This window comes from Oncorhynchus kisutch, linkage group LG25, assembly GCF_002021735.2.
Source record: "Oncorhynchus kisutch isolate 150728-3 linkage group LG25, Okis_V2, whole genome shotgun sequence".
Lineage (NCBI taxonomy): Eukaryota > Metazoa > Chordata > Actinopteri > Salmoniformes > Salmonidae > Oncorhynchus > Oncorhynchus kisutch.
The window spans coordinates 32,306,583-32,367,530 of record NC_034198.2 but is presented as its reverse complement, the minus strand read 5'-3'; the positions used below and the strand labels follow the sequence as shown (position 1 = coordinate 32,367,530).

General features: G+C 43.7%; 5 protein-coding genes and 2 pseudogenes across 8 annotated transcripts in view; all 7 read left to right on the top strand.

Moving 5' to 3' along the window:
- The first annotated feature begins 1,072 nt into the window (after positions 1-1,072).
- LOC109870133 (exportin-5) lies at positions 1,073-27,877 on the top strand. Its single transcript, XM_020460496.2, has 33 exons — positions 1,073-1,496; positions 2,134-2,255; positions 2,575-2,647; positions 2,890-3,027; positions 3,226-3,408; positions 3,514-3,540; positions 3,765-3,950; positions 6,103-6,179; positions 6,273-6,317; positions 6,437-6,521; positions 6,641-6,724; positions 7,039-7,164; positions 7,922-8,012; positions 8,166-8,294; positions 9,944-10,059; positions 10,327-10,482; positions 10,569-10,610; positions 14,249-14,338; positions 14,507-14,706; positions 16,483-16,579; positions 16,762-16,943; positions 20,347-20,447; positions 20,733-20,829; positions 21,294-21,430; positions 21,719-21,816; positions 22,077-22,123; positions 22,868-22,974; positions 24,433-24,492; positions 24,600-24,700; positions 24,936-25,043; positions 25,325-25,462; positions 25,548-25,715; positions 25,975-27,877. The coding sequence occupies exons 1-33, from the start codon at positions 1,395-1,397 to the stop codon at positions 26,125-26,127; spliced, it is 3,666 nt and encodes a 1,221-aa protein (XP_020316085.2). The 5' UTR covers positions 1,073-1,394; the 3' UTR covers positions 26,128-27,877.
- A 3,245-nt stretch (positions 27,878-31,122) lies between these two features.
- Positions 31,123-45,724, top strand: LOC116357443 (nuclear factor 7, brain-like). 2 transcript variants are annotated; one of them, XM_031804680.1, is made up of 7 exons: positions 31,123-31,383; positions 41,126-41,543; positions 43,106-43,201; positions 43,322-43,552; positions 43,634-43,656; positions 43,740-43,858; positions 43,999-45,724. In XM_031804680.1, exons 2-7 carry the CDS (start codon positions 41,139-41,141, stop codon positions 44,553-44,555), a joined length of 1,431 nt encoding a protein of 476 aa, XP_031660540.1. In that variant the 5' UTR covers positions 31,123-31,383; positions 41,126-41,138; the 3' UTR covers positions 44,556-45,724. The 2 variants fall into 2 exon arrangements, with proteins under 2 accessions (XP_031660540.1, XP_031660539.1); XM_031804679.1 differs by lacking the exon at positions 31,123-31,383 and adding an exon at positions 40,843-41,001 and having other exon boundaries at positions 41,113-41,543.
- LOC109870478 (tripartite motif-containing protein 35-like) lies at positions 31,368-35,360 on the top strand (annotated as a pseudogene).
- On the top strand, positions 38,091-40,150 carry LOC116357446 (exportin-5-like). Of its 2 annotated transcripts, none has more exons than XM_031804683.1 (4): positions 38,091-38,210; positions 39,159-39,216; positions 39,380-39,462; positions 39,733-40,150. In XM_031804683.1, exons 2-4 carry the CDS (start codon positions 39,201-39,203, stop codon positions 39,883-39,885), a joined length of 252 nt encoding a protein of 83 aa, XP_031660543.1. In that variant the 5' UTR covers positions 38,091-38,210; positions 39,159-39,200; the 3' UTR covers positions 39,886-40,150. The 2 variants fall into 2 exon arrangements, with proteins under 2 accessions (XP_031660543.1, XP_031660544.1); XM_031804684.1 differs by having other exon boundaries at positions 38,094-38,210; positions 39,153-39,216.
- A 3,560-nt stretch (positions 45,725-49,284) lies between the features above and the next one.
- The window catches only part of LOC116357442 (nuclear factor 7, brain-like), a 14,589-nt gene continuing 2,925 nt past the window's right edge, over positions 49,285-60,948 (top strand). The window contains exons 1-2 of one of the 2 annotated variants that reach the window (XM_031804678.1): positions 49,285-49,555; positions 59,865-60,282. In XM_031804678.1, the coding sequence (XP_031660538.1) occupies positions 59,878-60,282 (405 nt within the window). In that variant the 5' untranslated portion in view covers positions 49,285-49,555; positions 59,865-59,877. Of the gene's footprint in view, positions 49,556-59,618; positions 59,741-59,851; positions 60,283-60,948 lie in introns of those variants that run through there. The other variant, XM_031804677.1, reaches the window with a different exon arrangement.
- LOC116357444 (tripartite motif-containing protein 35-like) lies at positions 49,540-53,566 on the top strand (annotated as a pseudogene).
- LOC116357445 (exportin-5-like) lies at positions 56,878-58,889 on the top strand. Its single transcript, XM_031804682.1, has 4 exons — positions 56,878-56,981; positions 57,900-57,957; positions 58,121-58,203; positions 58,474-58,889. Exons 2-4 carry the CDS (start codon positions 57,942-57,944, stop codon positions 58,624-58,626), a joined length of 252 nt encoding a protein of 83 aa, XP_031660542.1. The 5' UTR covers positions 56,878-56,981; positions 57,900-57,941; the 3' UTR covers positions 58,627-58,889.

The window sequence follows — 60,948 nt, the reverse complement described above, 5'->3', positions numbered from 1 at the left end:
AAATTAACTTTTAACAATGCACACCTGCTAATTTACCTGCATTCCAGGTGACTACTTCACGAAGCTGGTTGAGAGAATACCAAGAGTGTGCAAAGCTGTCATAAAGTCAAAGGGTGGCTACTTTGAAGAATTGAAAATATAAAATATATTTTCATTTGTTTTACACTTTTCTGGTTACTACATGATTCCATATGTGTTATTTCTTTGTTTTAATATCTTCACTATTATTCTACAATGTAGAAAATAGTAAAAAATTAAGAAAAACCCTTGAATGAGTATGAGGTGTGTTGACCTTTGACTGGTACTGTATACGACGGGTATGATACAAAAATACTTGTTTACTATTCTATTTCAGTGTTTCCCAAACTAGGGGTCTAACTTGAAGAGAAACTCACAGGAGAAACTCTTGAGAGACAAAAAAAATCTGTTTTACCACGGTTACGATATGCGGTTGTGACATGTGACCCTAACTGTTGAATGCAATAACGTCATAATTGAAAGCAATGATGATATTTTCTACACAGATGAGTTTTTCTACACATACGCAATTATTGCCTGAGGACCTTTCGGATGCATTTTGGTCACTTCAAACTACACTTCCATCAGATTGAAATACTTTGAAAGTACTGTCAGACTGATTTGTAATAGAATTGTCAGGAACCCAAATAAAAACTAAACATTGGCTGTTTTTTTACATGGTGGGGTCATGAAACATTTTGGGGTCATGTATCAAAAAAGTTTGGGAACTCCTGGTTGAAATATAATACACATACTAAGAGCAGTTGTACATGGCAGTTTAAAACAACTGATTGGCTTAGGCCTATATAGCCTGACGTGGTGTGGAAGATCAAATGAAACAAACAGTCAATTACTTTTTTAAACTTTTTTTTTTAAACTGTAGTTTATTTAGTAAATATTTTCTTAGTTCTAGTTCTTGAACTGCATTGTTGGTTAAGAGCTTGTAAGTAAGCATTTCACCTGTTAAATTCAGCACGTGACAAACAAAATGTGATTTGATACCCGTGCCTCGGCCAGATTAAGGAAGGCTGGCAGGAATGGAGGCTGGCCTAAAAATCACAATTCAAAAGACGAAATTAAGGCATTGTCTTGGTGCTGACACAATTATTTCAATGAAATTAAGTATTTGCATGTGTATGTTTCATCACACGTAGTGACAATTATCACTCTGTGCTCTGGAATCCCACCTTGAGCCGAGAAAACTACAAGTCCCAAAATTCCACACCTATTTTGTGGAACGTTCATGCGCAGCACGTTGTGCATGTGGACATGCTGTGAATTATCGAAGCGCGTGCAGTTTACCCATTCTGCAGGTGTTTTGCAAAGTGAAGTACCGTTAGCATTTATCTCACTTTCTGAAGACGCTACTCAAAGTCATGGGTGAACCAGTGTCTGAAATGTGTGATCACCTCATCAAAGCTGTTAACGTGATGATGGACGCGGAATCTAGTCAAATATATCGTCTGGAGGCCCTAAAGGTATCTCGATGGCTAGATGCTAGTTAGCTAACGTTAGCCAGTAAGGCGCCAGCTAGCTAGCTAGCTAGCTTTCCCAGTTGTGATGTGGTTGCTTGAATGAAGATGGGCTGTGTTACATAAATACATAGCTAGCTAGTTATAACTTAGCATTATAGACGTCGATCGTGGCATTTTACCATGTTTATTGCATGGATTAATCAATGGGCGTAGCTTGCTAGTAATTTAGCTAACTAGCTAGCTAACGTCAGATGGCTACATGCCATTCCCATCACGTTGCAAGTTGCAGATTTCATTCATTGCACACCGGTAGCAACCTAGATATCTGTGCAGAACCATTACTGATGCCTAATGCACTCAAACTGAATGCAAGATCACTTATGCCCAGAATTTAGCCTAGATATATTGATTGCGTTGAATATACTTGAGTTATTCAGTGTTTTGATGCCAGCAGCTACTTTCTAGCTACAGTAGCAATCTTTGACTCCTCCTAAGGCACTTCTTTGTAAAGCTCCATACATTATACTGATAACTATGACTGATCTCATTAATGTGAATGAGTTTGTTCTAGCTGACTACCGCAAGGTAGCTAATTGAGTGAGTGCATTAACTTGTCCATCGTGTCTCTCTTTCTCTTCAGTTTTGTGAAGAATTCAAAGAGAAGTGTCCATTCTGTGTTCCATGTGGGCTACAGTTAGCAGATAAAGCCCAAACAGCAGTGGTGAGGCACTTTGGTCTACAGATACTGGAGCACGTCATCAAGTGAGTTCATGAGTATATTTGTCATTATGATTCGGTTCTGCACATTTACATTTTAGTCATTTAGCAGACACTCTTAACCCTCATTGCTCCTGTAAGTCGCTCTGGATAAGTGCCTTGCTCAAGAGCACATCAACATATTTTTTTCTAGTCCGCTCAGGGATTTGAACCAGCGTCCTTTCGGTTACTGGCCCAATGCCCTTAACCGCTAGACTACCAGCCACTCCATCATTGTCATCAAGATATTCCCCTACACATGTGGCCTGGACACGTGCTGCCAATGTGTTCCCCAAAACCTTGTTTTTCTTCATGTTGAGAACAGGTTCAGATGGAACAACATGCCACAGCAGGAGAAAGTCCAGCTGAAGAACTGTGCCATGGGGCTGTTGTCATCTGTAAGTCTGTCTGGGTGATAAACACCCTCTTTCTCTATTTTTCTAGAAAAGGTATGTGGCAGAGAAGATGATGAAGGGAATTAATGGTGGTCTGTCCACAGAACAGCAAATATAGTTTTAATTTTTTTTAAAGTAGAAATAAACCAACAAATTCCACATTGTTGCGTGATCTGTTAGGTGTACATGAATTAATATGCTGACACTACTCCGTTCCCTGACTGGCACACTGCCTCGCTCTGCAGGGCACATATCCTATCCTGGAGGAGGAGAGTCACATCAAGGACGTTCTCGCACGGATCATAGTGGAGATGATCAAGAGAGAATGGCCTCAGCACTGGCCTGACATGCTCAAGGAGATGGAGGCACTGACCAGCGTAGGGGTGTGTCAGCACTTTCCATTTCAGTGTTTCCCCTAGGTTGTTATGTTGGCGGGGTGCCAAGCCCCCCCCGAGCCAACTTTTAGGGCTCAAAACGTCAATGGATTCAATTGGAGAGTACATTCCAGTATACAAATTAAGTTGTTGTGATCAGATTAATATCAACTCTCCCTCCCTCCCTCATTCCTTCCCCGCCCCCAGGAGGCCCAGACAGAGCTGGTGATGATGATCCTGCTGCGGCTGGCGGAGGACGTGATCACCTTCCAGACGCTGCCCGCCCAGCGCCGCAGGGACATCCAGCAGACCCTCACCCAGAACATGGAGAGCATCTTTAGCTTCCTGCTCACCATTCTGCAGCTCCACGTCGACGAGTACCGCAAACTGGTAAACAGACAATGGTTACACCCGTCTGTCTCATGGTGTAGATTATTTTGCGGCAGTATTTTTCACCTTTTATTGATATGTTCTACCTTTTTGTATCTCTTCCAGAAAAAAATACCAGGCCAAGAATTGCAGGTAGGAAGGAGTGTTTTAGATGCACTACAATATATATTCTAATCTATTATATTTACAGTTAGACACCCAGCTAAAGAGACTTCTCTGTTCTACCCCCCCTACCCCCTCTCTCCCATCTCTCCCCTCCCTACTCCTTCCTCTTCCCTCTCTCTGTTCTGCCCCCTCTCTCCCATCTCTCCCCTCCCTACTCCTCTTCCCTCCCTCTGTTTCCTGCCCCCGGTCAGGCCAAGGCCCACTGTCGTGTAGGCGTGGCTGCTCTGAGCACCCTGGCAGGCTACATAGACTGGGTGGCCCTGGCCCACCTCACCAATGACAACTGTCGCCTGCTGGAGATGCTATGTCTGCTGCTCAGTGAGACAGAGCTGCAGCTGGAGGCTGCCGAGTGCCTGCTCATCGCCATCAGCCGCAAGGTTACTACACATTACTAGACACTCCCCTTACTGCAGACAGGGTTTGTAGGACCTGACAGGGCCCTTTATGTCCAGATACTCCCCTTACAGCAGACAGGGTTTGTAGGACCTGACAGGGCCCTTTGTGTCCAGACACTCCCCTTACTGCAGGCACACCCCTTTCTAGGACAGGACCAGATATTTGTTCACGGCTCCCGAGTGGCGCTGCGGTCTAAGACACTGCATCTCAGTGCTAGAGGCATCACTACAGTCCCTGGTTCGATTCCAGGCTGTATCACATCCGGCCGTGATTGGGAGTCCCATAGGGCGGGGCACAGTTGGCCCAGTGTCGTCTGGGTTTAACCGTGGTAGGCCGTCAAGGTAAATAAGAATTTGTTCTTAAATGACTTGCCTAGTTAAAAAACCCATATGTATATATATTTATATTTGTTGGGATTTGAAATGGAGGTCTACAGCTACTGAATGGCCAGTACTAGTCAGGTACGTCACAGGGCTGTGAAAACTGCTGTGTCATCTTAACGTCTTAAAGACAGTACTGTGCAGCAGTCTTCATCGACCTGGCCAAGGCTTCCGACTCTGTCAATCACCGCATTCTTATCGGCAGACTCAACAGCCTTGGTTTCTCAAATGACTGCCTCGCTTGTTTCACCAACTACTAATCTGATACAGTTCAGTGTGTCAAATCGGAGGGCCTATTGTCCGGACCTCTGGCAGTTTCTATGGGGTTACCACAGGGTTCAATTCTCGGGCTGACCCTTTTCTCTGTATATTTCAATGATGTCACTCTTGCTGCAGGTGATTCTTTGATCCACCTCTACACAGACGACACCATTCTGTATACATCTGGCTCTTCTTTGTACACTGTGTTAACAAACCTTCAAACTAGATTCAACGCTATACAACACTCCTTCCGTGATCTCCAACTGCTCTTAAACGCTAGTAAAACCAAATGCATGCTTTTCAACCGTTCGCTGCCTGCACCCGCCCGCCCAGCATCACTACTCTAGACGGTTCTGACTCAGAATATGTGGACAACTACAAATACCTAGGTGTCTGGCTAGACTGTAAACTCATATTAAACAATATTAAATCTAGAATCGGCTTCCTATTTCGCAACAAAGCCTCCTTCACTCACGCCGCCAAACATACCCTCGTAAAACTGACTATCCTACCGATCCTCGACTTCGGCGATGTCATTTACAAAATAGCCTCCAACCCTCTACTCAGCAAATTGGATGCAGTCTAGTCTATCACAGTGCCATCCGTTTTGTCACCAAAGCCCCATACACTACCCACCACTGCGACCTGTATGCTCTCGTTGGCTGGCCCTCGCTTCATATTCATCACTGGCTCCATTTCATCTACAAGTCCATGCTAGGTAAAGCTCTGCCTTATCTCAGCTCACTGGTCATGATAACAACACCCACCCGTAGCACGCGCTCCAGCAGGTGTATCTCACTGGTCATGATAACAACACCCACCCGTAGCACGCGCTCCAGCAGGTGTATCTCACTGATCATCCCCAAAGCCAACACCTCCTTTGGCCGCCGTTTCTTCAGGTTTTCTGCTGCCAATGACTGGAACGAATTGCAAAAATCACTTAAGCTGGAGACTTATATTTCCCTCACTAACTTTAAACATAAGCTATCAGAGCAGCTAACCAATCGCTGCAGCTGTACATAGTCCATCTGTAAATAGCCCATCCAATCTACCTACCTCATCCCCATATTGTTTTTATCTATTTACTTCTCTTTTGCACACCAGTATTTATACTTGCACATCATCATCTGCACATTTATCACTCCAGTGTTAATCTGCTAAATTGATATTACTTCTCTACTATGGCCTATTTATTGCCTTACCTCCTCACACCATTTGCACACACTTTATATAGACTCTTTTTTTCTATTGTGTTATTGACTGTACGCTTGTTTATTCCATGTAACTCTGTTGTTGTTTTTGTTGCACTGCTTTGCTTTATCTTGGCCAGGTCGCATTTGTAAATGAGAACTTGTTCTCAACTGGCCTACCTGGTTAAATAAAGGTGTTCTCAACTGGCCGACCTGGTTAAATAAAGGTGTTCTCAACTGGCCGACCTGGTTAAATAAAGGTGAAATAAGAATCCAAATAGATGTGCCTGGTGTGTCCACAGGGGAAGCTGGATGACAGGAAACCTCTCATGGTGCTGTTTGATGATGTCGCCATGCACTACATCCTGTCTGCAGCACAGTGAGTACCATTCCTCTCATCAGCCTTAAGGCTTTACACAGAAACATTTCTAACTCGTTCCGGCTTCTCATTCTCATTGGTTTGTGGCTACAGGTCTGCAGATGGAGCAGCAACATACAACACATCCTCTCCGACACAGTGAGTAGCCTACACATGTTCCACGTCAGCTCCTGCCCAGCAGTCGTATGTTTTTTTGCTCTAGAACATGGTTGATATTAAGCATTAGCATTGGAGCTCATACGCCCCCCCCCCCCCAGGCCAGTGGTGGAGAGACACTACATCTTCCTGAAGAGGCTTTGTCAGGTCCTGTGTTCCCTTGGCAGCCAACTCTGCTTCTTAGTGGTGAGTCTGTCTGCACTGTCTTTGATTACGATCATCTATCTACTATATTGTTTTATGTATGCATTTTCTTTCTAGTACTTGATGGTTCTGTCCTTTTGTCTTATGTGTTTCTAATGCAGGGTTCAGGTGTGGAGGTAGATGTACCTGCAAACCTCAGCAAGTACACAGAAGCATTCCTGGCCTTCACCACTCACCCAAGCCAGGTGAGTTACCTGCTGTCACAGTAAAGTACGAGCCAGGTGACTTACCTGCTGTCACAGTAAAGTACCAGCCAGGTGACTTACCTGCTGTCACAGTAAAGTACCAGCCAGGTGACTTACCTGCTGTCACAGTAAAGTACCAGCCACAGGCTCTTGATTCAAATCCATACAGCTAGTTAATACTACTGGTTTCTCCATATCTCCCTTTGTCGTTTCTGGGCCTGGAGCACTGAACGGTGACAGGGTTCTTCTTTAATTTCCTCATCTGTTCTGATAATCTATTCTACTCTGAACTGAAGTATGCATTTCCCCACCAGTTCCTAAGATCTTCCACCCAGATCACATGGGGAACCCTGTTCAGACATGAGATTCTCTCCAAGGATCCTGTCATCATCCAGATGATGATCAAGTACTTCAGAGCCACCATGACCAACCTAGTCAAGGTGAGACGGGCTACAACGTACGTGCATCCAAGATTTTGTGCAGGTGAACATTAAAGTATCAAAATGTTCATTAGAAAAATGAGCAAGTAACGGACTCATTGAGTTACACACAAACTATGATAAATAATGACTGCAACAAAAGGTTGAGCTTCTCCACTATTTCTATTGTTTCTTTACATGCTTTGGGAAGGTTCTTTAATTGTCTGACTTTGTGTTCTCGTGCTCCTCCTGCTAGACTGGTTTCCCTTCCAGGAACGACAGTCCCAGCTTTGGGAAGGTTCTTTAATTGTCTGACTTTGTGTTCTCGTGCTCCTCCTGCTAGACTGGTTTCCCTTCCAGGAACGACAGTCCCAGCTTTGGGAAGGTTCTTTAATTGTCTGACTTTGTGTTCTCGTGCTCCTCCTGCTAGACTGGTTTCCCTTCCAGGAACGACAGTCCCAGCTTTGGGAAGGTTCTTTAATTGTCTGACTTTGTGTTCTCGTGCTCCTCCTGCTAGACTGGTTTCCCTTCCAGGAACGACAGTCCCAGCTTTGGGAAGGTTCTTTAATTGTCTGACTTTGTGTTCTCGTGCTCCTCCTGCTAGACTGGTTTCCCTTCCAGGAACGACAGTCCCAGCTTTGGGAAGGTTCTTTAATTGTCTGACTTTGTGTTCTCGTGCTCCTCCTGCTAGACTGGTTTCCCTTCCAGGAACGACAGTCCCAGCTTTGGGAAGGTTCTTTAATTGTCTGACTTTGTGTTCTCGTGCTCCTCCTGCTAGACTGGTTTCCCTTCCAGGAACGACAGTCCCAGCTGTGAGTACTCCCGTCATGACTTCGACAGTGATGAAGACTTCAACTCCTTCTTCAACTGTAAGCAATGTGACTCCTATTTTAATTGAATAACTTTGATTTATGCAATCTTAGCAAATAAATAATATGATATATTCTCAAAGAATGTTCTGTCCAGTTTGTTCGTACTGATCACGACCCTGGTGCTTGTGTCCGTGTTCCGATGTGTTCCAGCGTTCCGAGCGCAGCAGGGGGAGGCGGTCCGGAACGCGTGCCGTGTCGTTCCCTTGGAGGGCTTCCAGATTGCAGCAGAGTGGCTGCAGTATCAGATCAGTACACCCATTGACATCGGGACCACTGGGTGTAGGTCCTGCTTCTTGACTGTGGCTCACTGAAGATCTGGGAAGGGGGGGTCGTGTGTGTGATGATAAATGTGTCAGTATGAAACAGTGTCTTGGGGGAATGTGGGATTAACATGCTGCCAGCCACAGCAGTCAGACTACCACAAGAGTAGGTCTAGGGTTCATAACTGGAGAGGTTGTGGACTCGGGCCATTAGTACGTATCTAGGTCATCTGAGCTGACTGCTCAAATCAAGAGTTCACCTGTATCAAGAGGAAGTAGAGAGTTGAGGTTCTTATAAAGGAAATGCTTCTTTATGAATTCTCACTCTAGGTCACCTGTAACCTGTAACGCATATAGATGAATTCTCTTAACAACTCTATGAAAGGGATTGATACTGGTGGTGCCTGTTAACTAATTAGATAATTAGCATTATTAACTAACTATAGACTTTCTCTTGTCTTCTCACCTTTTTCCCTCCCTCTGTCTTCTCTCTCTCCTCCTCCCTCCTGTCTTCTCTCCATTCCTCCTCCCTCCCTCTGTCTTCTCTCCCTTCCTCCTTCCTCATCCCTCCTCTGTCTTCTCTCTTCCTCCTCCGTCCCCTCCTCCTCCCTCTGTCTTTCTCTCCCTTCCTCCTCCCTCCCTCCCTCTGTCTTCTCTCCCTTCCTCCTCCTTCCCTCCCTCTGTCTTCTCTCCCTTCCTCCTCCTTCCCTCCCTCTGTCTTCTCTCCCTTCCTCCTCCTTCCCTCCCTCTGTCTTCTCTCCCTTCCTCCTCCTTCCCTCCCTCTGTCTTCTCTCTCCCTTCCTCCTCCTTCCCTCCCTCTGTCTTCTCTCCCTTCCTCCTCCTTCCCTCCCTCTGTCTTCTCTCCCTTCCTCCTCCTTCCCTCCCCTCTGTCTTCTCTCCCTTCCTCCTCCTTCCCTCCCTCTGTCTTCTCTCCCTTCCTCCTCCTTCCCTCCCTCTGTCTTCTCTCCCTTCCTCCTCCTTCCCTCCCTCTGTCTTCTCTCCCTTCCTCCTCCTTCCCTCCCTCTGTCTTCTCTCCCTTCCTCCTCCTTCCCTCCCTCTGTCTTCTCTCCCTTCCTCCTCCTTCCCTCCCTCTGTCTTCTCTCCCTTCCTCCTCCTTCCCTCCCTCTGTCTTCTCTCCCTTCCTCCTCCTTCCCTCCCTCTGTCTTCTCTCCCTTCCTCCTCCTTCCCTCCCTCTGTCTTCTCTCCCTTCCTCCTCCTTCCCTCCCTCTGTCTTCTCTCCCTTCCTCCTCCTTCCCTCCCTCTGTCTTCTCTCCCTTCCTCCTCCTTCCCTCCCTCTGTCTTCTCTCCCTTCCTCCTCCTTCCCTCCCTCTGTCTTCTCTCCCTTCCTCCTCCTTCCCTCCCTCTGTCTTCTCTCCCTTCCTCCTCCTTCCCTCCCTCTGTCTTCTCTCCCTTCCTCCTCCTTCCCTCCCTCTGTCTTCTCTCCCTTCCTCCTCCTTCCCTCCCTCTGTCTTCTTTCCCTTCCTCCTCCTTCCCTCCCTCTGTCTTCTCTCCCTTCCTCTGTCTTCTCTCTGTCTTCTCTCCCTTCCTCCTCCCTCCCTCTGTCTTCTCTCCCTTCCTCCTCCCTCCCTCCCTCCCTCTGTCTTCTCTCCCTTCCTCCTCCCTCCCTCCCTCCCTCCCTCTGTCTTCTCTCTTCTTCCTCCTTTCCAGCTAAGATGGCAGAGGGGCTGTGCTCTATCCTGTCTCCGTCAGCGGTCCAGTGGGATGCTATGACCTTCTTCACAGAGAGTGTTGTGGGACAGCTCTTCAAGAACGTGGAGGTTGAGGTATGAGGAAGCTAAACACAGCCGAGAGTTAGGGGTAGAGAGGGTGATACATTATCCAGAGATGGTCAAAGTGTGAACTCCACCAGTCCGGTTCCCTAGATGGCAACAATGCAACAGCTACTACTTGTAGGTATTGTTGAAAGACAAAACCATTGATTTATGCTTTGTTCCCCATGGCTCAATAACATAAACAAGTGTTATGAATGTAATGAAAGGAAATGATGATGATGAACCCCTAACTCTGGTGTTTGTCTGCCCTTTCTGTAGAAGTTGCCAGTAGATCAGGGCATTGAGCTGCTACAGGCAGTGTTGAACTACAACACCCAAGACCCTCTCATCCTGTCCTGTGTCCTCACCAACCTCTCCTCCCTCTTCCCCTTCGTCACACACCGACCTCACTTCCTGCCTCAGGTCCTCTACAAGGTGAACACCCAAACGTGTACACACCAATCTATAATCTCTCCGTCCTCATGTGGGTGGTGTTGAACTGTTGTTTTTTTCTTTCCCAGCTGTTTGCCTCCATCACATTTGAGGTGGTAGAGGAGAGCAAGGTGAGCCGTCTTAAATATTCTCAGGAGGGATGTCAGATGTGTGTTCTTTGGGATTGTATAAAAATAATAGGTATCTGGGGCCAAGTTTTCGGTCCAATCTGTTAAGTTCATGTTTTAAGTCTCCCTATATCTCTGTTATTACGGGGCTATCACTCAGTCAAGAGTGCGCCTGCGCGGGAAGTCTTGTTGTTGATGGACCTGGAGTGGAATGGCTACCTTGTAGTGTGTTCATACAGTATAGTAAACTTAGTTAAACTGGAACCTTGTCATTTCGAGTTAACATTGGTAGCAGAGGATGGCTAATAACTACAATGTGCCACCTCACTTCGACGAGAAGAGGTTGTACGAAAGTTGGAAAAATTAATCTGGCCACGGTTTACTAATCTGTTTGAACAAGGATGACTGTATGGGAACTTTGATCAGAGCACTGGATTCTGTATTTCTTAAAGAAGAGAAAGACTGTGCCTACGAGGCGTATTCAAACGTTGACAGTGTTACGAGAGATATTTCGGCTGCAATGACGGACTACATCATTGATTTCGAATAGAGGTACAATAGGATGTGCATGGACGACATGGTTCTCCCAGATGCAGTGTTATCTTTCAAGTTGCTAGATACTACTGCCTGTCTGGATGGTAGAGACATGGTTCTCCTGGATGCAGTGTTATCTTTGAAGTTGCTAGATACTGTCTGTCTGGATGGTAGAGACATGGTTCTCCTGGATGCAGTGTTATCTTTCAAGTTGCTAGATACTGTCTGTCTGGATGGTAGAGACATGGTTCTCCTGGATGCAGTGTTATCTTTCAAGTTGCTAGATACTGTCTGTCTGGATGGTAGAGACATGGTTCTCCTGGATGCAGTGTTATCTTTCAAGTTGCTAGATACTGTCTGTCTAGATGGTAGGGAGAAACAGTTGGCTTTGACTGCTTGTACTGTGCTGACTTTTGCATCAATGAATTCGGCACAAAAAATTATTTTGGGTGAAAAGACGTCTGTCGCGCCAATAGCAGAAGGAATGCAAGTGAGTGACACAGCATATCACACTGAGCAGCAGAGAAAATGGCGCCAGCAAGTCACGTTCTCAAGACAACCAGAAGAGGGCGCCATTTCCCGGCACAAATCCACTGGACAAATATGGAAGGAGATCAAAAATGTGCTATTGGTCAGAGCACTTACCATTGGGTTAAAGACTGTCCTCGTAAAAATGAACAAGTTAAACTAACAGAGGAAAATGTAAACACAGAGCAGTGTAACATTACACTGTTTTCAAACTAATCTGCTTCTGATACTGAGATTTTTATAGTTGAATCCTTAGGATCTGCTGTGATTGATACTGCATGTAAACGGACAGTGTGTGGTGTTAAATGGCGTGTTAGCTGTGTCAGTGAACTAAATATGGAAGTATGGTCCCTGCAGATATCCCCTTACTATTGAGCAAAGCTTCCCTCAAGAAGACAGGGGCAGTGACGTTTAAACAACCAGTGACTCTTGAACTTACTACCTCAGGCCACCATTGTGTAAACATTTTAGACAAAGGCATCACACAGAGTCCATGTAAAAATGAGATTCTGATGAACACAAAGCACCTTTCAGCACCACATGCAGCGAGAAAAGCCTTAACTGAAGCAGAGTTCAGAGAGAAGTCGCAGGGCTCTGCGTAAACAGCTACGACCCACCGATGAGAAGTACGAGACTGGAAACAGAGTGTTCAGAGAGAAGTCGCAGGGCTCTGCGTAAACAGCTACGACCCACCGATGAGAAGTACGAGACTGGAAACAGTGTTCAGAGAGATGTCGTAGATCATCTCAGAATTGAACCAGTGGAAAATCGAGAAAAACAGAACAACATTCAAATTGATGATGTACTTGAAACAAAGGATGTGTCATTTGGAGCGGCAGCGTAGCCTAGTGGTTAGAGCGTTGGACTAGTAACCGGAAGGTTGCGAGTTCAAACCCCCGAGCTGACAAGGTACAAATCTGTCGTTCTGCCCCTGAACAGGCAGTTAACCCACTGTTCCCAGGCCGTCATTGAAAATAAGAAGTTGTTCTTAACTGACTTGCCTAGTTATATAAAGGTAAAATAAAAAAATAAAAATAAAAATAAATAAGCCAGATGAGCTCAGTAATTGGAGGAAAAATTGAGTGTTTGAGGAAGTCAAAGACATTGGCCAAAAATGTGTCTCAACAAGGTGGGTGTGTACCCTTAAAGAATCCTTAACTAGAATAGTGCCTAAAGCACGTCTAGTGGCTAGAGGTTTAGAGGAGTTGGCTGCTAAACGACTCCTCTAGTGGCTAGAGGTTTAGAGGAGCTGGCTGCTAAACAACTCCCAAAAGACTCACCGACATGGGCCTCAGAGTCACTCAGATTGCTGATGACAGTGATCTGCCAGAAAAAAATGGAAACTTCATTCCATAGACATCAAAACTGCATTTTTGCAAGGAACAGAGCTGTCAAGGGACATTCACATCCGACCTCCGCCCGAAGCTAAAAGGGAAGGAACACTGGAAACTAAAACAGTGTGTCTGGACTGGCAGATGCATCACTCTACTGGTACAACAAAGTCAAGGCAACAATGCTGAATACAGGTGGTAAAATGTCACATGTGGATCCTGCAGTCTTCTATTGGCTTGATCAAGACTGCAATGTGACTGGAGTACTTGCCTGTCATGTTGATGACTTCATCTGGGGTGGCTCACAGACATTTGCTACAACTGTGATTCCATACCTCAAAGTTGTTTTCCAGGTTGGCCGTGAGGAGCATGATCATTGTTATGTTGGCATAGAGTTTATTACAGTTGATGGAACAATACTGATGCAACAGGAGAGCTGAATCAAGACTCTTCAAGCCATCCACATGGATTCTTCAAGAGCCGTACAAAGGAATTCCCCTCAGTGGAATTGAAGCTGATCAATTGAGGTCAAAGATAGGACAAATGTTATGGGTTGATAGACAGAGTAGACCTGATGTAATGTTTGATGGTTGCAACTTGGCATCTAACACAAAACACGCCTCTGTACAAACCATTCATGAGGCGAACAAAGTTGTTCGGAAACTGATATCACAACAAGTGACTTTTTAAAGTTTCAGCATGTTGGAAAAGATGACTCTTTGAAACTAGTTGTGTTCAGTGATGCTTCGCTAGGGAACCTTACAGATGGAGCCACACAAGGTGGACGTCTAATCGTGTTAATGGGTGAAGGAGGAAGATTCTCACCTATCTGTCGGCAGTCAAAAAGGATCAGAAGGGTTGTCTGAAACACACTTGCTGGAGAAACACTAGCTCTTGCGGATGGAATTGACAATGCCATCTTTCCTGCAACTCTGTTCTCAGAGCTTTCCACTGGTGAGACAAAACGGCACATTCTACCTGTAGTTTGTGTCACTGACAACTACTCCTTAGTTGATGCTGTGAAGTCAACCAAGTCTGTCACAGAGAAGAGACTTGGTCTTGAGATTAGCAGCATCAAGGAACTTATTCAAGCCTGCGCGGGAAGTCTTGTTGTTGATGGACCTGGAGTGGAATGGCTACCTTGTAGTGTGTTCATACAGTATAGTAAACTTAGTTAAACTGGAACCTTGTCGTTGTGTCATTTCAAGTTAACCCAATCATCAATCTGATCTGTGACGTCATTTTCAGGCACCACGGACGCGTGCGGTGAAGAACGTCAGAAGACACGCCTGCTCCTCCATCATCAAGATGTCTCGAGATTACCCATGGTTCATTCTGGTATGTTTCCGCAGTCACGTTTCTCCCAGTTCTAGACTGCTCATCCAGCACTGTGCAGCAGAAAGGAACCAATGCTTTAAATAGTCAACTGTTTTTCATCACTATCTACTTAAATCTATGCCATCTTACAAGTGTGTTTTCATCATGTACATCTCTCTCTCTCTGCAGCCATGTTTTGACATACTGTATAATCAGGTGAAGAAGCTGTTCTCCAACGAGGCCCTGTTGACCCAGATGGAGAAGTGTGCTCTGATAGAGGCTCTGGTCCTCATCAGTAACCAGTTCAAAGACTACACCAAGCAGAAGGCCTTCCTGGAGGAGCTCATGGCCACCGTGGCTGCTCGCTGGACCTCCGACGAGATGAGGCAGTATGTACCCACACTATACACACTGAACTGTGTATACACACACTCACTGCAGACACACTTTTATTTATTTTTATTTAACCGTTGTATAACTAGGGAAGTCAGTTAACCAAATTCAAAACAACAGAGAAAAATTCCTCAACCATACAAGTATTTTACACCATTTTAAAGATACACTTCTTGTTAATCCAACCACCGTGTCCGATTTCAAAAAGGCTTTTCGGCGAAAGCAGAACATATCATTATGTTAGGTCAGCAACTAGTCACAGAAAGCATTCAGCCATTTTCCAACCAAAGAGAGGTGTCACAAAAAGCAGAAATATAGATAAAATTAATCACTAACCTTTGATGATCTTCATCAGATGACACTCCCAGGACTCAATGTTACACAATACATGTATGTTTTGTTCGATCAAGTTCATATTTATATCCAAAAACCTCAGTTTACATTGGCGCCATGTTCAGAAATGCCTCCAAATCATCCAGAGAAATTGCAGAGACACATCAAATAACATAAATACTCATCATAAACTTTGATGAAAGATACATGTTTTACATAGAATTAAAGATAAACTTGTTCTTAATGCAAACTGCTGTGTCAGATTTCAAAAAAGCTTTACGCAAAAGCACAATATTACGGCAAAAGCACAATAATCTGAGAACAGCATTCAGCCACAAAAGCAAGCCATACAGTTACCTGCCAAATTGTGGAGTCAACAAAAGTCATAAATAGCATTATAAATCTTCACTTACCTTTGCTGTCCTCCGTTTTGTTCGCGCGTTTACTTCACTATTCTAAAGGCACAATGCCGAGCGCAAAATCCAGACGAAAAGTCAAGAGTTCCATTACAGTTTGTAGAAACATGTCAAACTATGTTTACATTCAATTCTTAGGGTCTTTTTATAAATAAATCTTCAATAATATTCCCACCTGACAATAGCATATTCATTACAGAGGAAAAAAGAAGGAATGGAGCGTCTGCATGACCGTGCAGTAAACAACTGATTGGCCTCAGTCTAGTCCACTTGTTGAAACAGCTCTTATTCCACACCCTTCCACAATAGACTCAAACAACTTTCTAAAGACTGTTGACATCTGCTGGAAGCCTTGAGAAGTGCAATCTGGCCCCATAGACACAGCGTATTGGATAGGCAATCACTTAAATGAAACTACAAACCTCAGACTTCCCACTTCCTGGTTGGATTTGTCTCAGGTTTTCGCCTGCCATATGAGTTCTGTTGTACTCACAGAGATCATTCATACAGTTTTAGAAACGTCAGTGTTTTCTATCCAATACTACTATTAATTTGCATATATTAGCATCTGGGACAGAGTAGTAGGCTGTTTACTCTGGGCACCTTATTCATCCAAGCTACTCAATACTGCCCCCCAGTCACCAAGAAGTTAAGAAGAAATTCTTATCTACAATGGCCTAAGAACAGGGGCAGAACGACAGATGTTTACCTTGTCAGCTCGGGGATTCCATCTAACAACCTTTCGGTTACTGGCCCGACTCTCTAACCACTAGGCTACCTACCTCCCACGTGTGTGTACTAGAGTTAAGAATGTAAGCTCACTCCATAGCTGGCATGAAACGTCAAGGATGGAGCCATCCAATTGGTAACCTTAGGAACGTTGTCATGGAGTGTGGAAGTGGTTTTCACTAAGCAAGCAACTTGATTTTCGTAACACGCGTAAACAACATGCGTACATACACACACACACGCTACACACACACACAATGTATAATATAAATGGTTGTCCTCTGTGTGTATCAGGGTACTGTTGGAACCTGCTCTGTTCCTGGCTTTCCTTGGTGCTGATCAGCTGATGGCTGAAGGCACAGACCACACAACAGGCATCAACAGGTCACGGGTAGGTAGGTGTGTGTGTGTGTGTGTGTGTGTGTGTGTGTTCGCGTGCATGTGTTCATGGCTAAGTGCCAAAACTTTCTATGTGATGTCAGGCATGCCAGTCCTGCCAAAACATCAACTACTGTATATTGAAAGTGTCCTATTCCCTGTTTCTCTCCCCCACCCTGCCCTCCTTCCCTCCAGTTGAGTTTCTGTGTATACACCATCCTGGGGGTGGTGAAGAGAGCGCGCTGGCCAGCTGACCTGGAGGAGGCTAAGGCGGGGGGCTTCGTGGCGGGCTACACCCCTTCTGGAGCCCCAATCTACAGAAACCCCTGCACCCCCCAGGTCCTGGCCCTGCTGCCCAACCTGCTCGCCCTCATCAGGTAAGGGGATGTGTAGAGGGGGGTGGGGGTGTTGGAGAGAAAGACAGCGTGTGCATGTGTTTGGAATGGTGATAGTGTTTGTGATGGTAATCAATCAACTGTATTTATAAAGCCCTTTTTACATCAGCAGATGTCACAATGTGCTTATACAGAAACCCAGCCTAAAACCCCAAACAGCAAGCAATGTAGGTGTAGAAGCACGGTGGCTAGGAAAAACTCCCTAGAAATGCAGGAACTTAAGAAGAAACCTATAGAGGAATCAGGCTCTGAGGGGTGGCCAGTCCTTTTCTGGCTGTGTCGGGTGGAGAGGAACCAGGCTATGAGGGGTGGCCAGTCCTTTTCTGGCTGTGTCGGGTGGAGAGGAACCAGGCTATGAGGGGTGGCCAGTCCTTTTCTGGCTGTGTCGGGTGGAGAGGAACCAGGCTATGAGGGGTGGCCAGTCCTTTTCTGGTTGTGTAGGGTGGAGAGGAACCAGGCTATGAGGGGTGGCCAGTCCTTTTCTGGTTGTGTAGGGTGGAGAGGAACCAGGCTATGAGGGGTGGCCAGTCCTTTTCTGGCTGTGCCGGGTGAAGAGGAACCAGGCTCTGAGGGGTGGCCGGTCCTCTACTGGCTGTGTCGGGTGGCGATTTAAGGCCAGATTGTTCTTCAAGATGTTCAAACGTTCATAGATGACTAGCAGGGTCAAACAATAATCAGTGGTTGTAGAGGGTGCAGCAGGTCAGCACCTCAAGAGTACATGTCAGTTAGCTTTTTATAGCAGAGCATTGAGGTTGAGACAGCAAGTGGGAGGGAGGGAGAGCGAGAGGGTGGAAAACAGTAAGTCTGGGACAAGGTAGCATGTCCGGTGAACAGGTCAGGGTTCCATAGCCGTAGGAAACTGGAGCCTCAGCACTACCGGGTGGGATGGGGACAGCCAGGAGTCATCAGACCAGGTAGTCCTGAGGCATGGTCCTTAGGCTCACGGACTCCGGGAGGGAAGAGTGAGAGAGAGAGATGGGAGAATTAGAGGGTGGATACTTAAGTCACACAGGACACCAGATAAGACAGGAGAATTTCACCAGATAAGACAGACTGATCCTAGCCCGCCGGTGTTGCAGCATACAGTTGACGTCGGAAGTTTACATACACCTTCGCCAAATACATTTAAGAGTTTAAAAGTAAAACATTTGATTCCATCCACTTCCTTATTTCTGAAACACAGACTTCCAGTGTAGTACATTTTAGGACTTCACCATGTTAAATCGAAATGTATGTGTCTCATCCATATAGCAGTGAAAGTTTAGTGTTTCTGAATGACATCACCAAGCGGAAGAGTATATACACTACTGGTCAAAAGTTTTAGACAACCTTCTCAATCAAGGGTTTTTCTTTATTTTGACTATTTCCTACATTGTAGAAGAATAATTTAAATATCAAGACTATGAAATAAACCATGGAATCATGTAGTAACCAAAAAAGTGTTAAACAAATCAAAATACATTTTATATTTGAGATTCTTCAAATAGCCACCCTTTGCCTTGACAGCTTTGCACACTCTTGGCATTCTCTCAACCAGTTTCACCTGGAATGCTTTTCCAACAGTCTTGAAGCAGTTCCCAAATATGCTGAGCACTTGTTGGCTGCTTTTCCTTCACAATGCAGTCCAACTCATCCGAAACCACCACAATTTGGTTGAAGTCGGGGGATTGTGGAGGCCAGGTCATCTGATGCAGCACTCCACACTGTCCCTCTTGGTCAAATAGCCTTTATACTGCCTTGAGGTGTGTTGGGTCATTGTCCTGTGAAAAAACACACTAAGTCCCACTAAGCCCAAACCAGATGCGATGGCGTATCACTGCAGAATGCTGTGGTAGCCATGCTGGTTAAGTGTGCCTTGACTTCTAAATAAATCACAGACCGTGTCACCGGCAAGCACCCCCACAACATAACACCAACACCTCCATGCTTTACAGTGGGAACCACACATACGCAGAGATCACCTGTAAACTCGCACGCGTCTCACAAAGACACGGTGGTTGGAACCAAAAATATCCCATTTGGACTACAGACCAAAAGACTGATTTTCACCTGTCTAATGTCCATTGCTCGTGTTTCTTGTCCCAAGCAAGTCTCTTCTTATTGGTGTCCTTTAGTAGTGGTTACTTTGCAGCAATTCAACCATGAAGGCCTGATTCACGCAGCCTCTTCTGAACAGTTGATGTTGAGATGTCTGTTACTTGAACTCGTTTTGTTTCGAAATGATAGTTTCCGGATTTGACCATATTAATGACCAAAGGCTCGTATTTCTGTGTTTATTATATTATAATTAAGTCTATGATTTGATAGCGCAGTCTGACTGAGCGGTGGTAGGCAGCAGCAGGCTCGTAAGCATTCATTCAAACTTTACTGCGTTTGCCAGCAGCTCTTAGCAATGCTTGAAGCACAGCACAGTTTATGACTTCAAGCCTATCAACTCCCGAGATTAGGATGGCAATACTGAAGTGCCTATAAGAACATCCAATAGTCAAAGGTATATGAAATACAAATGGTATAGAGAGAAATAGTCGACACGTCATAATTCCTATAATAACTTCAACTTATAACTTCTTTACTGGGAATATTGAAGAACTGGGAATATTGAACCATCAGCTTTCTTATGTTCTCAGGTTCTGAGCAAGGAACTTAAACGTTACCTTTTTTACATGGCACATATTGCACTTTTACTTTCTTCAACACTCTGTTTTTGCATTATTTAAACTAAATTGAACATGTTTCATTATTTATTTGAGACTAAATAGATGTATTTATTATTTATATTAAGTTAAAATAAGTGTTCATTCAGTTTTGTTATAAAAATCATCTGATTTAATTGGTGTCTGCTTTTTTTGGTCCTCCAGTAATCGGTTTCGGTGTAGGAAAATCATAAACGGTTTTTAGAGGTGCAACTGCAGCTAGCGTTTTACGCAAGGTTAAATTTAGGTCCTCGTCGGGTGGTTAACTGATTTTTGTACTGCGACGTCCTTGGGTAGGTGGAGGGAGTCTGGAAGGGCATCTAGGAATCTTTGTGTGTGTGTGTGTGTGTGTGTGTGTGTGTGTGTGTGTGTGTACACGTGTACGTACCGTACGTGCATGGTCTTCGTATTTTCAAAAGATCTGTAGTACCTATCTGTGTGTTCCATATTCCTACAGTCTTAAATAATGAGCCATGTGAACTATTGTCTGAGAATTTATAGCACAGCTTTTGATCGTCCTTGGTTGGGGTCTAAACAGATTGTTTGTTGCGATTTCAAACCTAATAACATTTAGATCCACAATATTTATTCCACGTGACAACTAGATCCAGGACTGTGGCAATAGGTAGGTCCAGAGACATGATGATAGTGTGTGTGTGATGATGATTAAGGATGATCATGTCTCTCTGTAGAACCCACAACAATCTGTTCCTGCCGGAGAACATGTGTCGTCTGAGTGAGACGTTCTCCAGAGCCTACGAGGTGATTGAGGTGGAGAGGAAGGTGGTTCTAGGTAAGAGGAACCACACTGATTCACTGGTTCTGTACAGTACTGGTTTAGAAACTCTATACCACAAGTTGGTAACCTGTGGTGTTAACTTATATACTTATAATTTCACCCCTGAGGAATATACTACATAGCAGGATCAATGAGTTGCCAGCTAACTTGCCTGAATGTTCGAATAAAAAAAAAAAATATTAGCTTGAGATGGGCATTGCTAACTCATTGATTCTGTTTTTAGTATACACCTATGAAGGCTGATAAACCTCCATGATTATTGTGTGTCTTGACCTGTAGGCCTTACACAGCCAGTCCTGGACATCTATGACTCTCCAGTGTACAAGACTCATCTGGAGCGCATGCAGGGTTTCTTCTGTACCCTCTATGACAACTGGTGAGTTCCTCACTGTGGATAGTCTTCTGCTTCCTCTCCTTCTCCACACATGCACACTACTCCTACACAACCAACCCTCTCTCTCTTTCTCAGTTTTGACTAGATGCTGTACAGCTTATGTCGAAATTGACTTTTCGTATCATGTTAGGAGAATTAACTTATCAGGTTAGGAAAAGGGTTAGGATTAGCTAAAATGTCCCCCCAAAAAATCTACTTTTAATGTCAATTTCACTTAAGCTATATGCTCTCTAGACATGACCCCAGAGACGGAAGAGGAAGTGATGCATCCCACATTTTTTCTGGTTCAATGGAAGTCAATGAACTAATACGCTGCAATCGTATTGGTGTCTATGGAAGAGCCACCCCGTTAAGCAGACCGGAACTGATTATTTTTTCAATGGTAAACCAACCTAAGTGAACCATCTTCATTTATCCACCATCTTCGATAACCCTCCTCTCTCTAGTTACCATATCCTGGGGAATGCAGGCCTATCATTGCATCAGGACTTCTACACCATCGAGGGATTGGCTGAACAGATTGTTGGTTCCGCCTTAATCTCCCTCGACAACGTGCCTGACCACAGACTCCGCCCCATGCTCCATATCCTTCTGTCCTATTGACCCATCAGGGCTACCAATCACATAGAAGCTCTTGACTAATTCAATCAATCTCATTTTTCTTCAGCCAAAAAAAATGATCTGTCATTGCTCATGAAGTATCCCTCTTGTAGGTTTTTGGGTGATCAAATTAAACCACATTTTCCCCCTATTGAACATAGAATGGAGTAAAACAAATGAAATCAAGCACACACTGCGGCGTAGTCATGGCCACTGATATTACATGTCCACTATCTAGTCAATCAATCTGCTCCTTAATGTGTGTGTGTACGGGTGTTCCTGAAGCAGCTGGTGCTGTCGTGTCCACAGGAGTACTACGACAGTCTGCTCTGCCCCCTACTGGGCCCTCTGTTCGCCTACATGCTTCAGGTCAGAGCTCACACTTCTCTCCTTGCTCCTGTGAAGCAATACACCTAAACACTCGCGTAACATAAAAGGTTAGCTGTGGTACAACTTCCAAATAAATAAACCGATCTCTGAGGTCGATCAAGAACTCAGAGCATGCTTATTTTGCATTATCAGGCTTTTTGATCGCTGCTGTCATAGTCACTAGAAATCAGTTACCATGGAGATGGTAATAATAAGTAATAACAGGATGTATCACATTGTCTCTCTGTTTATTTGTCCAGAGACTCAACCTCAGGTGGCAGATCATCAACCAGCGGAGTACTGTCAGGTAAGATGAGTTAGACTCTTAATCCAGAACTTTATTGTTTTATGTGAAATAATCTCCCGTCGACTCGGACAATGTTCTGGTCTTCTATTTGACGAGGTTGAAGCACTTCTAACCCCATGTTGTGATCTCAGTAAGATATGACCGGAGTCCTAGGACTATACCTCTGGGCTACCTGGTCTGATGACTCCTGGCTGTCACAGTCCCCAGTCCACATGATCGTGCTGCTGCTCCTGCGGCTATAGAAGCCTGACCTGTTCACCAGACATGCTACCTTGTCCCAGACCTGCTGTTTCGATTCTCTCTGCCGCTCTCTCTATCGCACCTGCTGTCTAGACCTCAGCTATGAAAAGCCAACTGACATTAACTCCTGAGGTGCTGACTTGTTGCACCCTCTATAACCATTGTGTGATTGTTTAACCCTTCTGGTCATCTATCAGGTTAGGAGGAGTTGGGCCTGTTTTCTCATCAGTAACTAGGGTATGGGTAGGGCTGGGTATCACTAAATTGATCACTAACATTTTGAAGCTGAGCCATTTGCAATATGGAAATATTACTTGTGTCATGCACAATGTAGATGTCCTAACCAACTTGCCAAAACTATAGTTTTAATGACTACAACACCTGTTGTTTACAAAGCATGTGACTAATAAAGTTAAATATGATGTGGTCACTTTGAATGCATGGGTTTCTTTCTATTTCTGTCAACACGCCACCAGCAAAATCTCCCTCCCTCTGTCTGTGTAGTATGGAGGATGACGAGGACGAGGCGTGTGAGGAGAACCAAGTCACCCAGGAGATGCTGGAGGAACAGCTGGTTCGTCTGGTCACCAGAGAGGTTCTGGACCTGCTCAGTAAGTCCAGACTCTGGGACAAAGGACGGGAATGGGATGTAGGGAGCGATTAAGTAGCACTTTATATGGAGTTGAGCATGTTTTTTTTGTCCAGAAGAAACCATCTTGTCCCTTGAAACTGTTCATAGGAATTTAGTTCTGCTGCACATCCAGATTTAATAGATTTGGGGTATGTGGGGAGGATTAGGTTTGGGTTATGTGGGGAGGATTAGGTTTGGGGTATGTGGGGTGGATTAGGTTTGGGGTATGTGGGGTGGATTAGGTTTGGGGTATGTGGGGAGGATTAGGTTTGGGGTATGTGGGGTGGATCAGGTTTGGGGTATGTGGAATAGGTTTGGGGTATGTGGAATAGGTTTGGGGTATGTGGGGAGGATTAGGTTTGGGGTATGTGGGGAGGATTAGGTTTGGGGTATGTGGGGAGGATTAGGTTTGGGGTATGTGGGGAGGATTAGGTTTGGGGTATGTGGGGTGGATCAGGTTTGGGGTATGTGGGGAGGATTAGGTTTGGGGTATGTGGGGTGGATTAGGTTTGGTATGTGGGGAGGATTAGGTTTGGGGTATGTGGGGAGGATTAGGTTTGGGGTATGTGGGGAGGATTAGGTTTGGGGTATGTGGGGTGGATCAGGTTTGGGGTATGTGGGGAGGATTAGGTTTGGGGTATGTGGGGTGGATTAGGTTTGGTATGTGGGGAGGATTAGGTTTGGGGTATGTGGGGTGGATCAGGTTTGGGGTATGTGGGGAGGATTAGGTTTGGGGTATGTGGGGTGGATTAGGTTTGGGGTATGTGTGGTGGATCAGGTTTGGGGTATGTGGGGAGGATTAGGTTTGGGGTATGTGGGGTGGATTAGGTTTGGGGTATGTGGGGTGGATTAGGTTTGGGGTATGTGGGGTGGATTAGGTTTGGGGTATGTGGGGAGGATTAGGTTTGGGGTATGTGGGGAGGATTAGGTTTGGGGTATGTGGGGAGGATTAGGTTTGGGGTATGTGGGGAGGATTAGGTTTGGGGTATGTGGGGAGGTTTGGGGTATGTGGGGAGGATTAGGTTTGGGGTATGTGGGGAGGTTTGGGGTATGTGGGGAGGTTTGGGGTATGTGGGGAGGTTTGGGGTATGTGGGGAGGTTTGGGGTATGTGGGGAGGATTAGGTTTGGGGTATGTGGGGTGGATCAGGTTTGGGGTATGTGGGGTGGAATAGGTTTGGGGTATGTGGGGAGGATTAGGTTTGGGGTATGTGGGGTGGATTAGGTTTGGGGTATGTGGGGTGGATTAGGTTTGGGGTATGTGGGGTGGATCAGGTTTGGGGTATGTGGGGAGGATTAGGTTTGGGGTATGTGGGGTGGATTAGGTTTGGGGTATGTGGGGAGGATTAGGTTTGGGGTATGTGGGGTGGATTAGGTTTGGGGTATGTGGGGAGGATTTCAGTGTGGCCATATTTCCTAACATTGATCCTTTCCCCTCAGCTCACGCCTGCATACTGAAAAAAGTTCCTGAGCCAGCAGGGAATAAGGAGGATGTGGATGGTAAGTGTTCCCTGATCCCTACTTATTTCCACGTTTTCAAGGGAAGAAAAGCATCACTCAGGGTCCACCCCCTCCTCATTGTATCTTTTATGTTCTATTGTGTGTAGAGGATGAGATGATGTCCACTGAGTCCCAGGCAGTCACAGCCTCTCCGGCCCAGCCAACAGGCGAAATGACTGAGCTGGGGAAGTGTCTACTCAGACATGAGGTTGGCACCACACACACACACACACACACACACACACGCTTCTACAGCAGGGGTGTTCAACTCATTCCATGTAGGACCTAGTTTCTGCTGGTTTTTGCTCCTCACTTGTACTTGATGAATGAGTAAATGTCACTAATTAGTAAGGAACTCCCTTCACCTGGTTGAATGCGTTTGACACCCCTGATCTACAGCATCGACCCCTGGCAGTGTGACAGAACTCTCTCTTCCTCTGCAGGACATCTATATGACCTTGTTGACTATCTCGTTCACCTCTCTGTCCTGGAAGGACACCAGCAACTGTCACCGCACTGCCTCCATGGTGTGCTGGACCCTGCTGCGACAGGTAGGCTGCTACCCTGCTGCGACAGGTAGGCTGCTACCCTGCTGCGACAGGTAGGCTGCTACCCTGCTGCGACAGGTAGGCTGCTACCCTGCTGCGACAGGTAGGCTGCTACCCTGCTGCGACAGGTAGGCTGCTACCCTGCTGCGACAGGTAGGCTGCTACCCTGCTGCGACAGGTAGGCTGTTACCCTGCTGCGACAGGTAGGCTGTTACCCTGCTGCGACAGGTAGGCTGCTACCCTGCCGTGAAATCTTCTCTCTCTCTGACTCTTATTCTGTTCAGGTCGTAGGGGGGAACCTTCTACCAGAGGCGGTCACATGGTTCTATGCCAGTGTTCTGAAAGGACTGCAGATGCACGGGCAGCACGAGGTCTGTAACTCAGCCCTCACACAACTGGCCCTGATTATATATGACAACCTGGTGAGTAACACACTCACTCGCTCACACACTCCCTCCCTTCATCTTTCTTCTTCCTAACTCTACCTTTCCTCCCTCCGTGGGTCAGCGGCCACGATACATGGAGCTAAGGAGTGTGATGACTCAGATCCCCAGCATCAATCTGGAGGCTCTGGACCAGTATGACCAGCGGCTGCTGGAGCCCAGCTCTGCCCAGAAGGTGGGAGAGAAGAAGAGGAAGGACCAGTTCAAGAAGCTCATTGCCGGCACTGTGGGGGTAATACCACCTCCCACCACTAGATGGGGGCATTCTTCCACTTTTATGTTTTTCTGCAGAGAAGACCTAGAATTAACAAAATATTGTCTGAAATGTGTCCATTGACTGTTGAAGTGGATATTACTAATAGGATATAAGTTATACTTTATTGCCATGTTTCATATAAATGTAATTAAATAAGTCCCGTACACTCAGATATAATAAAATAACAATTCAATCCAGACAGATTGTAACTGTATTTGATCTCTCCTCTCCACAGAAAGATCTGGGCCAGCAGTTTAAAAAGGAGGTACATATCAGAAATCTCCCATCTCTCTTTAAGAAGCCCAAGCTGGAGAAAAGGGACATTGTGGAGCCCAGTGAGACTGGATCTCTAGCAGCTCTCTTCTCCCCAACACAGGACAACATCTAGGAGAACATAACAGCACAGAGAGGCTCTCAGACTGGACTAACACACACACACACACACTTTCTACCCTCCCCAGTGGAATTTTACTCCTGAAGGATTGGCTCAACAAGGATACGACGTCTCTATCCTATTGGTCAACAGTAGGATGAATGGACTCTACAAACTGTGGACAAAGAGAATCAGAATATTCTGTCATGGACTGAACCCTGCTAACTGGTCAAACATATGTATCCAAATAATGTGTCTGTCTGCCTTGATCGAGAAAACGGGACAATGTGTCTGAAGATGATGGTTGTTGTTCTTCAAGAGGACATGGCTGCTGCCATAAACCCTGCAGGTTGTAAATGGCAACAACACAATGCATTTGTACAGCTCATATCTTCACTAGCACAACACATTTAACTTACATTGTGTTTTGGTATCTCCGCTAACATGGACCATCCACCCAGGTGCTAAACATAGAGATTGATAGAGGACTCGTCTTTATATATGTATCATTATAGTGTCTGACAGCATGGGCAGCACCATTTGAGGCTACAACCCATAGTCAAGTAGTCATCAGGGTGGGGATTCCTATTTTAAAATGGTGGATGATGGCAATGCCCAAGTTAAAATGGGTTATACCCATGATGAGTCCTCTATCTATATCTATGGTGCTAAATGACAGCAGCCATTTTCTTGCCAGAAGAACCTGAATGGGATTCAGTGAGCATGTCTGAGGTGGGATAATTCCGAGTAGTCTGCTGTATAAGGAGAGCTGTCATCAAGCCCAGGTTTTGTACAGGATCATTCCTCTGTTGATGGGTGAGGTTGTCAAGTAGAACCGTCATCGGTGACTATGTTTTGAACTGGTGTTTCTCCCAGCTATGAACAGATGAGAAACCAGCACGACATTCCTCTTAGGTTAAAGGGATCGTTTGCTGCATCAAGTTTTGTCAGGCGTTATTGTTTGTAAAAACTGACTGACTAGTGGAGAGCTCATATTTTATTAATCTGTTTTGAAGGTAACATTGGATACATTTGGAAAAGATCTACAGGAATGGAAAGGGGATTCCTAGTCAGTTGTACAACTGAAAGCATTCAACCGAAATGTGTCTTCCACATTTAAGCCAACCTCTCTGAATCAGACCTCAATCCCAGATGAATGAGAATAGAAACAAGGCACCAAGTGTATATGGTGCCTGTCAGTTTCACATTCATGCTATTGAGGCCTGCAGAATTATTTACACTAAAGACGCCATGGAATCCTCTAATATAGACTGCTCTGTAATATAGACTGCTCTGTAATATAGACTGCTCTGTAATATAGACTGCTCTGTAATGTAGACTGCTCTGTAATGTAGACTGCTCTGTAATGTAGACTGCTCTGTAATGTAGACTGCTCTGTAATGTAGACTGCTCTGTAATGTAGACTGCTCTGTAATATAGACTGCTCTGTAATATAGACTGCTCTGTAATATAGACTGCTCTGTAATATAGACTGCTCTGTAATATAGACTGCTCTGTAATCTAGACTGCTCTGTAATCTAGACTCCTCTGTTACACCAGTGTTCAGGTCTGACAAACATTGATATTTTTGTGAACTACCCTTATAAATCTCTTCATCCTGTCAATTATTGTTTTGTTCACATGTGGCCCTTTTTTCCTCCTCAACAAGGAAAAAATTATCTGTACTTGTACAGGGGACAAAATATAAAACATTTTAGTGCTGTTTAGATTTTTCTGTTTTTAAATAAAATAGTCTTCAAAGTCATTAATTTCTATGTTATGCCATCGTCTACAAATATAAATCTTGTTTTGTAACCGGTAAAGCTGTGCTGTGCTGGTCAATAATAGTAGTTTAGAGAGAGAACTCTCTAAACTAAGGGGGGGTTGGCGCCCCCCCCCCCCTTGGGTTGTGCCGTGGCGGAGATCTTTGTGGGCTATACTCGGCCTTGTCTCAGGATGGTAAGTTGGTGGTTGAAGATATCCCTCTAGTGGTGTGGGGGCTGTGCTTTGGCAAAGTGGGTGGGGTTATATCCTTCCTGTTTGGCCCTGTCCAGGGGTGTCCTTGGATGGGGCCACAGTGTCTCCTGACCCCTCCTGTCTCAGCCTCCAGTATTTATGCTGCAGTAGTTTGTGTCTGGGGGCTAGGGTCAGTTTGTTATATCTGGAGTACTTCTCTTGTCCTATTCGGTGTCCTGTGTGAATTTAAGTGTGATCTCTCTAATTTCTCTCTCTCGGAGGACCTGAGCCCTAGGACCATGCCTCAGGACTACCTGGCATGATGACTCCTTGCTGTCCCCAGTCCATCTGACCGTGCTGCTGCTCCAGTTTCAACAGTTCTGCCTTATTATTATTGGACCATGCTGGTCATTTATGAACATTTGAACATCTTGGCCATGTTCTGTTATAATCTCCACCCGGCACAGCCAGAAGACTACTGGCAACCCCACAGCCTGGTTCCTCTCTAGGTTTCTTCCTAGGTTTTGGCCTTTCTAGGGAGTTTTTCCAAGCCATCGTGCTTCTACACCTGCATTGCTTGCTGTTTGGGGTTTTAGGCTTGGTTTCTGTACAGCACTTTGAGATATCAGCTGATGTACGAAGGGCTATATAAATACATTTGATTTGATTTAGAATAAAACATACAGGACAAAGGTGCTCAGTGTGTAAATCCACTGTCATTGGTCCTGTTTGAATACATGGGTGCATGTATTCAGAAGGGTGAAACTCCACCCAGAGTGGCCTGTTACTCAGGCCCTGAAACCAGGATATGCATATAATTACAATTGGAAAGAAAACACTTTGAAATGTGTAGAAATGTTAAAGTAATGTTGGGGAGTGTAACACCATAGATATGGTAGGAGACTGACTGACCATCCTCTTAGATATTCAAGAGAGAGGTCATATTGAAAATTAGTTCCCTGGATGCAATTCGTTTGGCTTCCACAGGGTGTCAGCAGTCTATGTTCAAGGTTTCAGACTTGTAACTTCAAATACGAAATATCAGTTTAAGTAGAGGGGCACTGTCTTCGAAATTTGTGTTTGTGTGCGCATCTGCTAAAATCGGTTTCCAATTGAACATACTTCCTTCCAAAATAAATATTATAGTCTGATTACATTTAAGGGTATCTGAGGAGTAAATAGAAATGTATTTTGACTTGTTGAAACAAAGTTTAGGGGTAGATTTTCGGATTCCTTTCTCTGCAAGTTGAACGACGACTACTCAAATCGATGGTGCCAACTAAACAGACTGTTTGGGATATAAAGAAGGATTTTATCTAACAAATCAACACTACATGTTATAGCTAGGGCCCTTTGGATGACAAATCAGAGGAAGATTTTCAAAAAGTGAATATTTAATCGTTAAATGTGAATTTATGAAACCTGTTCCGGTGGAAAAATATTTTGATGTTGGGCGCTGTCCTAAAACAATCTCATGTCATGTTTTAGCTGTAAAAGCTACTGTAAATCAGACAGTGCAGTTAGATTAACAAGAATTTACGCTTTCAGCCGATATAAGACACTTATATGTACCTAAATGTTTAATATCCATAATCTTCATGATTATTTATTTGAACTGCGCGCCCTCCAGTTTCACCGGAAGTTGTCCGCTATAGCGGGACGCCTAGCCTTATTACATTTAAAAAAGGGCCCCTTTAATAGAGTAAGTTATTAAAAGTTAAAGTAACTTTCAGATATCATACCAGGACAGGGAGTGACATCGTGTGAGAAAATGGCTTCTAGTCCGTCTCTCCCAGAGGAGGATTTCTCCTGTACGGTGTGCCTTGACATCCTATTGGTCAACAGTAGGATGAATGGACTCTACAAACTGTGGACAAAGAGAATCAGAATATTCTGTCATGGACTGAACCCTGCTAACTGTTCAGAAATATTTATCCAAATAATGTGTCTGTCTGCCTTGATCGAGAAAACGGGACAATGTGTCTGAAGATGATAAAGATGATGGTTATTGTCCTTCAAGAGGACATGACTGTTGCCATAAACCCTGCAGGTTGTAAATGGTAACAACACATTGCATTTACACAGCTCATATCCTCACTAGCACAACACATTTAACTTGCATTGTGTTTTGGTATCTCCTCTAACGTGGGCCATCCACCTGGCTGCTAAACATAGAGATTGATAGAAGACTCATCTTTATATCTATGTCATTATAGCGTCTGACAGCTTTGAGAATTGAGGCTACAACACATAGTTTTAAGTAGTCAACTGGGTGGAGATTCCTATTTTAAAATGGTGGATGATGGCAATGCCCAAAGGGTGATGATACCCATGATGAGTCCTCTATCTATCTCTACGGTGCTAAACAACAGCAGCAATTTTGTGCCAGAAGAACCTGAATGGAATCCAGTGAGCATTTCTGAGGTGGGAGACTTCAGAGTATCTGTATAAGGAGAGCTGTCATCAAGTCAAGGTTTTGTACAGAATCATTACTCTGTTGATGGATGAAGTAGAACTGTCATTAATGTGACTTTATGTTTGTTTGTTCTTGTTCTCCCAGCTATGAACTGATGAGAAACCAGCACTACATTCCTCTTAGGTTAAAGGGATAGTTGGCTGCAACAAGTTTTATCAGACATTATTGTTTGTAATAACTGACTGACTAGGGGAGAGCTCATATTTTATAAATCTGTTTTGAAGGTGACATTATATACATGTGAAAATATCTACAAGCCTCAATCAGGGGACAAACTATTTAAAATTGTAGTGTTTTTTCTATTTTGCTGTTTTTAGACAAAAGTAGAAAGTCAATTTAAATGGTTGATTTTACCATTTGCTGTGTTATGCAATGGTCTACAAATATAAGGATTATTTAGAAAATGTTCTAGCCGTGTTGTAAACATTTTTTATTTACAGTTAGAGAGAATAAAACATACAGGACAAAAGTGCTCAGTGTCTAAATCCACTGTCATTGGTCCTGTTTGTACTTGGGTGCATGTTAAATATTCAAACGGGATGTGAGGATATTGAAACTCCACCCCCGAGTCACATGATGACTAAAGTTCATGTCAGTGCTGTGACTTTAATAACTCTCCAGGACTCACGTCTGTCTGACACGCAACAACACTGGGATTTTATTTAGATTGTTCTGGAATATCAGGCTGTTAAACCAACCAATACAAGGTAATATCATCAAGACGGTGAACTTTACATGCACCTTCACTTGCTTTGAATAACGTGTCCCTTCAAGAGAGGACGTTTTTAAAAGTGAAAGTGAAAGTAACTTTCAGATCTCATACCAGGACAAGGAGTGACATCGTGTGAGAAAATGGCTTCTAGTTTGTCTCTCCCAGAGGAGGATTTCTCCTGTACGGTGTGCCTTGACATCTTTAAGGATCCTGTCATGTTGTCATGCAGCCACAGCTTCTGCCAAGCCTGTCTAAAGGAATGCTGGAAAGACAAGGAATCTCGGGAATGTCCAGTTTGCAGGAGACGATCGTCTAAGGATCATCCCCATACAAACCTTTCTCTAAAGAACCTGTGTGAGGCCTTACGGGAAAGGAGACAGACAGATCCAACCACAGGGTCCAAGGTGTTCTGCAGTCAACACAGTGAGAAACTCTGTTCTGTCTGTTCTGTCTGGAGGATAAAGAGCCCATCTGTTTGGTGTGTCAGGTCTCAAGGAAACATGAAGATCATGACTGTATCCCTGTAGATGAGGCTGTACAGGATCACAAGGTAGGAGGAAGATTCTGATAGAAAATATGTGATACAGCAATACTCAAACAATGAACATGAAGTTATCAATGTTTTATTAATGAGTCTGACTCATTTAGATAATAGATGTTCTACACATTGTGTTGACTGAATAATTGTGAATTTCAGATTCTGATACATTATAAATCACTGTTTGGTATGAAATTGAAGTGTTTGAGATCCTGAGTGAAAACGTATAGTGTATCTCTGACCATGAAACTTAAAACAAATGACTCTGCAGTGATAGAGATAAACTGTACAGTTACAGGTTTACTTTCATTGTCATGAATGAAAGATGAATCTTTCCCTGGAGGCAGAACTGAGTGATTTCCACTAGATGAGCCAGCTGCAATGGCAAAATTGTTTTAAAAATGAATGAAAACAAACATTTGCTTTTTGGTCTTAGTTTGAGGTTAAGGTTAGACATTATAGTCAGCAGTGTGGTTAAGGTTAGTCATTATAGTCAGCAGTGTGGTTAAGGTTAGACATTAGAGTAATCAGTGTGGTTAAGGTTAGGCATTAGAGTAATCAGTGTGGTTAAGGTTAGACATTAGAGTAATCAGTGTGGTTAAGGTTAGACATTAGAGTAATCAGTGTGGTTAAATCAAATCAAATCAAATGTATTTATATAGCCCTTCGTACATCAGCTGATATCTCAAAGTGCTGTACAGAAACCCAGCCTAAAACCCCAAACAGCAAGCAATGCAGGTGTAGAAGCACGGTGGCTAGGAAAAACTCCCTAGAAAGGCCAATACCTAGGAAGAAACCTAGAGAGGAACCAGGCTATGTGGGGTGGCCAGTCCTCTTCTGGCTGTGCCGGGTGGAGATTATAACAGAACATGGCCAAGATGTTCAAATGTTCATAAATGACCAGCATGGTCGAATAATAATAAGGCAGAACAGTTGAAACTGGAGCAGCAGGACAGTCAGGTGGAAGTTGAAACTGGAGCAGCAGCATGGCCAGGTGGACTGGGGACAGCAAGGAGTCATCATGTCAGGTAGTCCTGGGGCATGGTCCTAGGGCTCAGGTCAGTTGAAACTGGAACAGCAGCATGGCCAGGTGGACTGGGGACAGCAAGGAGTCATCATGTCAGGTAGTCCTGGGGCATGGTCCTAGGGCTCAGGTCCTCCGAGAGAGAGAAAGAAAGAGAGAAGGAGAGAATTAGAGAACGCACACTTAGATTCACACAGGACACCGAATAGGACAGGAGAAGTACTCCAGATATAACAAACTGACCCCAGCCCCCCGACACATAAACTACTGCAGCATAAATACTGGAGGCTGAGACAGGAGGGGTCAGGAGACACTGTGGCCCCATCCGAGGATGGGTTAGACATTAGAGTAATCAGTGTGGTTAAGGTTAGGGTTAGGTTTAAAATCAGATTTTATGACGTTGTGGCTGTGCCAGCTAGTGACCACTCCGTAGAGCTGCCTCCAGAACACGATTCATGACATAAAAACGTTAAGTTGCAGTGAAGACACGTTCTCTCCTATAAAGAGAGTCCAGAGGTTGTCTCCTCAGTGAGGTTCTGTCTCATTCCAGGAGGAACTCCAGACTGACCTGAAGCCCTTACAGGAGAAGCTGAAGATCTTTAATAAAGTTAAACAAACCTGTGATCAAACTGCAGTGCACATTAAGGTTCGTATAAATTATGTAAAGTTACAATAGTACAAGATGTATTGTTTCAATTGTAGCCTACATGTAGGACTTAATTTTGATAATAATTGTAGAATGATGTATTCTTCTCACTGTCTCCAGATCCAGGCCCAGCACACAGAAGCAGATTAAGGCGGAGTTTGAGAGACTTCACCAGTTTCTACGAGAGGAAGAGGAGGCCAGGATAGCTGCTCTGAAAGAGGAAGAGAAGCAGAAGAGTCAGAAGATGAAGGAGAAGATTGAGCAGATGAACAGAGAGATATCATCACTTTCAGACACAATCAGAGCCATAGAGGGGGAGCTGAAAGATGAAGACATCTCATTCCTGCAGGTAAGGACGGCTCTCTCTCAGACATACATTATAAATGAACTCAAAGATGTATAGATAAATCAATAATATTGATGACTATATACTCTACTTTCCAGAACTTCAGGACCACGAAGAAAAGGTAAGTGATCTGCTTCTCATCTCTCTTCTCTGTGGTTGTGAACCCAACCCCACAGACAGTCTGACTCCTGAATGTTATTCCAGAGCCCAGTGCACAATGCCAGATCCACAGCTGGTGTCAGGGGGGCTGATAGATGTGGCCAAACACCTGGGAAACCTGAAGTTCAGAGTCTGGGAGAAGATGAAGGAGATCATCAAACACAGTGAGTACTGGATAGGAGAGGACATGATCTAGAATAATGTAAGATAGATTTAATTAAGTAGTCTGTTTGAAGTAGTATTGTTAGTGTATATGAAAGAGACTACATGGTATAATGTGTGGAATATCTCTTTGTTCTGAAGCTCCTGTGATTCTGGATCCCAACACTGCATCCTCCTGGCTCTGTCTGTCTGATGATCTGACCAGTGTGAGTCAAACTGACCCAGAGCAGCAGGTCCCTGACAGCCCTGAGAGATTCATGAAGTATGCAGATATTCTGGGCTCTAAGGGGTTCAGCTCAGGTAAACACAGCTGGGAGGTGGAGGTGGGGGATCATCCTGACTGGATTATGGGCGTGGCTAAAGAGTCAGTTGACAGGAAGGGGGAGCGGCATGCATCACCAAAGAATGGAGTCTGGGCTATACGGCAGGATAGTGGTAAGTATGCTAATGGAAAGGGAGAGACCCTCCTCCTGAAGAAGAAACCCCAGAGGATCAGAGTTCAGCCCGACTACGACCAGGGGGAGGTGTCCTTCTACGACTCCATAGACATGACACTCATCTACACTTATAAAGACACATTCACTGAGACTCTCTACCCGTACTTCTATATTGATTCAGCTGGTGATGTGAAAAGCACTGGTGTTCAGATCTGCCAATCAGAGGTGTCTCTGACAGTGATGTCATCCCAATGAGGTTGTGTGTGTGTTGTTGTTGTGGGTGAAATTACTAGATTATAATGGTTATCAAATGGTTGTTTTCTGGAGTAGAATGGTGTTTTAGAACTCTCGTCTGTGTGTGTTCTTCTGAGTTGGACCTCTGGGACTTAATGCTGACCGTAGATTTACCATCCATTCATGTGAGGGAGATTGCTCCGGTTTGACTGGAAGGTACCAGGGATAGATGGCTCGGGTATAGATACTTATGAGAGGAACCCTGTTTTGGGGACCAGACCCTGGTTTACTCACAATGAGAACAGTCTTTACAGCAGATACTGTCTGCTGTTAATTATTAATACATTTAATATGAATCCAAACCTTGTGACACATTCCACACATCTGTTGTTTATCATGTAGACTAAGGGGGTGTATCTTTGCTATAAAAGGTCTTTGTATCCTTTGTCTCAGGGCTCTCAACCCAACAGTCACCATGTTGGGTCGACCAGCCATCGTTATTGCTCTGTGCTTTCGTTATTACAAGTTTATAATAAAGTAATATCCTTATTGATGATAGACCTTGTCGCTCTTCATTATTGATTAGAATTTCCACTACATTGTGTGTGTGTGTGTGTGTGTGTGTACCTTATCAGCAACTTGTAGCCTTTCCCCACAAATGTTCTGTCCCCCTCCTGGGCTCACCATCTAGTCAGTGATGAAGTAAGATGGGCAGGGCAGTAACTACATATGAGGACATCTCCAGTAGGTCCAGACCTCTGTTATGTTTTCTAATGAAACACTCAGTCAGGGTCTCAACTTACTAAACAAATGCAGTAAATGTATAGTAATGTAAAATGACCTACAACATCTGACACCCCTCCTCCCTGCCCTGACCTCTGGGGGGCCCCATTGATTCTGTTAGTCACTCTCACTCAGATTATCATTAGTAACGTGACATAAGTCATAACAACATGTGTAGATCAACTGAAAGGGCAGCAGTAGACTGGTGACTCCAGGAACAAGAAACACATTGGACAGAGAGGAGAAAGAGAACATCAGCTTTAGTGGTCAGTACTATACACCACTACACCTCTACATAGATAACCCTGTGTGTAGAGGGGTCAGTACTATACACCTCTACATAGATAACCCTGTGTGTAGAGGGGTCAGTATTATACACCACTACACCTCTACATAGATAACCCTGTGTGTAGAGGGGTCAGTACTATACACCCCTTGATAGATAACCCTGTGTGTAGAGGGGTCAGTATTATACACCACTACACCTCTACATAGATAACCCTGTGTGTAGAGGGGTCAGTACTATACACCACTACACCTCTCCATAGATAACCCTGTGTGTAGAGGGGTCAGTACTATACACCTCTCCATAGATAACCCTGTGTGTAGAGGGGTCAGTATTATACACCACTACACCTCTCCATAGATAACCCTGTGTGTAGAGGGGTCAGTACTATACACCTCTCCATAGATAACCCTGTGTGTAGAGGGGTCAGTACTATACACCTATCCATAGATAACCCTGTGTGTAGAGGGGTCAGTACTATACACCTCTCCATAGATAACCCTGTGTGTAGAGGGGTCAGTACTATACACCTCTCCATAGATAACCCTGTGTGTAGAGGGGTCAGTACTATACACCTCTCCATAGATAACACTGTGTGTAGAGGGTTCAGTACTATACAAAACTACACCTCTCCATAGATAACCCTATGTGTAGAGGGGTCAGATATACACCACTATACCTCTCCATAGATAACACTGTGTGTAGAGGGGTCAGTACTATACACCTCTCCATAGATAACCCTGTGTGTAGAGGGGTCAGTACTATAAACTACTACACCTCTCCATAGATAACCCTGTGTGTAGAGGGGTCAGTACTATAAACCTATCCATAGATAACCCTGTGTGTAGAGGGGTCAGTACTAGAAACTACTAACACCTCTCCATAGATAACCCTGTGTGTAGAGGGGTCAGTACCTGTATACCACTACCACCTCTCCATAGATACCCTGTGAGTAGAGGGGTCAGTACTGTGTGTGTGTGTGTGTGTGTGTGTGTAGTGTGTGTGTGTGTGTGTGTGTGTCGTGTGTGTGTGTGTGTGTTGTGTGTGTGTGTGTGTGTGTGTGTGGTGTGTGTGTGTGTGTGTGTGTGTGTGTGTGTGTGTGTGTTTTGGTGTGTGTAACAGGCCAGAGGAGGCTTCTCATGACAGATGTTTGGTCTAGATTCCTATCTTTTGCGGATGAAGTCAATTTGAGGACCTTGGCTTCATTCTCAGCTGTCAGATGGAATTATTTTAAGATGGTCAAACTATGGATCATTTAACTATTTGATTTATAATGACATTTAAAATATTTCTCTTACCGGTGGGGTCACATTAGTTTGTTGGCCTAAACGGTTTTGGACGCTACATGCAGAAGTTGCCATATCCACGGTTCAGACTTCAGACGAGTCCCCTGACAAAACGGAGACCACCATCGTGTCTCTCTTCTCTCTCTCTTTCTGCATATTGCTCCTCTCTCTATGGGACAGCTTTGTCTCTTCATACATCCTCTCTCTCACTCTCTGTATCCCTACGACTCTCTGTCCTCTACATCCCTCTCTTCTCTCCTGCATCCTGTATCCTGGCCTGTGACTCTCACAGCTGTCACTTCCATATGCTGTGGAATCTGGTTATGCTGACACTCTCAACTAGACCTCTAGTTACCTGCCTGTTATACTTTGGGGTGGCAGGTGGTTAGAGTGTTAGATTAGTAAACGGAAGGTTGTAAGAGCAAATCCCTGAGTTGACAAGGTAAAACATCTGTGTTCTGCTCCTGAAAAGGCAGTTAACCCACTGGTCCTAGGACATCATTGAAAATAATAATTTATTCTTAACTGACTTGCCAGGTTAAATAAAGGTCAAATTAAATAAATAAAATACAGTCCCTGGTTGAATTTACAGGGACATTTAACCAACAGAATAACAGCATGCTCAACCATTAAACTGTGTTTGGAGGCAGACAGACTGACAGGCAGATGGACAGACGTGACACAGTACTGGTTTTAAGGTTGAAGGTTGGGGGTCTGCTCTGTTCATTTGTTTCTAATGAGGATCAGTGTTCATTAAGGATGTTACGGATACAAGTATCCTGTGTGCATCCTGTGAGTGTGTTTCTTTTCTCTTCTTCTCCCCTCACAGGTGAAAATCATCACTTCCCAATCAGTCACCAATCAGAAGAAACACCTCCTCCTGTTTCCTACCCAATCACCGTTCCTTTCCCTTGGTTTAAAAACCCTGTCAGTTGTTTGCTGTGGAGCTCAATCTCTCTGTAAAAGCCATGTCAGTAGGTCTCTGTTTCACACTCGCTTTATGTATTGACCTCTCTTTTGTTTGAGCAACTACATAGCACTTTGTCCTCACCTGTGAGTATTGTTTTTGGTTATGGTGTTTGTTTGCTGGTGGGAAAAGGGGGAACCAAGATAAGTCGCCCATGGGCATACACTACCCGTAGGTAAACTTTGTTAAATACACTAGTTAGAACTGGGCGGACCACCCACTGTATTTTTGGTTAGTTAGCTGTTGTTGAACTGGGCTAGTCTAGCTTAGGGGTGTTTTTGAATACTTATTGTTTCTTTCCTTTGGTCCAGCTCAGCCCCTTTTCCTGCTCCCCCCCCCCCCCCCCCCCCCCCCCCCCCCCCCCCCCCCCCCCATTACTGTGTGTTCATTAATAAACCCTGAGTTTGACGGTAGATTTAAGTTGTCGTGGTTGTTTCGTTCTCACTTTTTACTTTTTCACTATAATTTGCATGAGTTATGTTACGGGTCTCGTTACCATCCCCCCCCCTAGACTGTCGGGGCAAAATGGATTCGTAACAGGAAAACAGTTGTTACTGAAATGAGCAGCTTGTCCCCACAGTGAGGATCTCTGAGCTCTACCTCCATCACTGTGTCCTGTCCTGCAGCCCAAACAGGTCCACAACAAATGGCTCTGCAGCTACAATCACTGCTTCTCTGGCTCTCTACCCAACACATAGGAGTGTGTGTGTTTCTTAAATGCACCATGTGTGTTAGCATGTGGATTCATGTGCACATTTGTGTAGCTGTTTATATGTACTGTATATGTACATATGAACATGTGTGTTGTCATCTGTTCTTGTGTGAGCATCAGGTGAGTGTGTTTGATTTGAATCCATCCCACTCTCAGATTCCAGTTCTGGTAATAATAATTATGCTCAATTCAAACAAGGTCTTTCAACATCCAATCTGCTTTCCTTCCCTCCTCATCTGTCTAGTCCTGGGAACTCAACAGGAGGCAGGAATAAATATAATGACTTTTTCACTGTTTATTCTTCTCTGCTGCTGAGATATAGAGTTGTGGACCAGTGCTGTGTGAGACCGGTGATGTGTATGAAATGGGCTCCCCCAAAGGTATACTGAACCAGGAAGTATTTACAGGTGGCCACTGCGCCTAGATGAGCTAAGGAAAGATTAGTCAACGATGTCATCAGTCTTCAAGATTCTCCAGGAAGTGTGTTGGAACTAGGAACCAATCTTTAATAGAAATAAATGCAACCCTCACTCCACTTCTCAGTGCTGGAGCCCAGCTCTGCCCACAAGGTGGGAGAGAAGAAGATGAAGGACCAGTTCAAGAAGCTCATCACTGGCACTGTGGGGGTAATACAACCTCCCACCACTAGATGGGGGTGTTCTTCAACTTATGTTTTCTGCAAAGAAGACCTAGAATTATTTAATAACAAAATAATGTCTGAAATGTGACTGTTGAAATGGATATTACTTACAGGATATAAGTTACACTTATATTAGTAAATGCTGGCAGTATTTTTCGTATAAATTGAATTACATAGGTCCTGTACACTCAAATGTAATGAGACAACCATTCAATCCAGACAGATTGTAACTGTATTTGATCTCTCCTCTCCACAGAAAGCTCTGGGCCAGCAGTTTAAAAAGGAGGTACATATCAGAAATCTCCCATCTCTCTTAAAGAAGCCCAAGCTGGAGAAAAGGGACATTGTGGAGCCCAGTGAGACTGGATCTCTAGCAGCTCTCTTCTCCCCAACACAGGACAACATCTAGGAGAACATAACAGCACAGAGAGGCTCTCAGACTGGACTAACACACACACACACACACACTTTCTACCCTCCCCAGTGGAATTTTACTCCTGAAGGATTGGTTCATCAAGGGTACAACGTCTCTATCCTATTGGTCAACAGTAGGATTAATGGACTCTACAAACTGTGGACAAAGAGAATCAGAATATTCTGTTATGGACTGAACCCTGCTTACTGGTCATACATATTTATCCAAATAATGTGTCTGTCTGCCTTGATCGAGAAAATGGGACAATGTGTCTGAAGATGATGGTTATTGTCCTTCAAGAGGACATGACTGTTGCCGTAAACCCTGAAGGTTTAAATGGTAACAACGAACTGCATTTACACAGCTCATATCGTCACTAGTACTAGGAGATAGGCAGCAACTACTGTAACTCAAGTTTATGTGCTGCCTACCTGTCTGTTTCCCATTAATTTGGTTTTGAGACCTGCCCATTTCTCCAAATGCTCCAAATGAAATACACTGAAGATGCCATAAAAACATTGACTCTCCAAGTTACATAAACAAGCAGACAAAGATTTTTCTTTTAAATGACCCTTATAAATCTCCTCACCCTGTCAATGATGGATAGTTCTTTCACTTGACCATGTTTTATTCATTCACTCAATATTAAGGCAAAAACTATCTGTACTTGTTCAGAGAACAAATATTTAAGACACTTGTACTGTTTAGACTTTTCTGCTTTTAAATAAAAAAGACTTTTAAGTCAATTGAAATGGCAGATGTTATAATTTATGTTATAACATGGATTAGAAATATAAAGATGATTTTAGTAATGTTGTTGATGGTAAAGCTGTGCAGGTCAATAATACTAGTTTACAGAGAGAATTAAACATACAGGACAGAAGTCCTCTGTCATTGGCCCTGTTTGTTCTTGGGTGCAGGTTAAATATTCAAACAGGTATTCCCAGGTTCACAGTAAACTCCACCCCCGAGTCACATGATGACTAAAGTTCATGTCAGTGCTGTGACTTTAATAACTCTCCAGGACTCACGTCTGTCTGACACGCAACAACACTGGGATTTTATTTAGATAGTTCTGGAATATCAGGCTGTTAAACCAACCAATACAAGGTAATATCATCAAGATGGTGAACTTTACATTCAGCTTAATTTACATTTGAATGTGTCCGTTTAAGAGATTAATTTGTTAAAAGTGAAAGTAACTTTCACATCTCATACCAGGACAGGGAGTGACATCGTGTGAGAAAATGGCTTCTAGTTTGTCTCTCCCAGAGGAGGATTTCTCCTGTACGGTGTGCCTTGACATCTTTAAGGATCCTGTCATGTTGTCATGCAGCCACAGCTTCTGCCAAGCCTGTCTAAAGGAATGCTGGAAAGACAAGGAATCTCGGGAATGTCCAGTTTGCAGGAGACGATCGTCTAAGGATCATCCCCATACAAACCTTTCTCTAAAGAACCTGTGTGAGGCCTTACGGGAAAGGAGACAGACAGATCCAACCACAGGGTCCAAGGTGCTCTGCAGTCAACACAGTGAGAAACTCAGTCTGTTCTGTCTGGAGGATAAAGAGCCCATCTGTTTGGTGTGTCAGGTCTCAAGGAAACATAAAGATCATGACTGTATCCCTGTAGATGAGGCTGTACAGGATCACAAGGTAGGAGGAAGATTCTGATAGAAAATATGTGATACAGCAATACTCAAACAATGAACATGAAGTTATCAATGTTTTATTAATGAGTCTGACTCATTTAGATAATAGATGTTCTACACATTGTGTTGACTGAATAATTGTGAATTTCAGATTCTGATACATTATAAATCACTGTTTGGTATGAAATTGAAGTGTTTGAGATCCTGAGTGAAAACGTATAGTGTATCTCTGACCATGAAACTTAAAACAAATGACTCTGCAGTGATAGAGATAAACTGTACAGTTACAGGTTTACTTTCATTGTCATGAATGAAAGATGAATCTTTCCCTGGAGGCAGAACTGAGTGATTTCCACTAGATGAGCCAGCTGCAATGGCAAAATTGTTTTAAAAATGAATTAAAACAAACATTTGCTTTTTGGTCTTAGTTTGAGGTTAAGGTTAGACATTATAGTCAGCAGTGTGGTTAAGGTTAGTCATTATAGTCAGCAGTGTGGTTAAGGTTAGACATTAGAGTAATCAGTGTGGTTAAGGTTAGGCATTAGAGTAATCAGTGTGGTTAAGGTTAGACATTAGAGTAATCAGTGTGGTTAAGGTTAGACATTAGAGTAATCAGTGTGGTTAAATCAAATCAAATCAAATGTATTTATATAGCCCTTCGTACATCAGCTGATATCTCAAAGTGCTGTACAGAAACCCAGCCTAAAACCCCAAACAGCAAGCAATGCAGGTGTAGAAGCACGGTGGCTAGGAAAAACTCCCTAGAAAGGCCAATACCTAGGAAGAAACCTAGAGAGGAACCAGGCTATGTGGGGTGGCCAGTCCTCTTCTGGCTGTGCCGGGTGGAGATTATAACAGAACATGGCCAAGATGTTCAAATGTTCATAAATGACCAGCATGGTCGAATAATAATAAGGCAGAACAGTTGAAACTGGAGCAGCAGGACAGTCAGGTGGAAGTTGAAACGGGAGCAGCAGCATGGCCAGGTGGACTGGGGACAGCAAGGAGTCATCATGTCAGGTAGTCCTGGGGCATGGTCCTAGGGCTCAGGTCAGTTGAAACTGGAACAGCAGCATGGCCAGGTGGACTGGGGACAGCAAGGAGTCATCATGTCAGGTAGTCCTGGGGCATGGTCCTAGGGCTCAGGTCCTCCGAGAGAGAGAAAGAAAGAGAGAAGGAGAGAATTAGAGAACGCACACTTAGATTCACACAGGACACCGAATAGGACAGGAGAAGTACTCCAGATATAACAAACTGACCCCAGCCCCCCGACACATAAACTACTGCAGCATAAATACTGGAGGCTGAGACAGGAGGGGTCAGGAGACACTGTGGCCCCATCCGAGGATGGGTTAGACATTAGAGTAATCAGTGTGGTTAAGGTTAGGGTTAGGTTTAAAATCAGATTTTATGACGTTGTGGCTGTGCCAGCTAGTGACCACTCCGTAGAGCTGCCTCCAGAACACGATTCATGACATAAAAACGTTAAGTTGCAGTGAAGACACGTTCTCTCCTATAAAGAGAGTCCAGAGGTTGTCTCCTCAGTGAGGTTCTGTCTCATTCCAGGAGGAACTCCAGACTGACCTGAAGCCCTTACAGGAGAAGCTGAAGATCTTTAATAAAGTTAAACAAACCTGTGATCAAACTGCAGTGCACATTAAGGTTCGTATAAATTATGTAAAGTTACAATAGTACAAGATGTATTGTTTCAATTGTAGCCTACATGTAGGACTTAATTCTGATAATAATTGTAGAATGATGTATTCTTCTCACTGTCTCCAGAGCCAGGCCCAGCACACAGAGAAGCAGATTAAGGCGGAGTTTGAGAGACTTCACCAGTTTCTACGAGAGGAAGAGGAGGCCAGGATAGCTGCTCTGAAAGAGGAAGAGAAGCAGAAGAGTCAGAAGATGAAGGAGAAGATTGAGCAGATGAACAGAGAGATATCATCACTTTCAGACACAATCAGAGCCATAGAGGGGGAGCTGAAAGATGAAGACATCTCATTCCTGCAGGTAAGGACAGCTCATTATAAATGAACTCAAAGATGTATAGATAAATTAATAATATTGATGACTATATACTCTACTTTCCAGAACTTCAGGACCACGAAGGAAAGGTAAGTGATCTGCTTCTCATCTCTCTTCTCTGTGGTTGTGAACCCAACCCCACAGACATTCTGACTCCTGAATGTTATTCCAGAGCCCAGTGCACAATGCCAGATCCACAGCTGGTGTCAGGGGGGCTGATAGATGTGGCAAAACACCTGGGAAACCTGAAGTTCAGAGTCTGGGAGAAGATGAAGGAGATCATCAAACACAGTGAGTACTGGATAGGAGAGGACATGATCTAGAATAATGTAAGATAGATTTAATTAAGTAGTCTGTTTGAAGTAGTATTGTTAGTGTATATGAAAAGAGACTACATGGTATAATGTGTGGAATATCTCTTTGTTCTGAAGCTCCTGTGATTCTGGATCCCAACACTGCATCCTCCTGGCTCTGTCTGTCTGATCTGACCAGTGTGAGTCGAACTGGCCCAAAGCATCAGCTCCCTGACAACCCAGAGAGATTCATGAAGTATCAACATGTTCTGGGCTCTAAGGGGTTCAGCTCAGGTAAACACAGCTGGGAGGTGGAGGTGGGGGACCATCCTGACTGGAACCTGGGCATGGCTAAAGAGTCAGTTGACAGGAAGGGGGAGGTGAAAGCATCACCAAAGAATGGAGTCTGGGCTATACGGCTGAGGAGTGGTAAGTATAATAATGGAAAGGGAGGGACCCTCCTCCTGAAGAAGAAACCCCAGAGGATCAGAGTTCAGCTGGACTACGACCAGGGGGAGGTGTCCTTCTACGACTCCAAAGACATGACACTCATCTACACTTATAAAGACACATTCACTGAGACTCTCTACCCGTACTTCACTATTGGATCAGCTGGTGATGCCAAAAGCACTGGTGATGCCAAAAGCACTGGTGTTCAGATCTGCCAATCAGAGGTGTCAGCCCATGTCAGTTAAACATTCTGTATTGGTTAATTAGTCTAGTTAATCTAGCCAGCTATCTAAACTAGTCATCATGACTGAATTACTAACTGTGCATGCAGGGTACGTGCCCAGGGGCCCTGACCTCCAGGGAGACCCAATTTATTATGTTCTGTAGAATTGCATGAAATTATGTGGAAAACGACAAAATAATTGTTCTGCAAACTCATATGTTTACTTTTTGTTAAAAAAACTCTTGTTCTGCAAACAGATCCCTCTGTACATATTATATTTTTCATCGCGATGCTGAGTTGATGTTTGTTAATGTGGAGCAACTAATTGTGTTTGTAGAACAATTCTAAATGTAATACATTTAGGGCCATGACTAGGGTGGTTCCTGGTCCCATCTTAAGGAAAACCTCTGGGCCCAAGGTGTGGTTGGATCACGTCTTTAGGAAAACCTCTGGGCCCTAGATGTGGTTGGTTCACCAGTTAAGGAAAACCTCTGGGCCCTAGATGTGGTTGGTTCACCAGTTAAGGAAAACCTCTGGGCCCTAGATGTGGTTGGTTCACCAGTTAAGGGAAACCTCTGGACCCTAAATGTGGCTGGGTTAAGGAAAACCTCTGGGCCCAAGGTGTGGTTGGGTCACGTCTTTTGGAAAACCTCTGGGTTCTAGATGTGGTTGGTTCACCAGTTAAGGAAAACCTCTGGACCCTAAATGTGGCTGGGTTAAGGAAAAGCTCTGGGCCCTAGATGTGGTTGGTTCACCAGTTAAGGAAAACCTCTGGACCCTAAATGTGGCTGGGTTAAGGAAAAGCTCTGGGCCCTAGATGTGGTTGGTTCACCAGTTAAGGAAAACCTCTGGGCCCTAAATGTGGCTGGGTTAAGGAAAACCTCATCTTCTAATATTAACTATTGACTTTAGTGTAAATGTGAATAACTTGAATCCTTGTCAGAATGTCCTTTTCTAGTGTCAACGTTTACCTGTCTATGTCCCTGACAGTGTCTGCAGCATTACAACATGAAACAAGGACATGATATTGATCTGACTATTGAGCTACAGAGCTCTGTGTTAAACTGTTATCAGTGAATGTTCTACATGCTACTGGGTCGGGGAGGACACCATGTACAACACAACGTCTGTCATTATTGGTGCTGATGTGAAGATATGAAACAAACTGACATTAAAAGATCATCAAAGAAACATCTTTATTTCCTGTCGTTATTATTCGTTGTGTGAAATACTGATCATCAACAGAGGTCATGTATTAAACTGAGATAATGTTACAGGTTTACTTTCATTGTCATGAATGAAAGATGCACACCGGTGCTGTGTGTGTGCACGTTGTGTGTGTGTGTGAGACCGGTGATGTGTGTGTGTGTGCACGTTGTATGTGTGTGTGTGTGTGAGACCGGTGATGTGTATGAAATGAGCTCCCCCAAAGGTATACTGAACCAGGAAGTATTTACAGGCGGCCGCTGGGCCTAGATGAGATAAGGAAAGATTAGTCAACGAAGTCATCAGTCTTCAAGATTCTCCAGGAAGTGTGTTGGAACTAGGAACCAATCTTTAATGGACTGAAATGCAACCCTCACTCCAATTCTCAGTGCTGGAGCCCAGCTTTGCCCACAAGGTGGGAGAGACGAAGAGGAAGGACCAGTTCAAGAAGCTCATCACTGGCACTGTGGGGGTAATACAACCTCCCACCACTAGATGGGGGTGTTCTTCCACTTATATTTTCTGCAGAGAAGACCTAGAATTATTTAATAACAAAATAATGTCTGAAATGTGTCCATCGTGACTGTTGAAATGGATATTACTTATAGGGTATAAGTTATACTTTATTGGAAATTGCTGGCAGTATTTTTCATATAAATTGAATTAAATAGGTCCTGTACACTCAAATGTAATGAGACAACCATTCAATTCAGACAGATTGTAACTGTATTTGATCTCTCCTCTCCACAGAAAGATCTAGGCCAGCAGTTTAAAAAGGAGGTACATATCAGAAATCTCCCATCTCTCTTTAAGAAGCCCAAGCCTGGTTCCTATGTGAATCTCCCCCTCTCACTCTCTCTCTCTCTTCTCTCTCTCTACTCTCTCTCTCTCTTCCTATCTCTCTCTCTCTCTCTCTCTACTCTCTCTCTCTCTACTCTCTCTCTCTCTCTCTCTCTCTCTCTCTCTCTACTGTCTCTCTACTCTCTCTCTACTCTCTCTCTCTCTACTCTCTCTCTCTCTCTCTACTGTCTCTCTACTCTCTCTCTCTACTCTCTCTCTCTCTCTCTCTACTCTCTCTCTCTCTACTCTCTCACTCTCTCTCTCTCTCTCTCTGCATGCTGGGAGTGATTGGTGCATGCTGGGAATTGTTTGAGTGAAGGAGTGCGTGTGTTGTGGAGAGTTAGATATTCACAACTTTTTTTCGGTTTGCTATGCTCTGCTATGCTATGCTTCTGTGCATGATTAAGGTTATTATTTTTGTTGTTGTGGTAGAATTAAGTATTTTGTTTTTCGTATCTTAATTACCCTGATTTTGGCGGGGATGGCAGCCCGAATGGGGATGCCGTCCCTGTCACTTCGGCACGGCTTTAGGTGTGTTACTGAAGCTGCTGTCACGGTGGAGGAGTTTCTGGTCGCCGTAGGAGAGAAGGTGGGATATGAGAATATTGCTTATGCATCCCGGATGAATAAAGCTGTGGTGGTATTTCTTAAAGAAGAGTGTCTAGTTGATCGGATGGTTGAGCATGGTGTACTTCTTAAAGAAGAGTGTCTGGTTGATCGGATGGTTGAGCATGGTGTACTTCTTAAAGAAGAGTGTCTAGTTGATCGGATGGTTGAGCATGGTGTACTTCTTAAAGAAGAGTGTCTGGTTGATCGGATGGTTGAGCATGGTGTACTTCTTAAAGAAGAGTGTCTAGTTGATCGGATGGTTGAGCATGGTGTACTTCTTAAAGAAGAGTGTCTAGTAGATCGTATGGTTGAGCATGGTGTACTTCTTAAAGAAGAGTGTCTAGTTGATCGTATGGTTGAGCATGGTGTACTTCTTAAAGAAGAGTGTCTAGTAGATCGGATGGTTGAGCATGGTGTACTTCTTAAAGAAGAGTGTCTAGTTGATCGTATGGTTGAGCATGGTGTACTTCTTAAAGAAGAGTGTCTAGTTGATCGTATGGTTGAGCATGGTGTACTTCTTAAAGAAGAGTGTCTAGTTGATCGTATGGTTGAGCATGGTGTACTTCTTAAAGAAGAGTGTCTAGTTGATCGGATGGTTGAGCATGGTGTACTTCTTAAAGAAGAGTGTCTAGTTGATCGGATGGTTGAGCATGGTGTACTTCTTAAAGGAATGTTTATTCAAGTTACGCCGCTTTTTTCTCCGTCAACAAGGGTAACGATTTCAAATGTACCACCGTTTATTCCTAATGAGCTATTGGAGCGTGAGTTATTGCGCTTTGGGAAGTTCGCCAGTTCAATTAAGGTTGTCCCGTTGGGTTGCAAACACCCGGCGTTGAAACAGGTAATGTCATTTCGGCGACAGGTGTTTATGTTTTTGGACTCACCGGAGCAAACTTTAGAGTTATCGTTTAAAATCAGGATGAATGGACTCTACAAACTGTGGACAAAGAGAATCAGAATATTCTGTCATGGACTGAACCCTGCTAACTGTTCAGAAATATTTATCCAAATAATGTGTCTGTCTGCCTTGATCGAGAAAACGGGACAATGTGTCTGAAGATGATAAAGATGATGGTTATTGTCCTTCAAGAGGACATGACTGTTGCCATAAACCCTGCAGGTTGTAAATGGTAACAACACATTGCATTTACACAGCTCATATCCTCACTAGCACAACACATTTAACTTACATTGTGTTTTGGTATCTCCTCTAACGTGGGCCATCCACCTGGCTGCTAAACATAGAGATTGATAGAAGACTCATCTTTATATCTATGTCATTATAGCGTCTGACAGCTTTGAGAATTGAGGCTACAACACATAGTTTTAAGTAGTCAACTGGGTGGAGATTCCTATTTTAAAATGGTGGATGATACCCATGATGAGTCCTCTATCTATCTCTACGGTGCTAAACAACAGCAGCAATTTTGTGCCAGAAGAACCTGAATGGAATCCAGTGAGCATTTCTGAGGTGGGAGACTTCAGAGTATCTGTATAAGGAGAGCTGTCATCAAGTCAAGGTTTTGTACAGAATCATTACTCTGTTGATGGATGAAGTAGAACTGTCATTAATGTGACTTTATGTTTGTTTGTTCTTGTTCTCCCAGCTATGAACTGATGAGAAACCAGCACTACATTCCTCTTAGGTTAAAGGGATAGTTGGCTGCAACAAGTTTTATCAGACATTATTGTTTGTAATAACTGACTGACTAGGGGAGAGCTCATATTTTATAAATCTGTTTTGAAGGTGACATTATATACATGTGAAAATATCTACAAGCCTCAATCAGGGGACAAACTATTTAAAATTGTAGTGTTTTTTCTATTTTGCTGTTTTTAGACAAAAGTAGACTAGAAAGTCAATTTAAATGGTTGATTTTACCATTTGCTGTGTTATGCAATGGTCTACAAATATAAGGATTATTTAGAAAATGTTCTAGCCGTGTTGTAAACATTTTTTATTTACAGTTAGAGAGAATAAAACATACAGGACAAAAGTGCTCAGTGTCTAAATCCACTGTCATTGGTCCTGTTTGTACTTGGGTGCATGTTAAATATTCAAACGGGATGTGAGGATATTGAAACTCCACCCCCGAGTCACATGATGACTAAAGTTCATGTCAGTGCTGTGACTTTAATAACTCTCCAGGACTCACGTCTGTCTGACACGCAACAACACTGGGATTTTATTTAGATAGTTCTGGAATATCAGGCTGTTAAACCAACCAATACAAGGTAATATCATCAAGATGGTGAACTTTACATGCACCTTCACTTGCTTTGAATAACGTGTCCCTTCAAGAGAGGACGTTTTTAAAAGTGAAAGTGAAAGTAACTTTCAGATCTCATACCAGGACAAGGAGTGACATCGTGTGAGAAAATGGCTTCTAGTTTGTCTCTCCCAGAGGAGGATTTCTCCTGTACGGTGTGCCTTGACATCTTTAAGGATCCTGTCATGTTGTCATGCAGCCACAGCTTCTGCCAAGCCTGTCTAAAGGAATGCTGGAAAGACAAGGAATCTCGGGAATGTCCACTTTGCAGGAGACGATCGTCTAAGGATCATCCCCTTGCAAACCTTTCTCTAAAGAACCTGTGTGAGGCCTTACGGGAAAGGAGACAGACCGATCCAACCACAGGGTCCAAGGTGTTCTGCAGTCAACACAGTGAGAAACTCTGTTCTGTCTGTTCTGTCTGGAGGATAAAGAGCCCATCTGTTTGGTGTGTCAGGTCTCAAGGAAACATGAAGATCATGACTGTATCCCTGTAGATGAGGCTGTACAGGATCACAAGGTAGGAGGAAGATTCTGATAGAAAATATGTGATACAGCAATACTCAAACAATGAACATGAAGTTATCAATGTTTTATTAATGAGTCTGACTCATTTAGATAATAGATGTTCTACACATTGTGTTGACTGAATAATTGTGAATTTCAGATTCTGATACATTATAAATCACTGTTTGGTATGAAATTGAAGTGTTTGAGATCCTGAGTGAAAACGTATAGTGTATCTCTGACCATGAAACTTAAAACAAATGACTCTGCAGTGATAGAGATAAACTGTACAGTTACAGGTTTACTTTCATTGTCATGAATGAAAGATGAATCTTTCCCTGGAGGCAGAACTGAGTGATTTCCACTAGATGAGCCAGCTGCAATGGCAAAATTGTTTTAAAAATGAATTAAAACAAACATTTGCTTTTTGGTCTTAGTTTGAGGTTAAGGTTAGACATTATAGTCAGCAGTGTGGTTAAGGTTAGTCATTATAGTCAGCAGTGTGGTTAAGGTTAGACATTAGAGTAATCAGTGTGGTTAAGGTTAGACATTAGAGTAATCAGTGTGGTTAAGGTTAGGCATTAGAGTAATCAGTGTGGTTAAGGTTAGACATTAGAGTAATCAGTGTGGTTAAGGTTAGACATTAGAGTAATCAGTGTGGTTAAATCAAATCAAATCAAATGTATTTATATAGCCCTTCGTACATCAGCTGATATCTCAAAGTGCTGTACAGAAACCCAGCCTAAAACCCCAAACAGCAAGCAATGCAGGTGTAGAAGCACGGTGGCTAGGAAAAACTCCCTAGAAAGGCCAATACCTAGGAAGAAACCTAGAGAGGAACCAGGCTATGTGGGGTGGCCAGTCCTCTTCTGGCTGTGCCGGGTGGAGATTATAACAGAACATGGCCAAGATGTTCAAATGTTCATAAATGACCAGCATGGTCGAATAATAATAAGGCAGAACAGTTGAAACTGGAGCAGCAGGACAGTCAGGTGGAAGTTGAAACTGGAGCAGCAGCATGGCCAGGTGGACTGGGGACAGCAAGGAGTCATCATGTCAGGTAGTCCTGGGGCATGGTCCTAGGGCTCAGGTCAGTTGAAACTGGAACAGCAGCATGGCCAGGTGGACTGGGGACAGCAAGGAGTCATCATGTCAGGTAGTCCTGGGGCATGGTCCTAGGGCTCAGGTCCTCCGAGAGAGAGAAAGAAAGAGAGAAGGAGAGAATTAGAGAACGCACACTTAGATTCACACAGGACACCGAATAGGACAGGAGAAGTACTCCAGATATAACAAACTGACCCCAGCCCCCCGACACATAAACTACTGCAGCATAAATACTGGAGGCTGAGACAGGAGGGGTCAGGAGACACTGTGGCCCCATCCGAGGATAGGTTAGACATTAGAGTAATCAGTGTGGTTAAGGTTAGGGTTAGGTTTAAAATCAGATTTTATGACGTTGTGGCTGTGCCAGCTAGTGACCACTCCGTAGAGCTGCCTCCAGAACACGATTCATGACATAAAAACGTTAAGTTGCAGTGAAGACACGTTCTCTCCTATAAAGAGAGTCCAGAGGTTGTCTCCTCAGTGAGGTTCTGTCTCATTCCAGGAGGAACTCCAGACTGACCTGAAGCCCTTACAGGAGAAGCTGAAGATCTTTAATAAAGTTAAACAAACCTGTGATCAAACTGCAGTGCACATTAAGGTTCGTATAAATTATGTAAAGTTACAATAGTACAAGATGTATTGTTTCAATTGTAGCCTACATGTAGGATTTAATTCTGATAATAATTGTAGAATGATGTATTCTTCTCACTGTCTCCAGAGCCAGGCCCAGCACACAGAGAAGCAGATTAAGGCGGAGTTTGAGAGACTTCACCAGTTTCTACGAGAGGAAGAGGAGGCCAGGATAGCTGCTCTGAAAGAGGAAGAGAAGCAGAAGAGTCAGAAGATGAAGGAGAAGATTGAGCAGATGAACAGAGAGATATCATCACTTTCAGACACAATCAGAGCCATAGAGGGGGAGCTGAAAGATGAAGACATCTCATTCCTGCAGGTAAGGACGGCTCTCTCTCAGACATACATTATAAATGAACTCAAAGATGTATAGATAAATCAATAATATTGATGACTATATACTCTACTTTCCAGAACTTCAGGACCACGAAGAAAAGGTAAGTGATCTGCTTCTCATCTCTCTTCTCTGTGGTTGTGAACCCAACCCCACAGACAGTCTGACTCCTGAATGTTATTCCAGAGCCCAGTGCACAATGCCAGATCCACAGCTGGTGTCAGGGGGGCTGATAGATGTGGCCAAACACCTGGGAAACCTGAAGTTCAGAGTCTGGGAGAAGATGAAGGAGATCATCAAACACAGTGAGTACTGGATAGGAGAGGACATGATCTAGAATAATGTAAGATAGATTTAATTAAGTAGTCTGTTTGAAGTAGTATTGTTAGTGTATATGAAAAGAGACTACATGGTATAATGTGTGGAATATCTCTTTGTTCTGAAGCTCCTGTGATTCTGGATCCCAACACTGCATCCTCCTGGCTCTGTCTGTCTGATGATCTGACCAGTGTGAGTCAAACTGACCCAGAGCAGCAGGTCCCTGACAGCCCTGAGAGATTCATGAAGTATGCAGATATTCTGGGCTCTAAGGGGTTCAGCTCAGGTAAACACAGCTGGGAGGTGGAGGTGGGGGATCATCCTGACTGGATTATGGGCGTGGCTAAAGAGTCAGTTGACAGGAAGGGGGAGCGGCATGCATCACCAAAGAATGGAGTCTGGGCTATACGGCAGGATAGTGGTAAGTATGCTAATGGAAAGGGAGAGACCCTCCTCCTGAAGAAGAAACCCCAGAGGATCAGAGTTCAGCCCGACTACGACCAGGGGGAGGTGTCCTTCTACGACTCCATAGACATGACACTCATCTACACTTATAAAGACACATTCACTGAGACTCTCTACCCGTACTTCTATATTGATTCAGCTGGTGATGTGAAAAGCACTGGTGTTCAGATCTGCCAATCAGAGGTGTCTCTGACAGTGATGTCATCCCAATGAGGTTGTGTGTGTGTTGTTGTTGTGGGTGAAATTACTAGATTATAATGGTTATCAAATGGTTGTTTTCTGGAGTAGAATGGTGTTTTAGAACTCTCGTCTGTGTGTGTTCTTCTGAGTTGGACCTCTGGGACTTAATGCTGACCGTAGATTTACCATCCATTCATGTGAGGGAGATTGCTCCGGTTTGACTGGAAGGTACCAGGGATAGATGGCTCGGGTATAGATACTTATGAGAGGAACCCTGTTTTGGGGACCAGACCCTGGTTTACTCACAATGAGAACAGTCTTTACAGCAGATACTGTCTGCTGTTAATTATTAATACATTTAATATGAATCCAAACCTTGTGACACATTCCACACATCTGTTGTTTATCATGTAGACTAAGGGGGTGTATCTTTGCTATAAAAGGTCTTTGTATCCTTTGTCTCAGGGCTCTCAACCCAACAGTCACCATGTTGGGTCGACCAGCCATCGTTATTGCTCTGTGCTTTCGTTATTACAAGTTTATAATAAAGTAATATCCTTATTGATGATAGACCTTGTCGCTCTTCATTATTGATTAGAATTTCCACTACATTGTGTGTGTGTGTGTGTGTGTGTGTGTACCTTATCAGCAACTTGTAGCCTTTCCCCACAAATGTTCTGTCCCCCTCCTGGGCTCACCATCTAGTCAGTGAGGAAGTAAGATGGGCAGGGCAGTAACTACATATGAGGACATCTCCAGTAGGTCCAGACCTCTGTTATGTTTTCTAATGAAACACTCAGTCAGGGTCTCAACTTACTAAACAAATGCAGTAAATGTATAGTAATGTAAAATGACCTACAACATCTGACACCCCTCCTCCCTGCCCTGACCTCTGGGGGGCCCCATTGATTCTGTTAGTCACTCTCACTCAGATTATCATTAGTAACGTGACATAAGTCATAACAACATGTGTAGATCAACTGAAAGGGCAGCAGTAGACTGGTGACTCCAGGAACAAGAAACACATTGGACAGAGAGGAGAAAGAGAACATCAGCTTTAGTGGTCAGTACTATACACCACTACACCTCTACATAGATAACCCTGTGTGTAGAGGGGTCAGTACTATACACCTCTACATAGATAACCCTGTGTGTAGAGGGGTCAGTATTATACACCACTACACCTCTACATAGATAACCCTGTGTGTAGAGGGGTCAGTACTATACACCCCTTGATAGATAACCCTGTGTGTAGAGGGGTCAGTATTATACACCACTACACCTCTACATAGATAACCCTGTGTGTAGAGGGGTCAGTACTATACACCACTACACCTCTCCATAGATAACCCTGTGTGTAGAGGGGTCAGTACTATACACCTCTCCATAGATAACCCTGTGTGTAGAGGGGTCAGTATTATACACCACTACACCTCTCCATAGATAACCCTGTGTGTAGAGGGGTCAGTACTATACACCTCTCCATAGATAACCCTGTGTGTAGAGGGGTCAGTACTATACACCTCTCCATAGATAACCCTGTGTGTAGAGGGGTCAGTACTATACACCTCTCCATAGATAACCCTGTGTGTAGAGGGGTCAGTACTATACACCTCTCCATAGATAACCCTGTGTGTAGAGGGGTCAGTACTATACACCTCTCCATAGATAACACTGTGTGTAGAGGGTTCAGTACTATACAAAACTACACCTCTCCATAGATAACCCTATGTGTAGAGGGGTCAGATCTATACACCACTATACCTCTCCATAGATAACACTGTGTGTAGAGGGGTCAGTACTATACACCTCTCCATAGATAACCCTGTGTGTAGAGGGGTCAGTACTATAAACTACTACACCTCTCCATAGATAACCCTGTGTGTAGAGGGGTCAGTACTATAAACCTATCCATAGATAACCCTGTGTGTAGAGGGGTCAGTACTATAAACTACTACACCTCTCCATAGATAACCCTGTGTGTAGAGGGGTCAGTACTATAAACTACTACACCTCTCCATAGATAACCCTGTGTGTAGAGGGGTCAGTACTATACACCTCCCCATATATAACCCTGTGTGTAGAGGGGTCAGTGCTATACACCTCTCCATAGATAACCCTGTGTGTAGAGGGGTCAGTACTATACACCTCTCCATAGATAACCCTGTGTGTAGAGGGGTCAGTACTGTATACCTCTCCATAGATAACCCTGTGTGTAGAGGGGTCAGTACTATACACCTATCCATAGATAACCCTGTGTGTAGAGGGGTCAGTCCTATAAACTACTACACCTCTCCATAGATAACCCTGTGTGTAGAGGGGTCAGTACTATACACCTCTCCATAGATAACCCTGTGTGTAGAGGAGTCAGTACTATACACCTCTCCATAGATAACCCTGTGTGTAGAGGGGTCAGTACTATACACCTCTCCATAGATAACCCTGTGTGTAGGGGGGTCAGTACTATACACCTCTACATAGATAACCCTGTGTGTAGAGGGGTCAGTACTATACACCTCTCCATAGATAACCCTGTGTGTAGAGGGGTCAGTACTGTATACCACTACACCTCTCCATAGATAACCCTGTGAGTAGAGGGGTCAGTACTGTGTGTGTGTGTGTGTGTGTGTGTGTGTATGTGTGTGTGTGTGTGTGTGTGTGTGTGTGTGTGTGTGTGTGTGTGTGTGTGTGTGTGTGTGTGTGTGTGTGTGTGTGTGTGTGTGTGTGTGTGTGTGTGTGTGTGTGTGTGTTTTGGTGTGTGTAAAGGCCAGAGGAGGCTTCTCATGACAGATGTTTGGTCTAGATTCCTATCTTTTGCTGATGAAGTCAATTTGAGGACCTTGGCTTCATTCTCAGCTGTCAGATGGAATTATTTTAAGATGGTCAAACTATGGATCATTTAACTATTTGATTTATAATGACATTTAAAAAATATTTCTCTTACCGGTGGGGTCACATTAGTTTGTTGCCTAAACGGTTTGGACGCTACATGCAGAAGTTGCCATATCCACGGTTCAGACTTCAGACGAGTCCCCTGACAAAACGGAGACCACCATCGTGTCTCTCTTCTCTCTCTCTTTCTGCATATTGCTCCTCTCTCTATGGGACAGCTTTGTCTCTTCATACATCCTCTCTCTCACTCTCTGTATCCCTACGACTCTCTGTCCTCTACATCCCTCTCTTCTCTCCTGCATCCTGTATCCTGGCCTGTGACTCTCACAGCTGTCACTTCCATATGCTGTGGAATCTGGTTATGCTGACACTCTCAACTAGACCTCTAGTTACCTGCCTGTTATACTTTGGGGTGGCAGGTGGTTAGAGTGTTAGATTAGTAAACGGAAGGTTGTAAGAGCAAATCCCTGAGTTGACAAGGTAAACATCTGTTGTTCTGCTCCTGAAAAAGGCAGTTAACCCACTGGTCCTAGGACATCATTGAAAATAATAATTTATTCTTAACTGACTTGCCAGGTTAAATAAAGGTCAAATTAAATAAATAAAAATACAGTCCCTGGTTGAATTTACAGGGACATTTAACCAACAGAGTTAACAGAATGATCAACCATTAAACTGTGTTTGGAGGCAACAGACTGACAGGCAGATGGACAGACGTGACACAGTACTGGTTTTAAGGTTGAAGGTTGGGGGTCTGCTCTGTTCATTTGTTTCTAATGAGGATCAGTGTTCATTAAGGATGTTACGGATACAAGTATCCTGTGTGCATCCTGTGAGTGTGTTTCTTTTCTCTTCTTCTCCCCTCACAGGTGAATATCATCACTTCCCAATCAGTCACCAATCAGAAGAAACACCTCCTCCTGTTTCCTACCCAATCACCGTTCCTTTCCCTTGGTTTAAAAACCCTGTCAGTTGTTTGCTGTGGAGCTCAATCTCTCTGTAAAAGCCATGTCAGTAGGTCTCTGTTTCACACTCGCTTTATGTATTGACCTCTCTTTTGTTTGAGCAACTACATAGCACTTTGTCCTCACCTGTGAGTATTGTTTTTGGTTATGGTGTTTGTTTGCTGGTGGGAAAAGGGGGAACCAAGATAAGTCGCCCATGGGCATACACTACCCGTAGGTAAACTTAGTTAAATACACTAGTTAGAACTGGGCGGACCACCCACTGTATTTTTGGTTAGTTAGCTGTTGTTGAACTGGGCTAGTCTAGCTTAGGGGTGTTTTTGAATACTTATTGTTTCTTTCCTTTGGTCCAGCTCAGCCCCTTTTCCTGCTTCCCCCCCCCCCCCATTACTGTGTGTTCATTAATAAACCCTGAGTTTGACGGTAGATTTAAGTTGTCGTGGTTGTTTCGTTCTCACTTTTTACTTTTTCACTATAATTTGCATGAGTTATGTTACGGGTCTCGTTACCATCCCCCCCCTAGACTGTCGGGGCAAAAGGGATTCGTAACAGGAAAACAGTTGTTACTGAAATGAGCAGCTTGTCCCCACAGTGAGGATCTCTGAGCTCTACCTCCATCACTGTGTCCTGTCCTGCAGCCCAAACAGGTCCACAACAAATGGCTCTGCAGCTACAATCACTGCTTCTCTGGCTCTCTACCCAACACATAGGAGTGTGTGTGTTTCTTAAATGCACCATGTGTGTTAGCATGTGGATTCATGTGCACATTTGTGTAGCTGTTTATATGTACTGTATATGTACATATGAACATGTGTGTTGTCATCTGTTCTTGTGTGAGCATCAGGTGAGTGTGTTTGATTTGAATCCATCCCACTCTCAGATTCCAGTTCTGGTAATAATAATTATGCTCAATTCAAACAAGGTCTTTCAACATCCAATCTGCTTTCCTTCCCTCCTCATCTGTCTAGTCCTGGGAACTCAACAGGAGGCAGGAATAAATATAATGACTTTTTCACTGTTTATTCTTCTCTGCTGCTGAGATATAGAGTTGTGGACCAGTGCTGTGTGAGACCGGTGATGTGTATGAAATGGGCTCCCCCAAAGGTATACTGAACCAGGAAGTATTTACAGGTGGCCACTGCGCCTAGATGAGCTAAGGAAAGATTAGTCAACGATGTCATCAGTCTTCAAGATTCTCCAGGAAGTGTGTTGGAACTAGGAACCAATCTTTAATAGAAATAAATGCAACCCTCACTCCACTTCTCAGTGCTGGAGCCCAGCTCTGCCCACAAGGTGGGAGAGAAGAAGATGAAGGACCAGTTCAAGAAGCTCATCACTGGCACTGTGGGGGTAATACAACCTCCCACCACTAGATGGGGGTGTTCTTCAACTTATGTTTTCTGCAAAGAAGACCTAGAATTATTTAATAACAAAATAATGTCTGAAATGTGACTGTTGAAATGGATATTACTTACAGGATATAAGTTACACTTATATTAGTAAATGCTGGCAGTATTTTTCGTATAAATTGAATTACATAGGTCCTGTACACTCAAATGTAATGAGACAACCATTCAATCCAGACAGATTGTAACTGTATTTGATCTCTCCTCTCCACAGAAAGCTCTGGGCCAGCAGTTTAAAAAGGAGGTACATATCAGAAATCTCCCATCTCTCTTAAAGAAGCCCAAGCTGGAGAAAAGGGACATTGTGGAGCCCAGTGAGACTGGATCTCTAGCAGCTCTCTTCTCCCCAACACAGGACAACATCTAGGAGAACATAACAGCACAGAGAGGCTCTCAGACTGGACTAACACACACACACACACACTTTCTACCCTCCCCAGTGGAATTTTACTCCTGAAGGATTGGTTCATCAAGGGTACAACGTCTCTATCCTATTGGTCAACAGTAGGATTAATGGACTCTACAAACTGTGGACAAAGAGAATCAGAATATTCTGTTATGGACTGAACCCTGCTTACTGGTCATACATATTTATCCAAATAATGTGTCTGTCTGCCTTGATCGAGAAAATGGGACAATGTGTCTGAAGATGATGGTTATTGTCCTTCAAGAGGACATGACTGTTGCCATAAACCCTGAAGGTTTAAATGGTAACAACGAACTGCATTTACACAGCTCATATCGTCACTAGTACTAGGAGATAGGCAGCAACTACTGTAACTCAAGTTTATGTGCTGCCTACCTGTCTGTTTCCCATTAATTTGGTTTTGAGACCTGCCCATTTCTCCAAATGCTCCAAATGAAATACACTGAAGATGCCATAAAAACATTGACTCTCCAAGTTACATAAACAAGCAGACAAAGATTTTTCTTTTAAATGACCCTTATAAATCTCCTCACCCTGTCAATGATGGATAGTTCTTTCACTTGACCATGTTTTATTCATTCACTCAATATTAAGGCAAAAACTATCTGTACTTGTTCAGAGAACAAATATTTAAGACACTCGTACTGTTTAGACTTTTCTGCTTTTAAATAAAAAAGACTTTTAAGTCAATTGAAATGGCAGATGTTATAATTTATGTTATAACATGGATTAGAAATATAAAGATGATTTTAGTAATGTTGTTGATGGTAAAGCTGTGCAGGTCAATAATACTAGTTTACAGAGAGAATTAAACATACAGGACAGAAGTCCTCTGTCATTGGCCCTGTTTGTTCTTGGGTGCAGGTTAAATATTCAAACAGGTATTCCCAGGTTCACAGTAAACTCCACCCCCGAGTCACATGATGACTAAAGTTCATGTCAGTGCTGTGACTTTAATAACTCTCCAGGACTCACGTCTGTCTGACACGCAACAACACTGGGATTTTATTTAGATAGTTCTGGAATATCAGGCTGTTAAACCAACCAATACAAGGTCATATCATCAAGACGGTGAACTTTACATTCAGCTTAATTTACATTTGAATGTGTCCGTTTAAGAGATTAATTTGTTAAAAGTGAAAGTAACTTTCACATCTCATACCAGGACAGGGAGTGACATCGTGTGAGAAAATGGCTTCTAGTTTGTCTCTCCCAGAGGAGGATTTCTCCTGTACGGTGTGCCTTGACATCTTTAAGGATCCTGTCATGTTGTCATGCAGCCACAGCTTCTGCCAAGCCTGTCTAAAGGAATGCTGGAAAGACAAGGAATCTCGGGAATGTCCAGTTTGCAGGAGACGATCGTCTAAGGATCATCCCCATACAAACCTTTCTCTAAAGAACCTGTGTGAGGCCTTACGGGAAAGGAGACAGACAGATCCAACCACAGGGTCCAAGGTGCTCTGCAGTCAACACAGTGAGAAACTCAGTCTGTTCTGTCTGGAGGATAAAGAGCCCATCTGTTTGGTGTGTCAGGTCTCAAGGAAACATAAAGATCATGACTGTATCCCTGTAGATGAGGCTGTACAGGATCACAAGGTAGGAGGAAGATTCTGATAGAAAATATGTGATACAGCAATACTCAAACAATGAACATGAAGTTATCAATGTTTTATTAATGAGTCTGACTCATTTAGATAATAGATGTTCTACACATTGTGTTGACTGAATAATTGTGAATTTCAGATTCTGATACATTATAAATCACTGTTTGGTATGAAATTGAAGTGTTTGAGATCCTGAGTGAAAACGTATAGTGTATCTCTGACCATGAAACTTAAAACAAATGTCTCTGCAGTGATAGAGATAAACTGTACAGTTACAGGTTTACTTTCATTGTCATGAATGAAATATTAATCTTTCCCTGGAGGCAGAACTGAGTGATTTCCACTAGATGAGCCAGCTGCAATGGCAAAATTGTTTCAAAAATGAATTTAAACAAACATTTGCTTTTTGGTTTATATAGTTATATATATTATAGTTAGCAGTGTGGTTAAGGTTAGACATTAGAGTAATCAGTGTGGTTAAGGTTAGACATTAGAGTAATCAGTGTGGTTAAGGTTAGACATTAGAGTAATCAGTGTGGTTAAGGTTAGACATTAGAGTAATCAGTGTGGTTAAGGTTAGACATTAGAGTAATCAGTGTGGTTAAGGTTAGGCATTAGAATAATCAGTGTGGTTAAGGTTAGACATTAGAGTAATCAG

Excerpts from the sequence above, each read along its gene's own strand:
- LOC116357443 (XM_031804680.1), top strand. The coding sequence starts at position 41,139 with ATGGCTTCTAGTTTGTCTCTCCCAGAGGAGGATTTCTCCTGTACGGTG. Across the intron at positions 43,553-43,633 it reads AAGACATCTCATTCCTGCAG|AACTTCAGGACCACGAAGGA; the intron begins GTAAGGACAGCT and ends TCTACTTTCCAG. Across the intron at positions 43,859-43,998 it reads GAAGGAGATCATCAAACACA|CTCCTGTGATTCTGGATCCC; the intron begins GTGAGTACTGGA and ends TTTGTTCTGAAG.
- LOC109870133 (XM_020460496.2), top strand. The coding sequence starts at position 1,395 with ATGGGTGAACCAGTGTCTGAAATGTGTGATCACCTCATCAAAGCTGTT. Across the intron at positions 8,013-8,165 it reads CTTCAACTCCTTCTTCAACT|CGTTCCGAGCGCAGCAGGGG; the intron begins GTAAGCAATGTG and ends GATGTGTTCCAG. Across the intron at positions 14,707-16,482 it reads ACCTCCGACGAGATGAGGCA|GGTACTGTTGGAACCTGCTC; the intron begins GTATGTACCCAC and ends TGTGTGTATCAG.
- LOC116357446 (XM_031804683.1), top strand. Across the intron at positions 39,463-39,732 it reads TCATCACTGGCACTGTGGGG|AAAGCTCTGGGCCAGCAGTT; the intron begins GTAATACAACCT and ends TCCTCTCCACAG.
- LOC116357445 (XM_031804682.1), top strand. Across the intron at positions 58,204-58,473 it reads TCATCACTGGCACTGTGGGG|AAAGCTCTGGGCCAGCAGTT; the intron begins GTAATACAACCT and ends TCCTCTCCACAG.